Raw genomic sequence first — 55,824 nt, 5'->3', positions numbered from 1 at the left:
CCCTCCGGGAGCTCCTTGCGGCATTCCCGGCTGGAAAAGGGCGCTCCAGGGTGGCTCTGGGAGCCTGGGGAGCTCCTGTCCCTCTGCCGGGACAAATCCCGGTCCCTTCTGGGGATTTTGGGCTGCCCTGCCCCGTTCCTGCCCCTTCCCGGGGAGCCCTTCCTGCTTTTCCTGACTGTCCCGGCTCCCTTGGACTCAGCCGAGGTTTCCTCTCCCGAGCTGGGTTTGCTGGTCCTGGGAATTGTTGGGAAATGTTGGGATCCCTCCCTTGGGATCCACGGCAGGGGCTCAGCGAGCGATTCCCACTTTGGGGTCAACCATTCCCTCGGGATCTGCATTCCTTAAATATCCCAAAGCACCCCGAGCTGGGAGAGACCCCCCCAGAACCATCCTGGCCCCACTCAGGGCTCCCCAAAACCCCACCCCGAGCTGAGAGGCCTTAAAATTCATGAATCAATGGAAAACTTGGAATTTTGCTGCAAAAGGAGCCAAAAGGGCACCGGGGGGTGGTGACACGGCCCAGGAGGGCGACTGGGATTTCCCGCTCCTGTTCCCAGCGGGGCCTCTGACAATTCGGCAATTAACAAAGAGAGGTAAAAAATAATTAAGGAGAGGAACCTGCCAGGGCCAGGCGGGGGGAGCATCCCGGGAGAGCCGGGCTGGAATCCGGGCATCAAAGGCGGCCCCGAAACCTCACCTGGCCGGGGCCGCCCCCTCCGCCCGCCCAGGTGACCCAGGTGACCCCGGGAGTGTCCCGGGACAATCGGGGCGGCAGCGGGGCCGGGGCCAGGTGGGGCCGCCACAAAGGGACCTTCAGGGGGGTGGAAACCGGGGGGCGAGGAGGGAGCCCGGGTTCAGCGGGTTAAGGAGCTGAACTCCAGGAAATTCCCAGGAAATCCGCGGATTCTCCATCACAACCAAGGACAAAGGGAGCAAAGCCGTGCTCGGACCCCCGGGGCGGGGGGGGGGGACACACCTGAGCATTCTGGGGGGGGGAATTTCCCTTTGTCACCCTGGCCTGGGGTGACCCCAGGGGCAGCTCCGGGGGTTCGGGGAGGGAACCCCGAGTTGGAGCGGGAGGATCCGGGGCAGCGCCGCCCCCCCCGTGCCCGGGCGTGCCCGGTGCCCCCGCGGGGCGCTGGCGCTGTCGCAACGCGGGGACACGTGGCAGGACCGGCTCCGTGGGCCCGCGCTGATGTCACGGGGACACGGCGCTGTCACCTCACGCCGGGACTCGTCCTGCTGCTGACACAGCCCGCCGGGAGCGCGAAATTCCCGGGATTCGGGGCTCTGGATCCACCCCGGGGAGCTCAGAGCTGTCCCCAGCGCCCAGGGTCCCTCCCCTGATCCCTCCCTTGGGATGCAGGAACAGAATTTATCCTCCTCGGAGCAGAATTCCCTGATTTCCCCCAATATTTTCCAGAGAAACCCAGGTTTGGAGGCCGTTCATAAAGTGGGAATAAAATTTATCCTCCCTAGGGTGGAATTCCCTGATTTTCCCCAATATTTTCCAGGGAAACCCAGGTTTGGAGGCCGTTCATAAAGTGGGAATAAAATTTATCCTCCCTGGGGTGGAATTCCCTGATTTTCCCTGATATTTTCCAGAGAAACCCAGGTTTGGAGGCCGTTCATAAAGTGGGAATAAAATTTATCCTCCCTGGTTGGAATTCCCTGATTTCCCCCAATATTTTCCAGAGAAACTTGGGTTTGGAGGCCGTTCATAAAGTGGGAATAAAATTTATCCTTCCTGGTTGGAATTCCCTGATTTCCACCAATGTTTTCCAGAGAAACCCGGGTTTGGAGGCTGTTCATAAAGTAGGAATAAAATTTATCCTCCCTGGTTGGAATTCCCTGATTTCCCCCAATATTTTCCAGGGAAACCCAGGTTTGGAGGCCGTTCATAAAGTGAGAACAAAATTTATCCTCCCTGGGGTGGAATTCCCTGATTTCCCCCAATATTTTCCAGAGAAACCCAGGTTTGGAGGCCGTTCATAAAGTGGGAATAAAATTTATCCTCCCTGGGGTGGAATTCCCTGATTTTCCCTGATATTTTCCAGAGAAACCCAGGTTTGGAGGCCGTTCATAAAGTGGGAATAAAATTTATCCTCCCTGGGGTGGAATTCCCTGATTTCCCCCAATATTTTCCAGGGAAATCTGGGTTTGTAGAACCTCAAAGCCCGGGATGTGTCCGGAGTTCTGCAGAGCAGGAAAGGACTTGGTTTCCCCCAATATTTTCCAGGGAAATCTGGGTTTGGAGGTCCTCAGAACCCGGGATGGGACCGGAGCTGTGCAGAGCAGGAAAGGATTTGGTTTTCCTGGGGCACTGCCGCGAGCTGGCGCCGTCCAGGAAGGATTTTGGATCTGGGATTAGGATTCCTTGTACGACGTTCCGGGCAATTATCTGCCGACAATGGCGGTGTCAGATAATTCCAGAAAGAGTTTATTTAACATCAGCACTGCTGGGGAAGGGAGAGAGGCTGGGATTGAGGCAGAGCCCGGGGCCTTGGGAATGCCGGGTTTGTTCTCCTGCAAGGAGCTCTGGTTTAGCCAACACAAACCTGGAAAAGGCTTGGGATTGTTTCGGGGGATTTCTGCTTTTCCCTCTTGGTTCCCGTCCTGATCCCGCTGTTTGTGTCTTGGGGGGGGGTTTGTTGACTGGGAATTGACTGGGAATTTATTGGGAATTTATTGGGAATTTACAGGGATTTAACAGGGAATTTACTGGGAATTTGCTGGATATTTACAGGGAATTTAGTGTGAATTTAGTGTGAATTTATTGTGAATTTATTGTGAATTTAGTGTGAATTTATTGTGAATTTACAGGGAATTTAGTGGGGATTTATTGTGAATTTACAGGGAATTTAGTAGGAATATAGTGGAAGAATTACAGAGAATTTAGTGTGAATTTACAGGGAATTTAGTTTGAATTTAGTGGAAATTTACAGGGAATGTAGTGGGAATATAGTGGGAGAATTACAGAGAATTTAGTGTGAATTTACAGGGAATTTAGAGTGAATTTAGTGGGAATTTAGTGGGAATTTAGTGTGAATTTATTGGGAATTTACCGGGAATCTCGATCCCGTTCCAGGCCCTGCTGGGCCCTGACCCCTTTTCCCAGGATTTCCGGAGTTGTCCCGGTCAAAGCCACGCGAGGCTCTCCCGGCATTCCCGAGGGAAATAGGTCAGGGATGGGATCTGTGTCACCGGGGAGGCTCCGGTTGTCCCCAGTGTCACCGGGCAGGAGCTGCCCCGGGGCTCAGCCCTGCTCCGCACCGGGGCGGGGGCACAAAAGGGTTAAAAAGGCCGGATCTGCCCCAAAAGCTCCGGGAATTGGGAATTCCCAAGGGACAGAGCAGCCCCGGGGCTGGGGGGACAAAGGGCCCCCAAAATTGGGTTTAATTCCCGGGGTTTTGTCTCTCCTGGGGGGTCCCAGCAGGGTTTGGTTTCCTCTCCTTGTGGGAATTGTGGCACAGGGTGGGAATCTCCCTTTTCCTCCTTCTTCCCTAAATGTTAATTTTTGAGAGTGAGGTGAGAAAGAATTGGGGTTTTTGGTGCTTTTCCAGGCTCTTCCTCACGCCCAAAATCTTCCGTTGCCTGTTCAAAACAACCTTTCCCACCACAAAAAAAAAAAAAAAATCCATTTAAAATCCAGAAACACAATGGAATTCACCTTTTTTCTTTTTTTTTTTTTTTTATTGAAGCAAAATATTTTATCCCTGATAAAACCTCTTTGCTGTTCCCGCTCTCACACTCCCATCCTTTAATAAGAAATCCAAAACGGAAAAAAAAAAAAAATTCAATTTGACAGATTAAACCTGGGTTAAATTTGATTAAACCCGGGATTAAGTGAGGTTTAAGCAGAAATTTCATAATTTCATCCCCCCCCCAAAAAAAAAAAAAAAAATCTTGGGGATTTTTTTTCTTTTTTCGGATTTTTCCCCGGAATTTCGGGAGCTCTGAACATTCCAGGTGTCCTCCCCAGCCTGCACAGCGGGGCCTGTGCTGCTCCCGCTCTCCACACAGGGTCTCCCTCGCCCTGGACAAGGCAACCTTTAATTAACCCTAATTAAGATCCCATTCCCGGCCCTGCTGCTCCCGCAATCCCTGGATGCTCTGCCCCCAGCCCTGGTGGGAAGGGGGTTGTGAATTCCCTGGTGAAATTCAGGATTCCATCAGGAATTTCCTCCTCGTGGGAGCGGAGCTGTGAACCAGACCCTGCTCCTTTTCCCGTGGGATTGACGGGAATTTCTCCTCCTTCCCCAAAATTCCACCTTCTCCTGGCAGCCAGAACCTGGAATGGGAAGGATTTGAACTGGGAAAAAAAACCCCGGGAAACAGGAAAATAACAATAAAATCAGAGATTGCAGGGATTTTCACCGTCTGCATCCCGGGACAGGTGAGGATCCCAACCCGAGGATGCTCCTCGGAGCTCTCCCATCCCTCCCAGGGATCCCAGCCTGGAATTATTCCAGACCCTTCTCACTCCTGATATTCAGAGGTCCCTTCCCACCCAGCCATCCCAGGATTTGATTTCTCTCCTGTTTATTTTTCCTGCTCTCCAGGACAATTTCCATCTTCGTCCTTGTCCCTCTGGCTGCCCCAGCAGAGCTTTCCCGGGGCTGAGCCATCCCCTGGCTGAAGGTGGCCCGGGAGGAGCCTTTGGCTCTGGGTATCCCAGGAGGAGCCTTTGGCTCTGGATATTCCAGGAGAAACCTTTGGCTCTGGGTATCCCAGGAGGAGCCTTTGGCTCTGGGTATCCCAGGAGGAGCCTTTGGCTCTGGGTATCCCAGGAGGAACCTTTGGCTCTGGGTATCCCAGGAGAAACCTTTGGCTCTGGATATTCCAGGAGGAGCCTTTGGCTCTGGATATTCCAGGAGGAACCTTTGGCTCTGGATATTCCAGGAGGAACCTTTGCCATCTCCTGGCCCAGGAGGAACCTTTGTCTCTGAGTATCCCAGGAGAAACTTTTGGCTCTGGGTATCCCAGGAGGAACCTTTGGCTCTGGGTATCTCAGGAGGAGCCTTTGCCATCTCCTGGCTCAGGAGGAGCCTTTGCCATCTCCTGTCTCCAAGAGGAGCCTTTGCCATCTCCTGTCTCCAAGAGGAATCTTTGCCATCTCCTGGCTCCAAGAGGAATCTTTGCCATCTCCTGGCTCCAAGAGGAGCCTTTGGCTCTGGGTATCTCAGGAGGAGCCTTTGGCTCTGGGTATCCCAGGAGAAACCTTTGACTCTGAGTATCCCAGGAGGAGCCTTTGGCTCTGGGTATCTCAGGAGGAACCTTTGCCATCTCCTGTCTCAGGAGGAGCCTTTCGCTCTGGGTATCTCAGGAGGAACCTTTGCCATCCCTTGGCTCCAAGAGGAACCTTTGGCTCTGGGTATCTCAGGAGGAGCCTTTGCCATCTCCTGTCTCCAAGAGGAGCCTTTGCCATGCCCTGTCTCAGGAGGAGCCTTTGCCATGCCCTGGCTCCAAAAGGAGCCTTTGCCATCTCCTGTCTCCAAGAGGAGCCTTTGCCATCTCCTGTCTCAGGAGGAGCCTTTGCCATGCCCTGGCTCAGAGGAGCCTTTGCCATGCCCTGGCTCCAAGAGGAATCTTTGCCATCCCCTGGCTCCAAGAAGAGCCTTTGCATTCTGCCGAGCCTTTGCCTTCCCATCTGGGCAGGGCTCCAGGAGCTGACAGGGACAAGGCCCAGGAAAACCTCAGGACTCACCAGGACTGGCCGGGCTGGAGCTGCAGCTCCGCTGCCCCGGCCGTGTCCCCATGCCCAGAGCTCCCCTGGCGTTCCCACAGCCCTTATCTGCCAGCCCAGAACGGCTTTTGGGGGTTTTTTTGGGGTGGACTTTGAAGGAGGAATCCCTGGGGACTCTGCGGGGTCTGGACGGGCGGCAGCTGCTCCGGGGTGGCTTTGTGGGGACCAGATTTTCAGGAGAGGGGAGCAGGTTTTTCCAGGTGGGAGCTGGCACCTCCCAGGCTGTTTTGTGTTTTTCCAGCAGCTCCCTGGGAGCTGCAGCAGGAGCTGAGGGCCCTGGGCCGGGCTGGGGGAGGCTCCCCGTGGTCACAGGGCTGGAAAATCCCCGGGGTGAGTCCCCAGCACCCCCAGGCAGGGATTTGGGCGCTGCAGCTGCATTGGGATCCCCGTGCAGGGCGCTGTGATTAACGGCTGATTAATGAGATTAATTTGTACATAATTAAGCCAACATTGATTGGATTTGGTCCTTGGGCAGAGGCTCTCCCAGGGCTGCACTCCTGTGGTTTCTGTGGCACGGATCAGGATCAGATCCAGGTTCTGATGCTCTGGAGTCTGACCCCAGGGAGTCTCTGCCCCTCTTCCAGATCCTCTGGGGTTCTGTTTGATGAACCCAACGTGATTTCCCAATGTCCCCATTCCCCGATTCCCCCATTTCCTCTGCTCCGCTCAGAGAGGCCAAATCCGGATCCCTGCCCTGTGCCAGGTGTGGGCAGCAGCAACCTCTGCCTTTTCCCAAGGATTCTGAACCCAGGGCCCTTTTCCCAATCCTGGCTCCCTTTCTCCTGGGAGGAGGAGCAGGAGGAGCAGCAGCAGGAGGAGGAGGAGGGGGAGGAGGGGGAGGATGTTGTGGATCCGGCCCCAGGACCTGCTCCCCACACTCCTCACCCAGCAGCTCCCATGACTCGGTGCCCAGGAATGCCGCGGATCCATCGGGAATTGCATCAGGAACTCGTTGGGCACAGGATGGGGCGGCGGTGGCAGGGACACCTGGGCAGGGACACCTGGGCAGGGACACTGTGACAGTGACACCCGTGGCAGGGACACCTTTGCAGTGACACCTGTGGCAGTGGCAATGGGGGCAGTGACACCTGGGCAGTGTCACCCGTGGCAGGGACACCTTTGCAGTGACAGAAGTGGCAGTGGCACCCGGGCAGTGGCAATGGTGGCAGTGGCATCTGGGCCATGATACCTTTGCAGTGACAATGGTGATGGTGACAATGGTGGCAGTGACACCTTTGCAGTGACACCCATGGCAGGGACACCTGGGCAGTGGCAATGGGGGCAGTGGCACCTGGGCAGTGACACCTGGGCAGTGGCAATGGTGGCAGTGGCATCTGGGCCATGACACCTTTGCAGTGACAATGGTGACAGTTACAGTGGTGGCAGTGACACCTGGGTAATGACACCCATGGCAGGGGCACCTTTGCAGTGACACCCGTGGCAGGGACACCTGGGCAGTGGCAATGGTGGCAGTGGCAACGGTGGCAGTGGCACCTGGGCAGTGACACCTGTGGCAGGGACACCTGGACAGGGACAATGGTGGCAGTGGCAATGGTGGCAGTGGCAATGGTGGCAGCGACATCTGGGCAGTGACAATGGTGGCAGTGGCAATGGTGGCAGTGACACCTGTGGCAATGGCAATGGTGGCAGTGACATGTGTGGCAGTGGCAATGGTGGCAGTGACATCTGGGCCATGACACCTTTGCAGTGACAATGGTGGCAGTGACACCTGGGCAGTGTCACCTGGCCCTGTGCAATGTGGCCCTGCTGGGGGGCGTGGAGGGCCCCACATCCCCCTGGCAGCCCCCAGAGGGACTTGGGGTCTGGGATTTGGGATTTGGGGTCTGGGATTTGGGGTTTGGAATTTGGGATTTGGGATTTGGGATTGGGATTTAGGATTTGGTGTTTGGGCTTTGTGTTTTGGATTTAGGATTTGGGATCCGTTCCCACTCCTCCCAGCAGGGCTGGGATGAGCCCTGCACGCTCTCCAGGGAGTTTGGGATTTTTCCAGCCCCGCTGAGCTCATCCCCACAGCCCTGGGCTCTCTCGGCCTCGCAGCTCCCAGCTTGTCCTGGCTTTCCTCAAAAAGCTGCTCCTGCTCTGCGCCCCCGGGCTCTGTCCTGACCCTGAGCTCCAGCCAGGCTGATCCCAATGCCAGGAACGTCCCAGGGACGTTTCCCAGCTGGACAGGGGGGTTTGTGCTGTTCCCAAACACCCCGGCAGTGCCTGGTGACCCCAAACCTCCCTTTCCCCCCTGTCCCCATCCCTCCTGCCGTCCCTGTGGGGCGCGGGGGCAGACATTCCCCGCTGGAATCCCGGTATGTGATTCCATGTGATTCCATGTTTGGGGAGCCAGGGACAGACATTCCCCGCTGGAATCCCGGTATGTGATTCCATGTTTGGGGAGCCAGGGACAGACATTCCCCGCTGGAATCCCGGTATGTGATTCCATGTGATTCCATGTTTGGGGAGCCAGGGACAGACATTCCCCGCTGGAACCTCTGTTTGTGGCAATTCCCACACGCATCAAAGCCGATTGGGGACCTGCTCCATTCCCACCTGAATCCACGGGTGTCCCATTTCCCCAAACCTCCTCCTGTGCTGCCTCTCCCGGGGCTGGGCCTCTCCTCACCCCGAGCAGGACAATTCCCTTTGATCTCAGCGATGTTCCAGCCCCTTCCCTGTCCTGCAGGTGCCTCCCAGGGCTCCTCCTCCACCAGGGGGGTTCCAAATCCCCTTTGTGTCCTAAGGGAGGTCCCTGGGAGTCAGACGCAGGGGATTCTCCTCCATTTCTGCTGGAAAATGCTGATCCCAGGACTTCTGGTTCTCCCAGGGTTGGAGAAGGCAATTCCTGGAGTTCTCGGTGTTCATCCTGCCCTCAGCTGCACAATTTATCTCCAGGTGGGAAAAGGGTTCCTCAGGAATTGCCCAAAACCTCTGGAAAACCACCGGGGTTCAGGCAGCTCTGGAGCTGCCCGTGAGAACATCCCCATGCCAAAGAGAAAATAAAAAATAAAGAGAAGGAATGGCTGAGAGGCTGAAAAGAAAATATTTTTCAAACCCGTCTGACTTTTGGGAAGAAATCATTCCAGAAAGGAAAATTTATGGAACAGAAGGAACCAGCCCTGAGTTTGGGCCAGGTTTTGCTGGAATAAAGCCAATAAAATCCTGTGCCAGCCCTGGGTCTGTGCTTGGCACAGCACAGGGATTTGCCTTTGCTGTTTATCCAGCTTTGGATTTTTGGGAAACGCCAACATCTTTTTTTTTTAAATTATTTTTGGGGGTTGTTTTTGTTGTTTTCTTTCCGAAAGAGTCAGAAATTTCCAAATGCTGAAACTCTTCCCAAAAGGAACCAGCTGGGATTGCTCAACTGCCCGTTCCTGCCGCCGCCCTCCCTCCCGATGAGTTACGGAGGGTGTGACAGCCCGGGCCGGGTGTGACAGCCCGGGATCGCTGATCCCAGCGGCTCCAGAGCCACTGCAGCTCCCCGGGAGGCTCCGGGGCCGGCTCGGCCGGGAATCTGCTCCAGGATCATCCCATTCCCAGCCGGGAATCTGCTCCAGAAACATCCCATTGCCTGCTCCAGAAACATCCCATTCCCAGCCGGGAATCTGCTCCAGAAACATCCCATTGCCTGCTCCAGGAACATCCCATTGCCTGCTCCAGGAACATCCCATTCCCTGCTCCGGGAGCATCCCATTCCCTGCTCCAAGAACATCCCATTCCCTGCTCCAAGAACATCCCATTCCCTGCTCCAGAAACATCTCATTCCCTGCTCCAGGATCATCCCATTCCCTGCTCTGGGAGCATCGCATTCCCTGCTCCAGGATCATCCCATTGCCTGTTCCGGGAGCATCCCATTCCCAGCTCTGGGATCATCCCATTCCCTGCTCCAGAAACATCCCATTCCCTGCTCCGGGAATATCCCATTCCCTGCTCCGGGAGCATCCCATTCCCAGCTAGGAATCTGCTCCGGGATCATCCCATTGCCTGCTCCAAGAACATCCCATTCCCTGCTCCAGAAATATCCCATTCCCAGCTGGGAATCTGCTCGGGGATCATCCCATTCCCTGCTCCGGGCTCATCCCATTGCCTGCTCCAAGAACATCCCATTCCCTGCTCCAGAAATATCCCATTCCCTGCTCCAGGAACATCCCATCCCATTTATCCATGTAGGGTTTCTATATGTATGTATCTATATGGGATTTCTATGTATCTATATGGGATTTATGTATTTGGGGTTTATCCACGCAGGATTTATCCACGCAGGATTTTTCCACTCAGGATTTATCCATATGGGATTTATTTATTTGGGGTTTATCCACGCAGGATTTTTCCACGAGGGTTTGCTCCTTGTGGGCCCCCATGGAAGGGCGTCCCCCGTGGAATGAGATGAGCTTGAAAATTCCCTCCCACCCCAGCAATTCCAGGATTTATCCCAGTGCCAGTAAAGCCACATCCAGCCCCAGGGGGCTCCCAGGAGGGGACAGGGGAAGGTCAGGGCTGTCCCAGCTTGGGGACAGGGTTGTCCCATCCCTGCTCCCAGCACAGCCTCGTTCCCTGGGGATTCTCTCCCAGAGCCGTGGTGATTATGGAAAATGCAGCAATTAGGGAAGAGCCCGGGAAAGAGGGAAATGGGATGGGGCAGGATGAGCTGTTCCAAACCCTGCAGTCTGATTGATTTCACTTTCTTCTCTGGAGAAGTGTCCAGGGCTATTGGGAAGGAGGAGGAGGAGGAGGAGGAGGAGGAGGGTTCTCCCAGGGGAATTGATCCATGGATTGGGACCAATGGAAGCACCTAGAACAGTCCCAGTTCCCAGGGGGGGATCCATAAAATTTGGGAATCCCTAAAACGCTTTCCAGACCCCTAAAACACTTGGGGATCCATAAAACACTTTCCAGATCCAAGGAAAGCCACGGAGAGCCCCCAGATCCGGATCCAGCAGCCAGGCACTGCTGCCTGTCCCCTTTCCCTGTTCCCTTGCCTGTGGAGCAGCCCTAATTCCAGAGGAAAAGCTTTTTTGGGACCAGTTTAGGACATTTTTGTGATGCGATTTCTGCCGTGGAAGTGTCCTGGGCCAGGCTGGACAGGGCTCGGAGCAGCCTGGGATGGTGGCAGAGCTTTAGGATCCCCTCATCCCGGGTTATCCCTGTTTCTGGAGCCGAGGGAAGCCCTTCCCCCGTGTTTTCCCCGCCCTGCTCCTCTCCAGCAGAGCCGTGCCGTGCCGTGCCGGGCCAGCCCAGGACACCCCGCAATTCCCGCGGCAGCCCCGGCCGGATCCCTTTGATGCCGCGCGTATCCCGGGATGCTGCTCCCATCCCGGGGCCGGGAAAGGCCCTGCCGGGGCTGCGGGGCCGCTGTGGGCAGCGCAAACAGGAAACCGGGGCCGGAGCCCCGGAGCCGCCCCGCCCTGGCCCGCGGCGCTCGGGCAGAGCCGGAGCCGCCTCTCCCGGCGCTGCTCCCGCTCCCGTGACGCGTTGTTGTTGTGGATGAGGAATTCCAGGAGCGTGGATGTCCCTCGGCCTCGGGGGCGGCGTCACCGCCTGAGGTTTTTGGGGTTAAATCCACGCAGGTGCCGGCCTTGGAGGCCCCAGGGGATTTGGGGGCTGGGTTTGTCCTGCACGGGGCGCCAAAGGATGGGGATGGACAGCGGGGATGAGGGAAGGAGCAGGAATTCCGAAAGGTGGGGAGGAACAATCCCAAAGCATGGGAGAGAAACAATCCCAAAAAATGGGAGAGGAACAATCCCCAAAAATGGGAGAGGAACAATCCCAAAAAATGGGAGAGGAACAATCCCAAACCAAGGGAGAGGAACAATCCCAAACTATGGGAGAGGAGCAATCCCAAACCAAGGGACAGGAACAATCCCAAATTATGGGAGAGGAGCAATCCCAAACCAAGGGACAGGAACAATCCCAAACCATGGGACAGGAACAATCCCAAACCAAGGGACAGGAACAATCCCAAACCATGGGACAGGAACAATCCCAAACCAAGGGAGAGGAACAATCCCAAAAAATGGGAGAGGAACAATCCCAAACCATGGGACAGGAAAAATCCCAACCCATGAGGAGAGGAGCAATCCCAAGCCAAGGGAGAGGAGCAATCCCAAGCCAAGGGAGAGGAGCAGCAATCCCAAAGGCTGAGTCACCTCGCGGTGCTCCCAGCCCGTAGAGGGAGCTGCTGGAGCTTGGAATCACCGGCCGTGATAAATCAATAAACCCGGCCCTGCTGTTACATAAGAGCGGGATGCTGGAATTCCTGCTTGGAAGGAGCTTTGGGAGCCTCCCGGGAGCGCTTTGGTTCCTCCCGGTGCCGCGGTTCAGCAGCTCCTGGGAGGGCTGGGGTGACCAAAGGAGGGGACAGGTGACACTCGGTGTCCCCAGGGACCATCCCGGGGCCCCCGGCTCTCTCAGCTTCCTCTCCGGCCCAAGAATCCCTTGGGATCCTGCTCCCAAATCCCTGGGGATCCTGCTCCCAGATCCCTGGGGATCCTGCTCCCAGATCCCTGGGGTCTCTGCTCCCAAATCCTTGGGGATCCTGCTCCCAACTCCCTGGGGATCTCTGCCCCCCAGTCCCTGGGACCCTGCTCCAGCCCCTCTGCTGTTCCAGGGACGCCATCCAAGCCCCACAGGAGCATCCTGCAGTTCCTTGGGAAGGGGCAGAGCTTTGGGATGTGAAGCTGGGCAAGTTTCCAGCACTTCCATCCCCGCTCCCATCCCCGCTCCCATTTCCTCTCCCATCCCCGCTCCCATCCCTGCTCCCATCCCTGCTCCCATTTCCTCTCCCATCCCCGCTCCCATTCCCGCTCCCATTCCTGCTCCCATCCCCGCTCCCATTTCCTCTCCCATTCCCACTCCTATCCTCACTCCCATTCCCGCTCCCATTCCCGCTCCCATTTCCTCTCCCATCCCTGCTCCCATTCCCACTCCCATTCCCGCTCCCATCCCTGCTCCCATCCCCGCTCCCTCCGGCCGGGCCAGCCGTGCATTTCTCACGGTGCTCGGTGCATTTCCTGCGTCCTGCAGGAAAACCGGGAGCGCCTCTGGAGCTCGGGGCTTTGTGGAACCACAAAAGCTCCGGATTGGAGCTGGGCACGGGCTCAGAGCGCTGGGAAGGGGCTGGGAATTTGTTTTCCCAAATTTGTGCCACCAGTGACCCCCTCCCCTGCATGAAGAGCTGATCCCACCCTCTGGAGAAATCCCGGGGGGCTGCAGGAGCCCCGGGGGTTTTTTCCAGCACAAGCTGAAGTTTGTCTGTGTTTTCCGGGGATTTCTCCTGTTGGGACAAACATTTGCAACCAAATTAAACCAAACCACAGCAAAAGGAGCCAACAGGAAACCCTTCGGCTCCAACCACCCCAAATCCTCGGAGGATGCGGGGACGGGAGCCTGGGAAAGCAGCTCGGGGCTGGGAAAAGGGACAGCAGGGACTCGCTGCCACCACGAGGGGTGACCTGAGTCCCTGCAGGCTTCCAGCCACATCCCTTCATCCCACCCTGATTTATCCCATCCTGCAGATTTATCCCATCCCATGGATTCATCCCATCCCTCTGATTTATCACATCCTGATTTAACCCATCCCGTGGATTTATTCCATCCCTTGGATTCATCCCATCCCATGGATTTATCCCACCCAGATTTATTCCATCCTGATTTAACCCATCCTGTAGATTTAACCCATCCCGTGGATTTATCCCATCCCATGGATTCATCCCATCCCTCTGATTTATCACATCCTGATTTAACCCATCCCATGGATTTATTCCATCCCATGGATTCATCCCATCCCATGGATTCATCCCGTCCTGTGGATTTATCCCACCCCATGGATTCATCCCATCCCACAGATTCATCCCATTCCCTGGATTTATTTTGGGACACCTGAATTCCTCCTGCCAGCCCCATCCCTGTCCTTCCCCTCGGCCCCAGCAGTGTCAGGATCCCAGGGAAACTTTCCCGGGACAATCCTACAATCCTTTCCCGATCCTTTCTTCTCGCCGGCTTTTTCTTTCCCTTTTTTTTTTTTTTTTTTTTAACATTTTTTAATTAAACGAAATTAAATTTCTGCAGCAGCATCTCTGGTTTCATTATCCCGGCTCCCCACCGGAGGCATCGCTCGCAGTCCCTCGGGACGAGTTGGACAACGCCGGGAACGCTCAGGTTGAGGCTCTTCCCACTTTTCCTCCCTCCCTTCCCTCTCCGGGCTCCGCTCCGGCCCCAGAGCGGCTCTGGGCTCCCAGCACTGCCCGAGCCGCACTTCAAAGGCTCCGGGAGCGTCCCCGGCAGCTCCCGGCATTAATCACCCGGGCCGGCTCGGCCCTGTCAGCCCGGGGGCTCTCCCGGGTCTGTCCCGGCCCGGGGAATGCGGGGCTGCTCCTCGGGGATGGGGCGTTTCCATTTCGGGGGCTTTGGGGTCCCCAGACCCGGCTGGAGGTGACAAACAGGGACAGAGTAAGGTGGGGCTGGATGAGGAGCCCGACTGGGAGAGCTGGGAATGTTCTCCTGGAGAAGGGAAGGACCCAGGGAGAGCTCAGAGCCCCTGAAGGGGCTCTGGGAGAGCTGGAGAGGGTCTGGGGACAAGGGATGGAGGGACAGGAACCAGGGATTTGGGATGGAGGGACAGGAGCCAGGGAATGGATTTGGGATGGAGGGACAGGAGCCGGGGAATGGATTTGGGATGGAGGGACAGGAGCTGGGGAATGGATTTGGGATGGAGGGACAGGAGCCGGGGAATGGATTTGGGATGGAGGGACAGGAGCCAGGGATTTGGGATGGAGGGACAGGAGCCAGGGATTTGGGATGGAGGGACAGGAGCCAGGGAATGGATTTGGGATGGAGGGACAGGAGCCAGGGAATGGCTCCCACTGCCAGAGGGCAGCGATGGATGGGAGATTGGGAATTGCTCCTGGGAGGGTGGGGAGGGGCTGGGATGGAATTCCCAGAACTGTCCCTGGACCCCTGGGAATGTCCCAGGCCAGGTTGGACGGGGCTGGAGCAGCCTGGGATGGTGGGAGGTGTCCCTGGATGGAGCTGGGTGGGATTTCAGGTCCTTCCAACCCAAACCATTCCCGGATTCTCTGATTCCACGATTCCAGGAGGGTTCCTGGCACCTCCAGGCAAGGCCAGCAGAGATCCTGCAGGATTCAGGGAGGATCCTGGCAGGTGAGGCCGTGTGGGCTGGTCCTGATCCCGAGCCGATTTGCAGCTCCAGATTCCAATCTCCTGCACTTCCTCTCTCCCTGCGGGAGATAAAGATCCTGGGCAGAGCTCCGGGAATTGCATCCGCTCCCACAGCCCGGCCCGAGAGGGGAGCGGGGCCGCTCCTGGGGTGGGAGGGGACGGGGAAGGGGCCGGCGCCGCCTTCCTGTGGGTGTTTTCCTGGGAGAAACCGGGATGGGGCCGGCACCTGCCGGAGCAGGTGACTCGGGCGTGAGGAATGCGGGCCCGGGATGTGGGCTGGAGGTGCAGGGGAGCTGGGAAAGCTCCAAAAGGAGACGGGGAGGGTCAATCCCTGCATCCCCAGCAGAGCAGGAGCACCTGGAAGGGGTGCAGGACTTATCCCCACAGGCTCTGGAGTTGCCAATGGCTCAGCAGGAAGAGCTGCAAAAATTTGGAGAGGCTTTGGGATGGTGGGAAGAGTGGGGATTGAGGAGAGGAAGTGGGGAAAGGATAAAAAGAGAAATCCTCATGGCTGGCTGGGAATGGCAGCACGGAGGAGGAAGGGCCAGGCAGGAGCTGTTCCTAAAATCCCCAAACCACTTCCTACAGGGTCAGGGACTGCAGGAATCCCAGGTCAGCCTGGAATGGTTCCCCTCCCCCTGACACTGCCCTGCGGTGATGCTGGATTTGCTCTCCTGGACAGGGCAGGGATCCCTGTCTGTCTGTCTGTCTATCTGTCTGTCCAGAACAAAACCTGGCTCATGGCAAAGCACAATTCCCTCTGTGACTGGGAAAAGCCCAGATCCGAGCAGATCCTGCAGGAATCCGGGTTAGGATGGCTCCAGACCTGCAGGGCAGCGAGGGCACAGAGAGGCCCCTTCCCTCCAGAGCCAAACCAGCAGTGTGTGGGGACAGGGACAGGGACAGGGACAGGGACAGGGACAGGGACAAGGACAGGGACAGGGATGAGACAGGGACAGGGACGGGGACAGGGGCAGGGACAGGGACAGGGACAGGGATGGGACAGGGATGGGACAGGGATGGGACAGGGATGGGGACAGGGACAGGGACAGGGACAGGGATGGGGCTGGCTGGGGATGACCCCACTCCTCTCACAGCGGGTTTGGAGCAGGAATTTTCCTTTTGGGGCATCAGGCAAGGTCTGGTTTGGTTTGGGAGGGATGGGATGGGATGGGATGGGGTGGGATGAGGATGGCGATGAGGATGAGGATGTGGGGCAGGCTGCAGAGGGGGCTGCTCTCCCTGCAGCATTCTCAGCCCTCCCCCTCTGCCCTGGCCGGTGGAACCGGGACAGAACCGGCTCGGGGCCAGCCCCAGCCCCACGTGAGCGGAGCTCACACGGCCCTGTCCCATCGCCTTTGATCTCCAGGCCTGGCAGGGAAGATGTCCTGGCAGGAATCCGGCCCGTCAGGTCCCATCGGAGCCGGTGGCACTCGGTGACCAAGCCCTGGCAGCTGAGGTGGCCCCGATGCGAGCCAAGCTCCTCCTTCTGCCCCCGGGGCTGCGGGCAGGATCCTGCCCCGGCTCGGGAATGCGGGGGCCCGGCCTGGAGGGGCTGTCCCGGTGTCCCCGAGCCCCGGGGGCGCTGCGGGCCCTGCCCCGATCCCGGCAGGGCAAAGGAGCTGCTGCTCCTCCGAGGCCTTGCAGTGATGAAAATAAACACGTGAACAAGATGGAGAATTATTTCCAGTGATGGAACAAGAGAGAATCCTTCCTCCTCACCCTCCTCCTCCTCCTCCTCCTCCTCCTGCTGCTGCTGCCCGGGATGGCCTCGGGTGGCCCCGGAGCCGCTGGCAGCGCCGGGAGCGGCCGCTCCCGATTACTCACGGGGAGGATGCGGGGGGGAAAAGCAGAGCCAGTGGAAAAGATGGAAAGGGAATGGAAAAGATGGAAAGCAAATGGAAAAGATGGAAAGGGAATGGAAAAGATGGAAAGAGGGCACTGGGTCCTGCCGAGGCCGCAGCTGGAGCTGAGCTCAGCCAGAGGGACAGGAACAGGGACAGGGACAGGGACAGGGACAGGGCACGTCCCGCCCTGGGTGACAGGGACACACTGGGGGGCTCTGGCCCCACTGGGGAATGCTCTGGGTCTATTGTGGGGTCACCCCTGTTAGAAACCCCAACCCTCCCAACTCCCCCGGGTCACCGCGCCCGGGATGGACCCAAACCCCCAGGGTGGGAACAAAGCGGGATGAAACTGGAGCCCCGGAGAGCCCGGCCGCGTCCAGGTGCGGTTCCCAAAGCACGGGAGACAAAAGCTCGGCCCGGGACGTTCAAAGGGAGCCGCGGCCGTGGGGCCCCCCCTGCTCCGGTCGGGGGGAGCCGGGACCCGGCCCCGCTCCCGGGCGCTCCCCGGCTTTGTGGCCGGCGGGGTTGGGTTACGAGGAAAGCTCCTCCGCGGGTGGATTAAGGAATTCCAGCCCCATTCAGCGCCCGCTGAAGCACAAATAATTCGGGAGCTGCAAAGCGCGGGAGGGGCGGGGGGTGTTCAATGGAAGCGGCACCTGCCGGGCGGCTGGAATTCGGGGGGCGGTGAGGAGCGGTGGGATTTGCCTTCCAACCTGGGATTCTTGGCCTCGACCCGGGAGTTTTGGCCTGGGTGAGGGTGGCGGGGTGGCAGCGGGGAGTTCGTGTGTCCCCTGTGCTCCCGGGGACAGGAAAAACCATCAGGCGCTGCTGGGGATGGGACGGGACCGGCCGGTCGTGCCCGGCTTTGGGAGGGGCGTCCCGGTGCCACAGCGCCCCGATGATGTCGCATCCCTCGGGGCGAGTCCCCTGAGCCCTCCCGGCCGTGCCCGGGGGCACTTGGGCACCCAGGAGCCGTCGGGGTGGCAGCGCCTGCGCCCGCGCTGGTCCCCGGGAGACTCCTGGGCGCCTCTTAATGGCACCTTAATTACACCTCCACCGTCCCCGTCCGTCCCTCCCTCCGCTTCCCTCCTCCCTGCCGAGCTCCCCCGGGATGGAAATGCCCGGCGCGTGCTGCCGGGATTGTCACCGCCGCTAATGACCCCCTGCGAGCCGGGGCGGAGCGCGGCGGCGTGGGGACACGGCAGGTGACACTGCCCCGACCGGCCCGGGCTGGCCCCGGGGCCCGGCTCTGCCTCCGGCTCTGCTCGGTGGCTGCGGCCTTTGGGGACACGGCTGTCACCGGCCGGGAGAGAGGGGGAGCGACCTCGGTGTGGGGTGTCCTCCCTGTGCTGGCTGCGGGCTCCCGATGTCACCGTGCCGGACCTGGCAGTGTCACCGTGCCAGCCTGGGCAGTGCCACCATGCCAGCCATGCCAGGGTCACCATGCCGGACCTGGCAGTGTCACCACGCAGGCCAGGAGCTTTCCCGAGCTTGTCCCGTGTGGGATCTGCAGGGACCGAGCCCTCCTCCCTGTCCCCATCCCCATCCCTGTCCCTGTCCCCGTCCCCATCCCTGTCCCTGTATCTGTCCCTGTCCCTGTCCCTGTCCCCGTCCCCATCCCTGTCCCTATCCCTGTCCCCGTCCCTGTCCCTGTCCCTGTCCCTGTCCCTATCCCTGTCCCCATCCTCGTCCCCATCCCTGTCCCTGTCCCTGTCCCTGTCCCCATCCCTGTCCCCATCCCCGTCCCTGTCCCTGTCCCTGTCCCTGTCCCTGTCCCCATCCCTGTCCCCATCCCCATCCCTGTCCCTGTCCCCGTCCCCATCCCTGTCCCTGTATCTGTCCCTGTCCCTGTCCCTGTCCCCGTCCCCATCCCTGTCCCTATCCCTGTCCCCGTCCCTGTCCCCGTCCCTGTCCCTGTTCCCCCTCTGCAGTGGGGACAGCCCGGGACGTTCCCCGGGGTGCTGCCACCCCCGGGATGTGGGGACTGTCCCCTCCCCGCTCCTCTCCGGGGCAAACCCCACCCGGGGATCTCCGCTGGAGCTCCGGAATTCGGCCCCAGAGGCTCCGAGAATTCCTCGTGCCCGGCACACAAAAAAAAAAAAAAAAAAAAAAACAGCCAAAAAACCAGAAACGGCACGAGGAGAGGAACAATTTCCTCCACCGCTAATTGCCCCTCTGTTAATTAATGAGAGTGCGGGGGCGCTGATTAGGATCTCCCCAAAGCCACAGGTGCTGGCTGGGGACAGCGGTGACCGCACGGGGCTGAGCCCGGCCAGGGCCTGGGGGGCAGGAAGGGGGTCCTGGGATTGGGAATTGAGATTTGGGATTGGGGAATTGAAATTTCAGGTTTGGGGGTTGAGATTTAGGGTTGGGGAGCTGAGATTTGGGATTTAGGAATTGAGATTTGGCATTGGGGAGTTGAGATTTGGGATTGAGGAATTGAGATTTGGGACTGGGGAATTGAGATTTGGCATTGGGGAGCTGCGATTTGGTGTTTGGGAGTTGAGATTTGGGACTGGGGAATTGAGATTTAGGATTGAGGAGCTGAGATTTGGGATTGGGAAACTGAGATTTGGGATTGAGGAATTGAGATTTGGCATTGGGGAATTGAAATTTCAGGTTGGGAAACAGATTTGGGATTTGGGACTGGGGAATTGAGATTTGGAGGAGATTTGGCTGGGATGGGGAGAGACCCTCGCGGGGCTGGGCCTCAGCTCCACCAGCCGGGAATGGCCGGGAATGACGGAATTGTCACCTCTGCCTCTACGGGGCGGCAAAGCCGGTGCCAGTTTGCTTCTCTCCAAACAGGAATTTAGGAATTCTCCCCATCCTCCATCCATCCATCCCTCCATCCGTCCATCCATCCATCCATCCATCCATCCATCCATCCATCCATCCATCCATCCATCCATCCCGGCAGGGTTGGAATTCCAGGGGCCATTTCCCCCCTGGCCATTTCTCGTCGTCGTTTCCCCCAGGCCCCTTTGATGCCTTTGCTTTCCAGCCCCGCGTCCCCGAGAAAATCAAACCCAGATCGGCGTCCTGGAAAATATTTGGAGGTTCTGAAGCATAATATGGGCTCTGGGAGGGGAAGAGGGAGGCGGGGAGCAGCGCCGGGTTTGAGGGTTTTGGTCACATCTCTGTGGTGCCATCCCAGCTCCGAGCGGCGATGGGCAGGGGAGGGAGCCCGGGCGTTGTGGGGTTCTGGCCGCGGTTGTGGGGTTGTGGTGGTGGGGAAGCGCTGATTTACACCCCTGGACGGGGATTTATGGCACCACACCTGCTGCAGACCCGCTGGGAGTGGGGACGGGAGCTCCCAGTGCAAACTGGGGTTCACCTTCCCAAGCCCGTCCAGGTTCTGGAGCCGCTTTTTTGGAGCCTCTTTCGGCAGAAAATTTCAAACCCGGGCTTGTTGGAGCTTTTAAAATAAAGGGTGGGGAGGGAATCAGCGCGAGCTTTGCTTTCCCTCGTGTCCCTCTGCGAGTGTCCAGCCCCCGCTGTGACATCGCTGTCACCTCCCACGTGTCCTGTGTCCCCTGGGGCCACCTCCGCGCCATCGGGTCACCTCCGGACGTGATTCACGGCGGGGGGAGCAGCCCCAGGCTGCTCGGGGGGTGTCTGGCACCATCCAGGGGACAAACCCGGCTCGCTGCTCCCCTCTGGGGCAGGACCAGCCCTCCCTCCCTGGATGTCCCCCCCCGCTCTCAGAGGTGCTCCCCAGCATCCCCTCACCCCCCTGCTCTCCCGGCCCGGCTTTTCCCGGTGCCGAGACGCCCCAAAAGCCGGGGGGGCCGCCCGGAGGGAGCCCAGCTCGTGCTGCAGCGTCTCCCCGGCCGCCCCGGGACCATTCCCGGCTGAGATAGCGCGGCTGCTCGGCGGTGGCAGCGCGGGCGTGTGGGAGGGCAGACGCCAGGCTGTCTGCTCCCACTCCGCTGGGCTTGTTATTAACTTCTCCTTGGGCTGCCATTAACCCAGAATTCCTGCTCCTGGCTCCAGGCTTTCCCCGCGCCGCTCTATCTGCAGCCTAATTACAGCTGTTGGGATCTCCCTTTATCTCGGGGGATCTTTGGGGTTGGTTACCTGGCACACGCGTTCCTGGCCCCCCCCTCCTCGCACGCCCATCCCTGCTTTTCCCCTTTAATCCTTGCTGCTTTCATCAGGACGGGAGCAGCGCGGCTCTGCCCGGGTGGATCCGCATCCTGCGGCTCGCGGGAGCATCCCCGACCCGGTCACCGCCAGCGACGTTATCCCCGCGTGTCCCGGCGCGTCCCGGCCACCGCGCGGGGCCCGGCGTGTGCCGGCACCTTCCAGCCCCGCCACCGAGGCTCGGCCTTGGCTCCGAGCGCCGCCGTGATTTATTTTTTTTAATTCGGCGCGGATTGAGTCGATGTGTTTGTCTTGGCAGCTCCGAGCCCAAACTCCGCTCCGACAGCCCCGTCCTGTCCCTGGCAGCCCCCGCTGACACCCACCGGGCTGGCACCCGAGCCGGCCGTGCCCCGTGCCCGCAGCTGTGCTGGAACCGTCCCCAAAGCAGCCCCGGTGTGAGCGGGGGCTCTGCACTGCCCGAGGGTGAGTGCAGGAGTTTTATCCCCGCCCCTGAAGAGGTTTGGAGCAGGTGGCGTTTCCCTGTCCCTGTCCCCATGCCCACCCTTGGCGCAGAACAGGGCTGAGATTGGCACCTTCAGACCCCCGACCCAGAGGATGAGGAGGATGAGGAGGATGAGGAGGATGAGGAGGATGAGGAGGATGAGGAGGATGAGGAGGATGAGGAGGATGAGGATGGTGTCACCACTGTCCCGTTGCTCCCCCTGGGCTGCCCCTTCTCGTGGGTCCCCTCTGGAGATCCCCAGATGGGATGGGATGGGATGGGATGGGATGGGATGGGATGGGATGGGATGGGGAGGGGTCTCGTCCCTCCTTCCACCCCGATGGAACACAGCTGTGCCCCTTCACCCCAGCAGGGAATTGACCCCTGGGTGTCCCCCCTGCTCCTGCCATCTTGTCCCCAAACAGCCCTGGGGACACCGTCCTGCAGCACCCGGCCCAGGAGCCTCGGCTCCCTGCTTTAGGCTGGACATTTTGGGGTACTTTTATTAATTATGGATGTTTCTTCCATCCACCTCTCAGCAGAGGGGTGGGAAAGCACGAGGGGCTGGGGAGGGGGCCTGCGTCCCCTCGGATCCACCTCTGGGACATTCATGGGATCCCCCACGTTGGGGGGAGATGCCGCCTCTACCCCAGCACCCCCTTTGTGCCCCCCAGCACCGGGTGAGGAGCCGGGAGGGCGCGGGGCCGGCGGGAGCTGATCCCGGCAAGCCGGCACCCGCCCCGCAGCCGGTGGGGCTGAGTCACCGGGGAAAGTGAGGAGCGGGATAAAAGCAGATCAGGGGAGCTTCCCTTCCTTTCCCTTCCCTTCCCTCCCCTTCCCTCCCCTTCCCTGCCCTCCGCTCCTCGCCCTCGGTGCCGCCTGGGCCGGCTCCCCGGACACGCGGCGCGGCCAGGGCTGCAAACATCTGGAATTCTCCTCTGGAATTCTCCTCTGGAATTCTCCTCTGGAATTCTCCTCCGGCGGCTGCTCCGCCCCTCCTTTGGCCTGGCTGGCCTTGGGGACATCCCCTGCTGGTCCCCGGAGTTCTGTGCCCCCACCCCGAGGCCTCGCCCCGCTCCCCAGTTTGAGGCCGTTGTGGGATTTGGAGCCCGCTTTGTCCCCAAGGGTCATCGCGGGGACAGCTCCGTGCTGGGACAGGGGACAGTCCGGGACCTGGCCACGGCCCCAGGTGCCACCGGGGCTGGGCTGGGGACACAGGGCAGCAGCGGAGGGGACAGCTCGGGCTGTCCCCGAGCGCGGGACAGGACGCGGTCCCGGAGTGTCCCCGAGCTGGGTTATTTATACCCGAGCGCTGACTCAGAGCCCGTGGCCGCACGGGGACACGGCTGGGACCGGCCTGAGGGAGGCTTGGGGACAGGGGACGCTCCCTGCCGCTGTCACCGCTCCCGCGGGGCCGCTCCTCCCGCCCCGGCAACGCGGCTGGCAGCAGGGACAGCGCTCCCTTCCCGCTGTGTCACCCCGCGGTCCCCAAAGCCATCGCAGCCCCTCAGAGGCCGTCACCCCACCAAAGGCGGTGACAGCAGCTCCGGGGCCCCGAGCGGGGGTTTTGTCCCCGTTTTGTCCCCGCTGTGTCCCCGCTGGGGCCCCCCCGGGCCGAGGCCGCTCCGGGGTCACGGAGGGCGCGGCCGGGCCGGTTGTGACCCGCAGGGAGCCGGGCCCACGGGGACCGGGAAGGGGCCCCGGGGCTGCCGGGGGTGGCTCGGGAGGTGCCACCCCCGCCTGGCATCCCCGGAGCGCGGCTCCGGCCCCGCCGTGTCCCCCGCGTCCCCAGAGCGGCCCCCGCTGCTCCCGGGGCTGCCCCGTGTCCCCCGGGGGGCCCTGAGAAAGGGTGACCCCCCCCCCCCCCCACACCCCAAAACCCTGCCCGAGGGTCACCCCCAGCCCCGGGAACACCGGCGGGACACGGGGGGGATCGGGGTGTCCCCCAGCCCTGGGCGGGGTCACGGTGGCACAAAGGGGGGGGGGGGGTGACCTCGAAGGGGGTCCCACACACGGGGGGGTGGGCACGGGGTGAAGGGGGTGCCCCCGGGCGTGACGTCACTGCGGGGGCGGGGCTGGGCGGGGCGTTCGGGGCATCCCCGGGGCCGCGGCAGCCGGAGCCGTCGGGGGGCGGCGGGGGCTCGGCTCGGCTCGGCTCGGCTCGGCTCGGCTCGGCTCTGCCGCGGGGGCTGCGGGCGCTGCCCAGCCCAGCCCGGCCGGACCATGACCATGAGCTCGATGGCCGAGACCCTGCTGGGCTCCGACCCCTCCAAAGCCGCGTTCCTGGAGCTCGGCCCCCCCCAGCACTACCCCCTGCACGGCCCCCCCCAGCACGACCCCCCGCCCTTCCCCTCCTACGGCCGGCCCGGGCCTTTCCCGTACCCCGGCGCGGCGCCCCCGCCGCCCCACGGGGGTCCCTACGTGCCCTACCCGCCCCCCGGCGCCCCGCACGGCCCGGCCCCCGGGGCCAGGCTGCAGGACACAGGTAAGGGGGGCGCGGGGGGCGCACCTGGGCCCGGGAGAGCCGGGATGGAGCCGTCGGAAGCGCTCCGGGGCTGGGCCGGGCTGGGCTCGGTGCGGGGTCCTGGGGGGTCCTGGGGGTGGTGCTGCCCCCCCCTTGCTCCCAGAGCCCCCGCAGGGGACATTTGGTGGCTTCGAGGAGCCGCGGGCACGGGGAGCATCTGCCCCTCGCAGCTGAGCCCCCCAGGTGCCCCCTGGGACCCCCACCCTGCCCCCGGGGACCCCGAGCCCGGCTGTGGGTGACACCAGGGACCCCCAGAGCGCCCCGGTGGCTCCGGGGGTCCATCCTGGTGCCCCTCCATCCCCCGCGGGGTCCCACCCGGCCCCCCCAGCCGCGCGCAGGCCGAGGCCTTTGTCCCACGTGCTGCCGGACCTGGACGGTGACATTGCCCGAGCGCTCCCATCCTCCTCTTCCTCCTCCTCTCCTTTTGCTCTCCTCGAGGTTTAAACACCAGAGAGGAGCAGGTCCCCGCACTGATCCCCCCCTCCCTTCCACAGACAGCCCCCGGTAGCCACGGGGATGATTTGGGGTAGTTTTGGGATGGTTTGGGATGGTCTGGGATGGTTTGGGGTAGTTTAGGGGTGATTTTGGGTGGTTTGCGGTATTTTGGGGTGATTTTGGGTGGTCTGGGGTGATTTTGGGGTGGTTTGGGGTGGTTTGGGGTGGTTTGGGCTGATTTGGGGTGGTTTGGGGTGTTTTGGGGTGTTTTGGGGTGTTTTGGAGTGATTTTGGGGGTGATTTTGGGGTGGTTTGGGGTGGTTTTTTAGCCTCTCAGTCTGCCTGATGGACCGTGGCTCCTCTCCCCCCACTCCTTAGAGGCCGAGAAGCCTCCGGCCGTGTCCAACGGGGACCTGCGGCTCGACGGGAAGGGCAAGAAGCTGCGCAAGCCCCGCACCATCTACTCGAGCGTGCAGCTGCAGGCGCTGAACCAGCGCTTCCAGCAGACGCAGTACCTGGCGCTGCCCGAGCGCGCCGAGCTGGCGGCGCAGCTGGGGCTCACCCAGACCCAGGTACGGCCCGGAGCCGGTACCGGCCCGGGACAGCCCCGGGACGCCGCCGTGTGCCCACCGGGGCCGGCTCCGTGCCCGGCTGGAAGCGAGCCGAGCCGAGCCGTGCCGCGGCGGGGGAGCTGGCGCCGGTGGGCCCGCAGGGCTCGGGTTTGGGGCGCCCCTGCCCGCACCTCCCAGCGGCAGCGGGACTTTCCCAGCCCCGGAGCCTGGCTGGCGGCCCGGCCGTGCCCGGCGCTGGGCGGCCCCGGGCCGCGGGACGGGGCGAGTGGGTTTTTGAAGGCGATGGGGAGAGACAGGCAGGCGGCAGCGGTGCAGCCCCGGAGCCAGGGGCGAAGCGAGCTCATAAAGCCGGGGAAGAGGAGACAAGTGGGAACCTGCCGGCAGCGCGGGGGGGACCGCGGGGAGGAATGAGCAGGGCCCGGCCCAGCCCCGGCACCGGCTCCCGGCGGGGCTGGCACGGCCAGGGGGACCTGGGGACGCTCCCCGGGACTCTGCCTCGCTCTCCGGGCTCCCGGGGCCTCTGGCCGCCGTCTCCCCCCGCCACAGAGGTGCCTCGTGAAGGGTCGGGGTCCCGGCCCGCTCCGTGCCCCAGACCCCCGCGGGAATGGGGTCAGGGGAGCCCAGGGGTCTGTGATGGTTAAAGGGGGGGGTTTAGGGTGTGTTGGCCTCTTCCTCCCCCCTGACCCCCCTGTCTCTGCCCCCAGGTGAAGATCTGGTTCCAGAACAAGCGCTCCAAGTACAAGAAGATCATGAAGCAGGGCCCGGGTGCCCCCGAGGGGGAGCAGACCCCGCACAGCGTCCCCGCCCTGTCCCCCTGCTCCCCCGGCGGCCTCCCCCCGCTCTGGGACCTGGCCGGGCCCGGCAAGGGCCCCCCGCTGCCCGCCGGGGGCTACATCAACGCCTTCGGGGCCTGGTACCAGCCCCAGCCGCAGGACGCCGTCCCCAGGGCCCCCATGATGTGACCCTGCCGCCGCTCCAGCGCCGCCACATCCGGAGAGACGCGGAGGGACAATGAGGGACACCGAGGGACACCGGGGGGGACGCTCCGCCGCTGCCCCCCGCGGGACTGAGAGCCCAGCAAAGCCCGAATGGAGGAGGAGGAGGAGGAAGAAGAGGAGGAGGAAGAAGGTGACAAGGATGGGCAGGAGCCCGGGGGTGTCCTGCTCTGTCACACTGCAGCGACCCCGCGCCCTGTGCGCCATCCCCGTGGGACAGGACTCGGCCCAATCGTGGACAGGGGGCAGGGGGACCCCAGGAGGGGCTGGGGAGTCCCGGCCCCCCCGGCCTGGCTTTATTTATAAATTCTGTGGGTTCTTGGTGGGGCCCCGTTTATGAACAGGCTGAGCATCGGCCCGTTCTGCCCCTCCGCACTTTGGGGTGCCCCTGCTTTGGGGGAGACGCTTCCATCCAGAGCCTCAGGCTCTCCCAGTCCCTGGCAACGCCGCCAGAGGGGCTGGGGGTGCAGGCTGAGGGGCTGGGGCTGTGACCCCCAACATCTGCCTGAAATGGAGCCCAGTTACAGGAACTGTGGGGTGGGGGCTCAGGAGGCACTCCCAGCCCCTCCTGTGGGGAATTTGGGGCAGTTCGGAGCTGTCACAGACATCTCCCCCAGCAGGGGTGGCAGTGGGAAGGCCGGGGGACACGGGCCAGGCTGGGGACCCCGGCTGAGCCCAGGTCCCTGCCCGCTGTCCCCACAGACACCCAGCCCTGGGAGCCAGGAGGGTGTTTGGGAGCAGGGGGGATTTCCCTCTGCAGGTTTGGCTTTGTGCTTCCAGAGGCCAGGACCTGGCTGGAAAATACATCCTTGTCGTTTCCCTGCCTTTCCATGTGGTTATTTCCCCCTTTTCCCAACCCTGCTCCGTGTTTGCCCCTGAGACAGGGGCAAGACCCCACTGGGGCTCCCCCAGCTGAGGGGCAGCAGCTCCTGCTCCCCCTGGCACAAACACCCTGTGCTCCTGGTTCCTGATATCCCCATTCCATGATCCCGACCACTGATATTCCCACCCTGTGCTCCTGGTTCCTGATATCCCCATTCCATGATTCCGGCCACTGATATTCCCACTCCTCTGTGCTCCTGGTTCCTGATATTCCCATCCCGTGATCCTGGCCCCCAGTATTCCCATCCCACGATCCTCATTCCTGATATTCCCACTCCATTATGCCGGTTCCTGACTTTGCCATTCCATGATCCTGGTTCTCAATATTCCCACTCCCTGATCCCCAAGGGCCCCTTCCTTCCCCCTTCCAGGATCTTCTCTGCTTTTTGCACCTTTCGCAGCCTCTCGGGGCTGGGTTATCCCAAAATCCCCCCCGAGGGGTCGGGATCCAGGGCAGGGATCAGGGCTGGGGTGGACATCAGAGCCTGGCCAGGGCTGGTGGCACTGGGGACCCCCCTGTCCCCATTTCCGACCACCGTAGGAGCTCTGGTCCCTCAGCCGAGGGCTCTGGGGTGCTGATCCCATGGGATGGGTGTCCCCAAGGTGCTGATCCCACGGGATGGGTGTCCCCAGGGTGCTGATCCCAAAGCATGAGTGTCCCCAGCTGTCCCCAAGGTGCTGATCCCAGAGCATGGGTGTCCCCAGCTGTCCCCAAAGTGCTGATCCCATGGGATGGGTGTCCCCAGCTGTCCCCAAGGTGCTGATCCCATGGGATGGGTGTCCCCAGCTGTCCCCAGCGTGCTGATCCCACAGCATGGGTGTCCCCAGCTGTCCCCACAGGGCTGTGGAGCCCAGGGCTGGGATCCATGGCCAGCCCGTGGTGGGTGATGCTCCCAGTGGGATTTTCCCGGAGGATGGAGGGAAGGGGGTGGCTTTGGGCGGCGGTGTCACCTCCCTGTGCCCATCAGGACATCCCGGGGCGATGGGGACAGAGCCCCCAAGGGGGCGGCGCTGTCCCGTTTGCGGGACCCTCCCGGAGCCCCGGCTGCCCCCGTGACTCCAGCGCTGCTCCGGGTGAGCCGAGGCCGGGCCGGGCCCGGCTCCAGGGCTGGGGCTGCCGGGCCGGGCCGGGCCGTGGGCGGGCGCTGCCCCCGCTCCCGGGGCTGGCACCGGGTGACGCAAGGGCCGCAGGTGTCGCAACGGGGCAGGAGCCGAGTGCGCGCTGGGAGGGCTCTGCTGGGCCCGGGGGGACAGTGGGGGACAGCGGGGCACTGCCACCTCTGTCACTGTCACCCCGGCACTGCCACCCCCAGCTCTGCCACCCCCGGCACTGTGACACTTGGCACTGCCACCCCTGGCACTGTCACACCTGGCACTGTCACACCTGGCACTGCCACCCCCGGCACTGTCACACTGGGCACTGTCACCCCCGGCGCTGTCACACCTGGCACTGCCACCTCTGTCACTGTCACACCTGGCACTGTCACACCTGGCACTGCCACCCCCCCGTGGGACCCACAGAAGCCCGGCCCTGCCATCCCGGGTTTGTCCTGGACCCCCCCAGGTTTGTCCCGGTTCCCCCCAGGTTTGTCCTGAGCATTCCCAGGTCTGTACCAGTTCCCCCCAGGTCTGTCCCTGTTCCCCCCAGGTCTCTCCCGGTTCCCCCAGGTTTGTCCTGGGTGTTCCCAGGTCTGTCCCGGGTGTTCCCAGGTTTGTCCCGGTTCCCCCCAGGTCTGTCCCGGTTCCCCCCAGGTCTGTCCCGGGTGTTCCCAGGTTTGTCCCTGGTGTTCCCAGGTCTGTCCCGGTTCCCCCCAGGTCTGTCCCGGGTGTTCCCAGGTCTGTCCCTGTTCCCACCAGGTCTGTCCCTGGTGTTCCCGGGTCTGTCCCTGGTGTTCCCGGGTCTGTCCCTGTTCCCCCCAGGTCTGTCCCGGTTCCCCCCAGGTCTGTCCCTGTTCCCCCCTGGTCTGTCCCGGGCGTTCCCGGGTCTGTCCCGGTTCCCCCCAGGTCTGTCCCGGTTCCCCCCAGGTCTGTCCCGGGTGTTCCCAGCTCTGTCCCGGTTCCCCCCAGGTCTGTCCCGGTTCCCCCCAGGTCTGTCCCTGTTCCCCCCAGGTCTGTCCCGGGTGTTCCCAGGTCTGTCCCGGTTCCCCCCAGGTCTGTCCCGGGTGTTCCCAGGTCTGTCCCTGTTCCCCCCAGGTCTGTCCCGGGCGTTCCCGGGCCAGCGCGATGCGCAGGCAGCGCTGGGAGCGGCGTTCGTGCCCGGCCGTGGGCAGCGCAGCACCCGGGATTTACATAATCCCTGGATATGTAACCCGCCGCCTTCCTGGGGATTTTTTTCCTCCTCTAAATGAAAAAAAAAAAAAAAAAAAAAAAAGGAAAAGAAAAAAAAAGAAGAAATTAAACAAAAAAACCCAAAATCTAAACCGAAACCTCCAAAGAGCCAGCTCACGGTTGGAGCTCCCGGCTCTGGTTCCTCCTCCTCCTCCTCCTCCTCCCGTGGGATTGGGAACGGGGATTTGGGGCTGTGGCTTGTGGGGGGAATTTGGGGGCGAGGTGGGAGCTTGTCCCTGCGTGGGACCGTGGGGACACGTCTGGGGACACATCTGGGGACACGTCTGGGGACACATCTGGGGACACATCTGGGGACACGTCTGGGGACACGTCTGGGGACACATCTGAGGACACATCTGGGGACACATCTGAGGACACATCTGGGGACACTGAGGGCCGGGAGCTGCAGCGCTGGAGCCTCCCCAGGGGAACCGAGCGGGGTTTGGGGTCCCCGCGGCCATCGGGGGTGATGGGGACCCCACAGCCCTGACCACGGCCAGGGGGACATTGGGGACAGCGTGACAGGGCCACCACAGCCCCGGACACCCCGCGGGGGCTCTTGGGGTCAGGGCAGCGCCCCAAGGCCGCAGCGCTGCGGGGACGGCGCCTCTGGCAGGGAATGCGCGGATGCCGCCGGATTTTGGGACACTGGGAGGGCTTGGCTGGCCCCACCTCGGTGTCCCCACAAGGGACATCGGGGCAGGGCCGGTGCCCTCCCAGTCTGCAGGGCTGGGCGCTCACTGGTCCCAGTAGGAGCAGCGGGATCCCGCAGCCGTTTTGGGGAATGCTCTGAAAACCGGGGAAAAAATTCCTTTTCCTGCCCTAAATTCTCTCTCAGCAGGAAAAAAAGGGGGTTTGGGATAAGACGACATCACCTGGCGCCACCCCGTGCCCAGCTGTCCCCCAAAAATGGGGTTTAAATCCACATTTCCCAGGGTGGAAAAACCCCAGAGCCTGCTCCCCAAAACCCTCCAGGAACCGGGGGAAAAGCGGAGTTTGGAGCTTTAAATTCAGAACTTTTATTAATGAACATTTCCTGCCCGGCTTTGGGTCCCTGGGGAAGGAGCAAAGGACGCTCAGGGACACCCGAGGGGGGTTCCCATCAACCGGGGGGGGGATTTTCCTTAGGAAAAAAGAAAAATTATAGACAAAAAAAAAAAAAAAAAAACAAAAAAAACCAGACCGAAACCAGTTTGGTTTGGAACAACTTTATACAAACGAACCTTATGTACACTCCCTTTTTCTCCCCCCAAAACACCCCTATTTATAGAAGGCAACATAAATTAATCCCCGGGACTGTACAACACTATGAACACTCCTTAAAACGGCACTTTCTGCTTAAAAAAATAGCGTTATTCTCTTAAAAAATAGGAAAGAGCTCGGTTATTTTTTTTTTCCTTTAAAATAAGTCGTCGATTTCCTTAAAAAAGAGGCATTTTCGCCGTTCCTTTACCCGCAGCTGGAGGCACAGCCAGAAAACGGAGATGAACACGAGTTTTTCTCTTCAGACAATAACTTAAAAACCCATTCCTGAACTGCTTAAATATTAAAATATTTCCCTCCGCACAGCCCCCCCACCCACCCCCACCCACCCACCCGATTTTTTAAATTTCATTTTAAATCACCACCTTCTGGTCTGAGCATCGTCCCGGGTGATTCCGGCTGGGGTGAGGGGTCCGTGAGCCCCAAAACCGCCCCCGATGGCGGAGCCAGGGCCAAGCGCCTCCCCCTCCGCTGGCGACAGACACGCCCCTGTCGCTCTGTCGCGACAGCGCTGACACAGCTCCGCAGCTCGGCGGGGTCACCCCGACATGCAAAGCTCCGGCGAGGGTTTGGGGTGAGGGTCTCCGGGCTCGAGGGGGGTGAGGTGGGGAGGTGACGGAAAAATTCCGAAATTAAAAAGCTCAGAAGGATTTTCCAGCTTTTTTCCCCGCGCCGGGTTTGCAGCCTTCGCAGTCCTCTGGGTCCTGAGATGAGCGGGGCGAGGAGCGAGGATTTCTAGGGGTGCTTTCCTTTGGTTTGTTGCTTTTTTTTGGTTTTTTTAGGAAAAATCAGGAGACAAAAACCAAACCACGGGGCGGGGAAGGGGGGCGGGGGGGGGGGAGGAGGTGAGCAAAAAAAAAAAAAAAAAAAAAAGGAGGCCAAGGAGTTTTTTTGCATTTTTGCAGCGTCTCTGAGCCCTCGGTGCCCGCGGTCAGTACACGGCGCCCGTGCTGGGGGGCCCGGGGGACGGGTGGTGCATCGGGGGCGCCGCCTGGGCCTGGGGGGGTCCGTGGGGGCCGCTGAGGCTCTGGGGGTGGTACCAGGGGTTGTGCTCCTCCAGAAAGCCGGGAGAGGAGCTGTAGGGCAGCGGCTGCGGCAGCGGGGTCCGGGCGGCGCCGGGACTGTCCCACACCGGCGACGGGGGAGAGTTGCAGGCCATGGAGTCGCTGTTGTTGGGGCTGTGCTCCAGAGGCACCTCGCCGTTCTTGTAGAGCTTCTTGAACTTGGAGCGCCGGTTCTGGAACCAGATCTTCACCTGTGGCGGGGAGGAGGGAAAAGGGTCAGAGGGATGGGAAGGGAGCAGGAGGGTGGGATGGGGACAGGGAAAAGGGTGAGAGAAATGGGAAAGGAATGGGAGGAATGGGGACAGGGAAAAGGGTCAGAGGGATGGGAAGGGAGCAGGAGGGTGGGGAAAAGGGTCAGAGAGCTGGGAAGGGAGCAGGAGGGTGGGATGGGGACGGGGAAAAGGGTGAGAGAAATGAAAAGGGAGCAGGAGGGTGGGAAAAAGGGTCAGAGAGATGGGAAGGGAATGGGAGGGATGGAGACAGGGAAAAGCCCCAGGAAGGGAATGGGAGAGTGGGATGGGGACAGGGAAAAGTGTCAGGACCTGGCACAGGAGTGGGAGGAATAGGGGAGAGGAGAGGGGACAGGGATGGTGCGGTTTGGATCATAGGGACACCGGACAGGGGGTGATGGACTGCCCAGAAATACAGGAAGGGGTATTGGGGTCACAGGGGATTCACAGGGGCCCTGGAACCAGCCTGGGACATGGGGGTCACAGTGACCCCAGAGACACGGGAAGGGACATGGAGGTCACAGTGACCCCAGAGACACGGGAAGGGACAAGGGACATGGGGGTCAGGGTGATCCCAAAGGCACGGGAAGGGACATGGAGGTCACAGTGACCCCGGACACGCTCTGGCACGTAGGGAGGGACAAGGGACACAGGTGGCCCATGAGGCACCACAGGAAGGGACATCATGGGGACCCCACACGGTGCACGGCAGGAAACTCCTCGGGACAGGGGATGTCACCCTTGGTGTGAGTGTCACAGAGAACATGGACACGCCACGGACATGGACACGCCACGGACATAGACACACCACGGACACCGCATGGACATGGACACACTATGGACACGGACACATCATGGACATCCATGGACAGGGACACGGACATTCCATGCACAGGGACACCCCGTGCTCTGGGGACGGCAGCCACGTGCCAGCGGGTGTCACGGAGCCCCCTCTGGGGACACGGGCGTCACGAGGAGCCCGTCACGCCACTCGCCGGGCGTCGGGAGCGTCCCCGCGCTGGGCGAGGCGGCGCTGGACGCCCTGGGCGAGGGGCGGGGGTGGCGCTGCTTGTCACCCAAACAGGATGTCCCTCTGGGAGCGGGTGACGCGCTCCGTCAGCCCTTTGCCGAGTGTCCCCGATTGCTTCATCGCCCAAGGGAGGAGGAGGAAGGCCAAGGGCGGCACAAGGGCGCCGGCGCCGGCCCCGAGGCAGGGAGGGCACCGCGATGGGGCGCGGGGGAGTCACGGGCTGCGGGGACAGCGGGGACAGCGGGGACAGCGCGCTCCCCTCCCTCCCGAGAGCCAAGGGCACGATTTGTCCCCGGCCAGGCAGGGCCCCGAAAGCCCCAAGAGGGTTTGGCCCCGAACGCGGGCGGCTCGCGGGAGGAGGAGGAGAAGCCCTTCCCGCACGTCCCGGCTCTTCCAGTCCAGCCTGCAGGGCCACCCCAGCGCTGGGGACACGGGCGTGGAACCGGTCCCCAAATCCCTTCTCCCTGCACCAACCGAGAGGGATGGGGCAGCCAGGGCCAGGGGGAACCTTGGGAAGTCTGGGCGGTCAGGGAGCCTCAGGTCCCTGTTCTGGCAGGATTTGGGGTCAGGAGCTGCTGCGGGGATGGGATGTCCCGAGAACGCCATCCCGAGCACGACTCGGTGCCCCACATTCCTGGGACAGCGGGCGTGCCCTGACCCGGGACTGGCCCGGGTGCTGGGGCAGGACCCAGCCCCAAACCCCAAACCCAACAGGGACGTCTGGGATGGGGCCGGCTCCAGAGGGAGCGGGATAAACCCCAAAACTGCCGAGTAGGGCACGCCTGGGGTCCCCTCTCCCTGCTGCCTCTCCAGCTTTCCCTAAATCCCACCCGGGGACCCCACAACCCCCGGCAAGGGGGGAGCTCCATCCCTGTGACCCCCCGGGAGCCGAGCCCGTCCCAAATCCAGGAATTGGCGGGGGGAGATTTGGGGTGTCGGGGAGGGTTTGGGGTGTCGGGGAGGATTTGGGGTGTCGGGGGTGGGGGGTTCAGCCTCACCTGGGTCTGGGTGAGCCCCAGCTGCGCGGCCAGCTCGGCGCGCTCGGGCAGTGCCAGGTACTGCGCCTTCTGGAAGCGGCGCTGCAGGGCGGCCAGCTGGTAGCTGGAGTAGATGGTGCGGGGCTTGCGGATCTTCTTGGGCTTCCCGTTGACCATCCGCACCTCGGGCTCCGGCTCCTCCTTCACGGACACTGCGGGAGGGCGCGGGGTGAGGCGTGAAGGGCTCCCGGGACAGCCACCCCGTCCCCAGCTCGGCGTCCCCCGTCCCCAGCTCGGTGTCACCCCGCTCGGGGTGCTGGCAGCGCCCCGTCCCCTGCCACAGCCTCTGGGACACCCCTGGGACGTGTCCCGGACTCTGCATCCAGCACGGATCGGTCCCGCTGTGTCCCCACGCGAGCGGCTGAGCCCCGAGAGCCGCCAGCAGCGCCCTGTCCCCAACGCGGGGGCACCCGCAGGGGCACAACCCCACAAGAACCGGGCGGTTAAAGCGCACAAAAACCGGGGTGTTAAAACCCCACAAACTGGGGACACTCCGAGGGGTAAAACCCCGCAAAGCTCGAGGGTTAAAACCCCACAAAGCCCAGGATAAAACCCCACGAAGCCCGGGGTTTAAACCCCACAAAGATCGGGGTGTAAAACCCCACAGAGCCCGGGGTGTACAACCCCACAAAGATGGGGGGGTTAAAACCCTGCAAAGCCCGGGGTGTAAACACCACAAAGCTCAGGTAGAACCCCACAGAGCCCGGGGTGTAAACCCCACAAAGTTCGGGGTAAAACCCCACAGAGCCCGGGGTGTAAAACCCCACAAAGCTCAGGGTAGAACCCCACAAAACTCAGGGTAGAACCCCACAAAGCCCGGGGTGTAAACCCCACAAAGTTCGGGGTGTAAACCCCACAAAGTTCGGGGTGTAAACCCCACAAAGCTCAGGGTAAAACCCCACAGAGCCCGGGGTGTAAACTCCACAAAGTTCGGGGTAAAACCCCACAAAGTTCAGGGTAAAACCCCACAGAGCTCAGGGTAAAACCCCACAAAGCCCAGGGTTAAAACCTCACCGAGGCCCCTCCGGAGCCCCTCGGGAGCAGCGCGGCGGGCACGGCCCCGGTCCCCCCGGTGGCCCCGGTGTGTCCGTACCTGCCTCCTGCGCCGGGAGCTGCTGCTCCCTGAAGTGCCCGTACTGGCGGTACGAGGGGCTGTAGGAATACTCGGATTTGGGCGAGTAGGTGCCGGCGGCTCCGATGCCGTTGAGGTTGAACTGGGGGTAGGGGTAGTGGCCCACGGGCTGCCCGTACGACTGGCCCGGGTAGTAGTCGTGCTGGCCCGTGTAGTAGCCCAGGTCTGTGACCGAGGACTCCGGCAGGGTGGGAGAGTCCTTGGAGGCTGCATGGCAGCTCAGCGAGCCCGAGAGGTCCGTCAGGATGCTGGAGAGCTTCTTATCGAAAGAGCCGCTCATGGCGGGCAGCGGGGAGGGGGCGGCTGCCGGCCCGCGCCGGGGACCCCCCAACCTGGCGGCCTGGAGCGCCCCGAGCGGGATCCGCGCTGCGGCTGCTGCTGCTGCTGCTGCTGCTGCTGCTGCTGCTGCTGCTGCTGCTTCGAGAGGAGCCACCGAGACACTGTGCCCAAACCTCCGGCCCCGGCCGCCTGCTTAAAGCCTTTAATTAGGGAGCAGGGCAGGGTGGGTGCGCATTCCGATTGGCTCCAGAAATATTGCCTGGGAGGCAAAATAGGCTCCTGCCTCCTCCTGTGTGGGTTTTTTTTTTTTTTTCTCTCTCCCTTCTTCTTCTTCTTTTTTTTTTTTTCTTTCTGTCTCTCAAGAAACAACAAAGAGTGGGTGAAGGAGGGTGAGGGAATAAATAAAGTGTGCAGGGTCCTGTCTGCAGGAGGGGGGTCCTGGGGGCACAGGGGACACTGTGTGGGGCAGGACGGGGCTGTTTACAAGGGGATTTTGGGGCTGCGGGGGGATTTTTTGGAGGAGTGTTTGGGGGTGTTTGTTGTGGGGTAGGGAAGGGGGGTTGGGGTTTGGGACTGGGATGGATCTGTGCTCATGGCTGGGGGCTTCAGGGGTTTGTTTGTGGTCCCCCCATTTCTCCCCTGCTCCACCTTCTCCCAGCAGCGTCCCCCAGTCCAACAGCGCCCCCAGGCAGAGCCCCCCCAAGGATCCCCCCGTACCCCCAACCCTGCCACGCTTCCCCCGCGCTGGGGACACCGAGGGGCAGTGACAAGCGCTGATTTTGGGGGACACCCCCGGGGGTCTGTGGCCCTGTCCCACCCCCACTCAGAGCCGTGACCTCTCTGCTGCCCCAAGGGCCCTCAGCAGCGTGACCCAGCCGGGGGTCCCGGGCCAGCCCTGGTCCCCCCCGGCCACCCGCAGAGCTGTCCGGGGGGCACCGGGAGAGGGGGGGGCTTTGCAAGTGAGGCTTTTGTTTGTGGGGAGGGGTCTCTGCTTCTGCGGGCAGGAACTTCCCCTGACAGGAACCGGGGGGCTGGGGGGGGGCTGGGTCTGTGACTCGGGCAGGGCTGTCCCCTCCTGCCCCCCGTGTGTCCCCTCCTGTCCCCGTGTGTGGCGTCCCCGTCCCCCCCCCGCCATTGTCCCCGCGGTGCCCCCCGGGTCCCCCCGGCCCGTCCCGCCGCGCGGGGCAACGGCTCCGCCTGGCGGCCACGGCGGGAACTGCGCCGCGCCCCGGGGGCCGCGGGTTCGAGTCCCGGCACCGCCGGAACCTCCCGGGCCGCAGGTTCGAGTCCCGGCACCTCTGAGCCGCGGGTTCGAGTCCCGGTACCGACGGGGACGCAGGGGAAGAGGGAGAAAAATGGGGAATGGAAAAGGAGCAGGAATGGGAAAGGAGCAGGAATGGGAAGAGGGGAATGGAAACGGGAATGAGAATGAGAATGGGAACAGGAATGGGAACAGGAATAAGAATAGTAATAGGGATAGGTATACAAATAGGAATAAATAAGAATAAATAGGAATAGGAATAAGACTAGGGGCACGGATAAATAGAAATAGGAATGCATAAGAAGAGGAAAAGGAATGCATAGGAAGAACAGGAATATGAGTAGGGATAGGATTAGATGTAGGAATAGGAATAAGAGTGAGAACAGGAAAAGGACAGAAATAGAAATAATAGAAAGAGAAATGAATGGAAATAATAGAAACAGATCGGCAGAAATAGAGAGCAGGGATGAATACCCAAGGGGAGCGGGAGGCCAAGAGTGACCCTGGAGCCGGGGGAACAGCACGGCCTCACTCCCCACGTGGGAATTGTGGGCTGGGGATTCCAGGAATTCATTGCGAGGGGACAGAAGTGTCTGGGAGCAGCCCAGCCCAGCCCTGGGAGCTGCGCCGGGATTCCCTGGGAGGTTCCCAGGGTCCCCAGGAGCCGCTGGGCCATCCGCAGGTCCCCAGCCTGGCTGTCGCCCTCCAGCCGGGCTGTCGCCAGGGCTGGGCCCCGCCGGGAGCGGCATCCGCGGCAGGAAAAGCCGGTTGTGGAGCTGGAGGCCGGGGAGGGCAGCGGGGGAGCCGGGCTGGAGGGGGAGCGGGTCCGGCCAGTCCCCGACCAGTCTGGGACTGGGAGCTCTGGAGCTGCCGGGGGCTGCCGGGCCGGGCTGGCTCCTGTGGAACCCCAAATGCGGGAGCCGCGGGGTGGGGAGGGGCTGGGGGGGCAGTTTGGGGGAGCTGGGGCACTGGGGGGGGGCAGGAATCGCTGTTCTGGGGCAGCCGGGGGTCTCTGGGGGGGCCCCACGGGCAGGGCTGGGCACAGGGTCCGGCCAGGACCCCCCGAATGTCCCTCACAGGGCTGGGGTGCCCCCCACGTCTCCCCTGTGACCCCCCCAAGGCTGAAGGGTTTCCTTCGGGGGGGGGTCCCGGAGCACGGCAGGGTCCCCGGGAGTCCCCGCGTGTCCCCCGGCCCTGTCACAGCCGCGGGGGTTGGGCTTGGGGGGGTCCCCGATCGCCCCCAAACACCCCCCCCTCCCCTCCCCAGCCCCGCCGAGCATCTTTGGGTCAATGGCGTCACCTCGTGGCCTTTGGGGGCAATGACAGCGCGCGGTGACGTCATCGGTGTCACCGGGGGCGCGAGGGGCGGGGCCGGGGCAGGGGGTGGGGACGCGGGGCTGGGGACACGGGATGGGGACAGGGGATGGGGACACGGGACAAGGCATGGGGACAGGGGATGGGGACAGGGGATGGGGACAGGGGATGGGGACACGGGACAAGGCATGGGGACAGGGGATGGGACAGGGGATGGGGACACGGGACAAGGCATGGGGACAGGGGATGGGACAGGGGATGGGCACAGGGGATGGGCACAGGGGATGGGCACAGGGAGGTCCCTGTGCCAGGGCCGGCCGCCACTGCCCGCAGCGCTGCCCGCGGTGTCCCTGCTGCCGTCACTCTTTCCAGGGCCGGTGACACGGCTCAGGGGCGCGGGGACACGGGGCGGGGGACACAGGACATCCTGCAGCCCCCCCAGGCCGGATTTCCCGGCACGGTGGGAGCGGCGCGGCGGCTCCCGGTGACCTTTGCCGGGGTCGGGACGGTGACAGCCACGGCCGCCACCCCCGGCGGGGAAGCGGCGATGCTGCCATGTCCCCACGGCCACCGAGGCGTCCCCTCCCTGTCCCGGTGCCGCACTCGCGGTCCCGGTGTGACCTCCTGCCATGGTGGGGGGGGGGTCTCATCCCATAAATGTCCTAACTTGGGGGTCCCCTCTCTCCTGGGGGGCTCCCATCCCAAAGCGGGGCCAGGTAGGGGTGGGTCCTACCCCGGGGGGATTCGGGCGGGACGAAGAGGGGGAATTGTCCCGCGGGGGGATGTAGGAGGGGTCAGTGGGGTGGGGGGCACACGGAGGGTGTGGCAGGGGGCGTGGCCCGACAGGGGGCGTGGTCTGGGGGTCGCGGTCCTCCCCCGGGGGGGTGGGGGGGGGGGGGGGTGCCACAGCTGCCCCAGGTGCGCCCTCCCTGCACACCTGCGCTCTCAGGTACCCGCGGTGCGCAGAGGGGTGCGCGGCCCCTTTAAGGGGCGTGTCCGGAAGCGGCGCGGCCCCGCCCCGCCCCGCCCCGGCCCCGCGCCCTCCCCGCGCACCGGTCCCGGTGGGGCGCAGGGCGGGTACGGCGGCCGGTGCGGGACATGGCCCTGCCGGGGCTGCTGCTCGGGCTCGGCCCGGTGCTGCTCGGCGCCGCCGCCGCCTTCAACCTGGACCGCACCTTCCCGGTGCTCAAGGAGGGCCCCGGCGGAGCCCTGTTCGGCTTCTCGGTAGCGCTGCACCGGGAGACGGAGCGGCGGGAGCGGAGCCTGTGAGCGCGGCCGGGGGGCGGGGGGCGAGCCCCGAGCGCTGCGGGAGAGCGCGGAGAGATTCACCTGAACGGGGGGGTGTGGGGTGGGACGGGGAAGGACGGGAAGGGGTCTCTCGTGGGGGTGCGGGGGTCCCCGGGAGGATCGGGGGGCGTCTCTGGTGGTTGGGACCCCCCCCGTGAGGCGGAGGAGAGTGAGACAGCGCTTTACCTGTGGGCGGGGGCGTCCCTGGGAAAGTGAGGGGTCCCCCGTGGGGGGCGGAGGAGCTGGGAGAGATCCCCGTTAGGGTCGGGGTCCCCCGTGGGGTGCGGGTCCCCCGTGGGGTGGGGCAGAGCGGGGAGGGTCCCCCGGGGGGGATGAGGAGCCCCCCTTGGGATGGGGGTCCCACGTGGGGTGGGGTCCCTGTGGCACGGAGGGTCCCCCGGGGGGCTTGGGGGTCCCCCGGGTGGGGAGGGGTCCATGTGGGGGGGGGTCCCTGTTCTGTGTCAGGGGCGCACCTGGAGGGGGGTGGGGGGGCCCGGAGAGGCGCACCCGGGGCTCCGGGTATGGGGAGGTGGGCGCGGGGGGTCCCAGAGCCAGCAGAGGGAGGGGGGGGTCCCTGCTCGTGGCGTTTCCGCCCCCCGCTATTGGCGGGGGTCCCATCGCTGGGGGTCCCACCCCGAGCCCCCTCCTCATTCCCCGCAGCGGGGTCCCGGTGACACCGGGAGGGGTCTGGCAGCAGCGTGGGGACACCCCCGTGTCCCCCCAGGTGGGCTCGGAGCCCCTCCGGGAGGGGAATCCCTCCCCAGCCGAGCGGTCCCGGCCGGCGCCTGCCCTCAGCGGAGCCCCCGGTGCCCCCCGAGCCGCCGCCGGGGCCCCGTGCCCGGGAACCTGTTGGACTGTGGTTCCTGCTGCCGGCCTGGCAAAGCCCCAACAAAAGCCCTTTTCAGCCGGAGCAGCCCCCGTGCCGTGCCACCGCTGTGTCCCCCGCTGTCCCCCCGTGCCCGTTCCCGCTCCGTTCCCCGTCCCTCCCGAGCGGGAATTCCCGTCCGTGCCGGGAGCGGGCTCCGCCGCAGGGGCCGGGCTGGCTGTGTCCCGCTCAAGGGCACGGTTTTCTGCTGGATCACCTTCCCGCGGCTCTCCCGGCTGCGGGGGGGCTTCCTTGGAGCCCCCCGGGGATCCCTTGGAGCCCCTCGGGGTTCCCGGTTTTCCCGGGAGGGGCTGGCGGCAGCTGCCGGTGCAGGCATGTGCCGCTCCGCATTCCAGGGATGCATTTGGGGCCGTGGGATGAGGAGCTGCAGCCGCTCCCGTGCAGGAGGAGCGGAGCCGTTCCCTGCGGAGCTCGGGGCGTGCGGGACCCCCCCCGTGCCCTGGGGGACACCTGGGCCCCACCCGCGGCCGGGCCCTGCCCGCTCCGGTACCACCGGAGCGGCACCGGGCGGGGGTGGCGGCCGCTCCGGGCCGGATCCGTTCGTGTCTGCCCGGGAACGGCCCCGGGGGGGTTTGGGGGGGGCTGTGACAGGGACGCGCCACCCCCACACCTGCGCCACGTGTCCCAGCGTGTCCCAGCGCGATCCCGGCTGCGGGGGAGCGGCTCCGGAGCCAGAACCCCCCCGGGCATTCCCGGGCCCCGGGAGCCTCCGCCGCCCGTGCCCGTGGCGGGGCCGGGAGCAGCGTGGGGCTCTCTCCGCCCTTGGGGTGCCCCAGCTCGGGGTCTCTGAGCCGCTCCGGGGTGGGGCCGGCGCAGGGGGGGGGCCCGGAGTCCCCCCGGGGGTCGCAGCCGCGCCCCGGTACCGGGTGAAGGCTGCGGTGCCCGCTGCTCACACAGGTGCAGGGTGGGGACAGGAAAGGGACATTTCCTGCCACCGTCATCCCCCGTCTGCCGCGGGAGGGGTGTCCCGGGCTCTTTTTTGGGGGGGCTGGCTCCAGCTGGGGCTGTCGGGGCCGGAGGGATGCTCCGGGGCAGCGCCGGCACTCCCGAATTCCCGGGGCGGGGGCGATGGCGGAGCCCCCCCGCCCCGATCCCTGCGCGCCCCGCAAAGATTTGTTTGTGCCCATGGCAAGGTTGGTTTGTTTGCTCGCCCCTCCCCGGCCAGGTGAGCGCGGGCTGGGAGCGAGCGGGGCTCTTATCAGCGCTGCCGAGATTACCGAGCTCCCCCCGCGCCGCCCGCGTCCGGCCGCTCCCACCGGGAGCCGCTTGGGCTCGGTGCGGCCCGGGTGGGTTTGGAGCTCCCTGGGTGACCCGGGCAAACTGAGGCACGGCAGATCTGTTCCAGGAAAGCTAAAAGCACCCCCACCCACCCAAAATCTGCAGCCGGAGGGGGAGGCAGCACCCACATCTGCAGCCCTGTGGGAATTGAGGCTCGGCTCGGGGGTCTCTCCTGATTCCAGCTGGCTGGTGAGGAGAGCGCTCTGCTGGCTGCGTTCCCGGCTTTCCCTCCCCCCGGCCGGGCTTTTGCGGATTGCTGGAGCTGGCTGAGCTCCCCCTGCCTTGGCCCGAGTCCGCCGGGGTCCGGCGGGGCTGCGGCTGCTCGGCAGGAGGAGGGGGACGGGTGTGGGGCCGTCCGTCCGTCCATCCATCCATCCATCCATCCATCCATCCATCCATCCATCCATCCATCCATCCATCCATCCATCCATCCAGGAGCCATTTCCCCTCTCTCCCGGCTCCTTCCCACAGGGGCCCCGCTGGATTTGCGTGCCCGGGGACCCCGCTGGTGAACCCAGCGGCGCTGGGGATGAACCGGGGCCGGGCCGGGTCCCCCCCGCCTGCTCCTCCCCTCCCGTCACCCCCGGAGTGTGGTGGGGGGCGGATGAGGAGCTCCCCTCGCTGCCCAGCTGCTCCCTGGGGAGGGGGCTCTGGGGCTGGGGGGGTGCACGGCCCCCCTGTTCCATGCTGGGCTGTCAGGGTGGGATTTTCTGCCACCCTCGCCTCTCCCACCCCAGGGGGGGCCGCACTTTGGGGTCCTGGTGCCCGGAGCCTCCCACAGCCCCCCCTCCCAGCTGAGCCAGCGCTGGCAGGGAGCCCCCCCCCCCCCGCTCCTATCCAGCCCCCCCTCGCTTGCCAGGGCGGATTAGGACGGAGCACGGCCTCACATTCCTGCTTCCCTCCCGTCCCGGCCTCCCCCTCGTGCCGCTCTTTGACCGTCTCCAGCACAACCGCGGCCCCCCGGCCCCGTGGGACCAGCGCCACAAACTGGTCCCGGCCCCCCAAATCCCAGCTCCGCTCCCCCGGGGGCTGCAGCCCCTGGGTGTCCCGCACTCCCCCTCTCCCAGGAGCAGACAGAGCTGCGGGTGGGCTGCCGTGCCGTGCCGTGCCGTGCCGTGCCGGGAATCTTGGCCGGAGGCAGCGGCATGCCGGAGCTGCTTGGCTTGGGTGGGCTCCCGCCCCCCGGGACCGCGGGGTCTGCCTGGGCCGGGACGACCGGGGGAGCCTGGGGGGTCCCGCTGGGGTTCGGGCTGTGGGGGCAGGACCCCCCCAGCTCTGAGTCACGGCAGCTGCCCTGAGTCACTTCCCCCCCCCAGGTGAGAGGGGACAATGGTGCCCCTTGTGCCCCCCTTGCAGCTGGGGGGGGGCAGATTCCTTTGTGCCGAGCTGGCATCACCAGGAGCCATCACTCCCCTCATTCCCTTCCCTTCCCCGCTCTCCGGCACCCCCATCCTGCCATTCCTGCGGGGAGCAGTCCCCCGGACCCCCCGTTTGGGGCGAGCGGTGCCAACCCCCCCCACCTGCAGCCCCGAGCTGACTCAGCCGCCCCGGGGGGGTCCCGGCGTGCCGGGGCGGGGGCTGCCCGGGGCCCCGCATTCCTCCTGCGCCTGGGCTTTGAGTCAGCGCCCGGCCCGCCCGGACGTGCCCGCGCTGCCGGCCCCGCATTGCTCAGCTTCTGCTCAGCTTCCCGGCACTCCCTGCCCGCGGGCGCTGCCGCGGGGACGGCGCCGCTCGGCCCTGTCCGCCGGCGCTGGGATGGGGACAGCGCGCTCGGCCCTGTCCTCGCTGGTGGCCCTGCTGAGGACGGGCCAGCTCGGTACAGGTGCCCTGTGAGCAGCTCTGGGTGCCGTGTCCCGGGTGCCGTGTCCTGGGTGCTGTGTTCCCCCCATGTCTTGGGTGCCGTGTCCCTCCTGTGTCCCCTCCATGTCCTGTGTGCCGTGTCCTGGGTGCCGTGTCCTGGGTGCCGTGTTCCCCCCATGTCCTATGTACCATGTCCTGGATTCCATGTCCCCTCCATGTCCTGGGTGCTGTGTCCCCCCTGTGTCCTGGGTGCCATCTCCTGGGTGCTGTGTCCCTTCCATGTCCTGAGTGCCATGTCCCCCCCATGTCCCAGGTACCGTGTTCCCTCCATGTCCTGGGTGCCATGTCCTGGGTGCTGTGCCCCCTGTGTCCCCTCCATGTCCTGGGTGCCGTGTCCCCCCCGTGTCCCGCCTGCCCGAGGGCGGCACTTCCTCCCCCAGCCCGGCCACCTCCACTCATTGTCCCGGCGCTCCCGGAGGACTTCCCTGCGGAAAGGCTGGCCCTTCCGGAGCCCTGCGGCCATGCCAGTGCCCCTGCTGGGCCCACGGGGCCTTGCTTGGGGTCCCCGGCATCTTCCTTTGGGGTGGGGGGTCCCTTCAGCATCACCTGGAGGGGCTGGAATGCCACTGTCCCCCACGGCACTGCCCTCCCTAGGGGAGGTCACCCCTGGGAGGTGCTGCCTGTCCTGGGACAGCCCCATGCTGCCCGAGCCCCTCTGGGCTGAGGGGTTGTCTGTCTGTCCCATGTGAGGGCTGTCTGTCTGGGATGGGGGCTGTCTGTCCCGTATGAGCGGTGTTTGTCCGGGATGAGGAGTGTCTGTCCCACATGAGGGGTGTCTGTCCCAGCTGCCGTCCCCCCTCCCGGGGCTGTGTCCCCGTCCCGCATTCCCCATCCCTCATACCCCATCCCGCGTTCTCCATCCCTCATTCCCCGTCCCTCATTCCCAGTCCTTCATTCCTCATCCCGCTTTCCCCATCCCTTGTTCCCCGTCCCTCATTCCCCATCCCACATTCCCCGTCCCCTATTCCCCGTCTCACATTCCCCGTCCCTCATTCCCCGTCCCTCATTCCCCGTCCCTCATTCCCCATCCCTCATTCCCCGTCCCTCATTCCCCTCATTCCCCGTCCCGCATTCCCCGTCCCTGATTCCCCATCCCTCATTCCCCATCCCGCATTCCCCGTCCCTCATTCCCCTCATTCCCCATCCCTCATTCCCCGTCCCTGATTCCCCGTCCCTCATTCCCCATCCCTCATTCCCCATCCCTCATTCCCCATCCCTCATTCCCCTCATTCCCCGTCCCTCATTCCCTGGCACGGCCGCTCGGCGCTGTCGCTGTCGGGCCGGACACGCCGCAGCTGCCGGGGCTGCGGAGGGATCAAAGCCCGGCCGGGAAGGGCTGGGGGTGTTTACAGGGCTGGGGCCCCCCCGGGGCTGCCCTGGGGGTACAGAGCGACCCCTCCCTCTTGTTTTCCCTGCCAGCTCAGGTTTGGGGGCGTCACTGAGGTTTGGGGGGCGTCACTGCCACCCCTGTTCCCACCCCCATGCACGGAGATTGGGGCTCAGCCATGGGATGGGGTCTGGGAAGGAGTGGGGGGGCAATCACTCTGTCAGTCTGTCCCTGAGGCCATTCGGGGTCCCTGTGCCCCCCTCCAGCTCTGGAGATGGGGCTGGCCCCATTATTTGGATGTGTCACCAGAGGGTGTGACAAACTCGGGGAAAGCAGCTCCAGTGTCCCCCAGGTGTCCCCTCCCCAGGGCACCCCACAATTAATTGGGGGGGGGTTTGGGGGGTCGCACCTGCCCCCCCATCAGCCACCCACATGCCCCCTTTGTGCCCCCCAGGCTGCTGGTGGGGGCCCCCCAGGCCGCGGAGCCGGTGAACGGGACCCGGACGGGCGCCGTGTACGCCTGTCCCCTGAGTGCCACCACCCGCGACTGCCAGCGCCTGGCCATCGAGCTCAAGGGTGGGTGACCCCCCCCGGGGTGTGTGACCACCCCAGAACCCCCCCCACTAGGAGGGGGGACCCCCTCTCAGGTCGGCTGTTCCCCCGCAGATGAGCCGGACAAGGCCATCATCGAGGACATGTGGCTGGGGGTGACAGTGGCCAGCCAGAGGCAGCCACCGGGGAGGGTCCTGGTGAGTGGGGGCACCGCGGGGCTTTGCACACCCAGATCCCAGATCCCTGCACACCCAGATCTCAGATCCTTGCACACCCCAATCCTTGCACACCCAGATCCCAGATCCCAGATCCCTGTGCACCCAGATCCCTGCACATCCACCTCCTCGCACACCCAGATCCTTGCACACCCAGATCCCAGATCCTTGCACACCCAGATCCCAGATCCCTGTACACCCAGATCCCAGGTCCTTGCACCACCAAACCCCAGGTCCTTGCACACCCAGATCCCAGATCCTTGCACACCCAGATCCCTGCACACCCAGATTCTTGCACACCCAGATCCCAGATCCTTGCACACCCAGATCCCTGCACACCCAGATTCTTGCACACCCAGATCCCAGATTCTTGCACACCCAGATCGCAGATCCCTGCACATCCACCTCCTTGCACACCCAGACCCTTGCACACCCAGATCCCAGATCCTTGCACTCCCAGATCCTGGTTCTTTACACACACCCTTGGGGTGTCCCTGCACCTTTGGAGTGTTCCCTGAACCTCATTGTCCCTGCTGTCCCCAGGTCTGTGCCCACCTCTACACGCGGGTGCTGTGACTGTTCCCTGATCTGTCCCCTATCTGTCCCTGGGCTGTCCCTGAACTGTCCCTATCTGTCCCTGATCTGTCCCTGATCTGTCCCTGACCTGTCCCTGTCTGTCCCTGATCTGTCCCCTGTGTGTCCCCGCTGTCCCCAGGCCTGTGCCCACCGCTACATGCAGGTGCTGTGGCTGTCCCTGTCTGTCCCTGGGCTGTCCCTGTCTGTCCCTGAGCTGTCCCCTGTGTGTCCCCGCTGTCCCCAGGCCCGTGCCCAGCGCTACATGCAGGTGCTGTGGCTGGTCCCTGTCTGTCCCTGAGCTGTCCCCTGTGTGTCCCCAGGCCTGTGCCCACCGCTACACGCGGGTGCTGTGGCTGGTCCCTGTCTGTCCCTGGGCTGTCCCTGTCTGTCCCTGAGCTGTCCCCTGTGTGTCCCCGCTGTCCCCAGGCCTGTGCCCACCGCTACACGCGGGTGCTGTGGTCGGGGGCCGAGGCCCAGCGCCGCATGGTCGGCCGTTGCTATGTCCGTGGCAATGACCTGCGCCTGGACCTGGGGGACGAGTGGCAGACGTACCACAACGAGATGTGCAACGCCAACACCGACACCGACGAGACCGGCATGTGCCAGATGGGCACCAGCGCCGGCTTCAGCGCCAACATCATCTACTTCGGGGCACCCGGTGCCTACAACTGGCAGGGTGAGGGTCCCTGGGGGGACAGGAGGGGACCTGCCACCCCTGGGGTCACCCCTCTGGGCACTGCTTTTCATGGGGGTTCCCCTTAACTTTGGGGGACAATTCCTTCCCCAGGGGGTCTGTGCACCCATGGGACCCCATTCTTGAGGTGCCCATGCCCCTGTGGAACCCCCAGCCCCTCCCCGAGGTGCCCACGCCCCTGTGGGACCCCCCAATGCTGAGGGTGAGCCCCCTCCCCTCCCCAGGCACCGATTACATGCTGCAGAGGGAGACGTGGGACCTGCACGACTTCTCCTACCCCAACACCAGGAACGGCAACACCTACATAGGTGTGGGGGGCCCCAGGGCAGGGGGGTTTGGGGCGAGGAGGGGGAGGAAGAGGAGCTTTGGAGGGGATGGGGGGGCTCAGGGAAACTTGAAGACCCCCCTGGGGTGGTGAGACTGGGGGGGGGGCAGTGGTGACATTGGGGTGACACGGAGGGAGAAGAGGAGGAGCTTTGGGGGGCTGTGAGTTTTGGGTGTGGATGTTAAAGGCGTGAGGGACACTTGGGAACGCTTAGGGAGACTTGGGGACACTCGGGGACACTTGGGAGCACTTGGGAGCGCTCAGGGACACTCGAGAACGCTTAGGGAGACTCGGGGACACTCGGGAACACTTGGGGACACTGGGGGATACTTAGGAACACTTAGGGACACTCGGGAACACTTGGGGACACTTGGGGAGGGTGTGAGCCGTTCCCAGTGCTCCCCCCGAGATCTCGGGGCTGGAGGGGCTCTGGGCGTGGTTTGTGGGGGGCTCTGGGCGTGGTTTGTGGGGGGCTCGGGGCGGGGTTTGCGGGGGGCTCGGGGCGGGGTGCGGGGGTCTCGGGGCGGGGTTTGCGGGGGGCTCGGGGCGGGGTTTGCGGGGCGCTCGGGGCGGGGTTTGCGGGGGTCTCGGGGCGGGGTTTGCGGGGGTCTCGGGGCGTGGTTTGCGGGGTGCGGGGGTCTCGGGGAGCACACGAGAGGATCTCGGGGGTCCCGTGCCCCGCCTGACGCGGCCCCCGCAGGGTACACGGCCGAGGTGGGCAGCGCGGTGCTGCAGCGGGAGGCGGTGACGCTGGTGACGGGCGCGCCGCGGTACCGGCACACCGGCGCCGTGCTGCTGCTGAGCCGCGGCGCCCGGCAGACGCTGAACCGGAGCCTGCTGCTCCCCGGGCCGCAGGTCGGCTCCTACTTCGGCAGCGCCCTCGCCCTGGCCGACCTCAACAACGACGGGTGAGGGGCTGCGACCCCCGGGGCTGCGGGGCGGGGCTCACCTGGGGCTCACCTGGGCTGGGTCTGTCCGCCCCTGGGGGTGGGGGGTCCTACTTAGGGTGTCCTGAAGCTCAGGTGGGCTTGGACCCCAGAGTTCCCAGGGGTGGGGGTCTCACCTGGGACACCCTGCAGCTCCCAGGGGTGGGGGGTCCTACTTAGGGTGTCCTGAAGCTCAGGTGGGCTTGGACCTCAAAGTTCCCATGGGTGGGGGTCTCACCTGGGGCTCCCTGCAGCTCCTGAGGGTGGAGGTCTCACCTGGAGCAGCTCCCAGGGGTGGGGGTCTCACCTGGGACACCCTGCAGCTCCCAGGGGTGAGAGTCTCAGCTCCCCTGGGGTTCCTGCGGGTCCCAGCTCTGGGCTGGGGAGGTTTTTTTTGGGGGAGGTCCTATTTTCACACCTCTGGGGGGTCCCCCCACTCCAGGTGTATGGGGTCAGGGCTGTGTGACAGCCCCGGCCCCGAGCACCCCACTGTCTGTCCCCACAGGTGGCAGGACCTGGTGGTGGGAGCCCCCTACTACTTTGAGCGGAAGCAGGAGGTGGGGGGCGCGGTGTTCGTGTACATGAACGAGGCCGGGGGCTTCCAGCAGCTCCCCAGCCTGGTCCTCACCGGGCCCAGCTACTCTGGCTTCGGCTTTGCCCTGGCCAGCATCGGGGACATCAACCAGGACGGGTTCCAGGGTGAGCGGCCGGGGACACTTTTGTGGGGAGCTGCTTTTTGGGGAGCCATGGGGGGGCTCAGGAGAGGAGGGGGTCTGGGGGGTCTCTGATGTTTGGGGTGAAGAGGAAGAGATGGGGGAAAGGTTGGAGATCCTGATCGTCCCATTATTCCTTCTGTTCATCCCTCCCTCCCTCCTGAGTTTGTGGGGTCTCACACGAAGGGGGGACCCCAGACGTGGCCAGGGTTGGAGCTGGAGTTTGGGGTCCCAGGGAGGGCCCTGGGGGGGCTGACCCTGCTCTCGTCCCCCCAGATATCGCCGTGGGGGCTCCTTTTGAGGGGCCTGGCAAGGTTTACATCTACCACAGCAGCGCCGAGGGGCTGCGGGACCGGCCCCGGCAGGTAACGGCCCCGGGGAGCCCTGAGCGGGCCAGGACCTGGACCCCTCCCCAGGACCTGGACCCCTCGCCAGGACCTGGACCCCTCCCCAGGACCTGGACCCCTCGCCAGGACCAGCCCTTTGGACACCCCCTGACCTGCAGGGCACTGGGTGAGACCCCCCCTGCCCCCCAAACGCAGGTGATCAGCGGGGCAGAGCTGGGCCCCACCAGGATCAAAACCTTCGGGTACTCGCTGAGCGGGGGGCTGGACATGGACGGGAATTCCTACCCGGACCTGCTGGTGGGCAGCCTGAGCGAGCGAGTCGTCCTGCTCAGGTACAGCCATAGGGACAGGTGTCCTGTCCCCCCTGCCACCCCTGGGGTGGGCACAGAGCTGGGGGGCTCAGCCGACCCCAATCCCTGCCCAGAGCCCGTCCCGTGATCAACATCCTGGACAAGACCTTCACGGTGACGCCCAGCAAGGTGGACCCTGCCCAGTGCACGCCCAAGTCCTGGTGAGTCCCCGGTGTCCCCATGGCTGCTGGTGGCACCCCTGGCTCGGCTGACAGCCCCTTTGTCCCCCCAGCATGACGGTGACCCTGTGCTTCTCCTACAACCAGAGCGCGGGGGACCCCAACTACAGCGAGAGGATCAGTGAGTGGGGGGTGCTGGGGGGACATGGGGACATGGGGACACATTGTGGGGGTGTTTGTTGGACAACTCGTGCTGTCCCCCAGCCCTGCAGTACACGCTGGAGGCCGACAAGGACCGGCACCCACCCAGGGTCAGGTTCTCAGGGTCCCAATCTGCCACCTACACCGGGGACTTCTCCATGCCCGACACCCGCTGCCAGTCCCAGGAGCTCCTGCTGCTGGTGAGTGTCCTTCCCTCCATCCTTGCCTCCATCCATCCATCCATCCATCCACCATCCATCCATCATCCATCCATCCATCCATCATCCATCCATCCATCCATCCATCATCCATCCATCCATCCATCCTTGCCTCCATCCATCCATCCATCCATCCATCCATCATCCATCCATCCATCATCCATCCATCATCCATCCATCCATCCATCATCCATCCATCCATCCATCCTTGCCTCCATCCATCCATCCATCCATCCATCCATCATCCATCCATCCATCCATCCATCCATCCATCCATCATCCATCCATCCATCATCCATCCATCCATCCATCCATCATCCATCCATCCATCCATCCATCCATCCATCCATCCATCCATCCATCATCCCTCCATCCATCATCCCTCCATCCATCCATCCATCCACCATCCATCCATCCATCCATCCATCCATCCATCCATCCATCCATCCATCCATCCTTGCCTCCATCCATCCTTGCCTCCATCCATCCATCCATCCATCCATCCATCCATCCATCCATCCATCCATCCATCCATCCATCCATCCATCCATCCCTCCATCCTTGCCTCCATCCATCCATCCATCCATCCATCCATCCATCCATCCATCCATCCATCCATCATCCATCCATTCTCTGGGGTCTCTCACTGGCCTGCCAGCAGCAGAGGGGGTCCCCAGCCATGGCTGGAGCTGACTTTGGGGCCACACAAATCCCACCCCTGCAGGACAATGTCCGGGACAAGCTGCACCCCATCGTGCTCTCCATGAACTACTCCCTGCTGGAGAGGCCCAGAACCTTCCAGCTGGGCCCCCACTCCCTGGATGCCTTCCCCGTGCTCAATCAGGACCAGTCCCATGAGAACGAGACCAAGGTGTGCCGGGCAGGGAGGGTGGGGGACACTCTGGGGTGCCACCAGCGTGGCAGGGACTCAGGGGACATCCCTGTCCCTGCAGATCGAGTTCCAGAAGGAATGTGGCTCCGACAACCAGTGCTACAGCAACCTCCAGCTGCGCAGCAGCTTCGTCACCGAGCAGAACCAGCCTCTGCCCAGGTGACAGTGGGGCCCTGGGGGTGTCCCCTTGTCCTTCAGGGGTGTCCCCTCGTCCCCTGGTGATGTCCCCATGTCCCCCAGAGCTGTCCCCATGTCCCCCAGAGCTGTCCCCATGCCACGGCGGCACTGACCCCGCTGTGCCCGCTCAGGGTGAATGGCACCCAGGTGCTGCAGTACAGCCGGGACGTGCGCAAGCTGCACCTGAGCATCAACATCACCAACGTGCCCTCGGCGCCCTGGAACGGCGAGGACGCCCACGAGGCCCTGCTGAACGTCACCGTGCCCCCCAGCCTGCTGCCCTCCTCCGTCCGCCCGGTACGGGGGCACCCCGGGGCCCCGGGTCCCGCCGGGTGTTCCTGAGGGGGTTCCTGACCCTCCTGTCCCCCCCAGAGTGGAGCCTGCACCTTTGGGGACACGGTGCTGTGCGAGCTGGGAAACCCCTTCAAGAGGAACCAGAGGGTGAGAGCCGCCCCCAGCCACCCCCAGCCGCCCCCAGCCGCCCCCAGCCGCCCCCAGCCGCCCCCAGCTGCCCCCCGGCCCTTCCTGGGGGGCTCAGCAGGGCTGAGCTGCTCCCCGTGCCCCCCCCCCCGTGCAGGCAGAACTGACCATCACCTTCGAGGCCATCGGGATCATGCTGGACACGCGGGAGGTGGAGGTGTGGCTGGACCTGTCCACGTGAGTGGGAGGGGCAGGACGGGGGCGGGGACGGTCCCGGTGGGACCGGGAGATGCCGATCGCCGTGCCCCATCCCGGTGCCCCGGCAGGCAGAGCACCCAGGGGGATCTGCAGCCCGTGCTGGCCAAGCTGCTGGTGGATTACAGCATCCAGTCCTCGCTGAGCATGTGAGTGTCCCCTGCACACCCTCTTTATGTCCCCTGCACCCTCTCTGTGTCCTCTGCACCCCCCTCTGTGTCCCTTCCATTGCCCCCACCTGAGTCTGGCTGTGGCCTCCGTGTCCCGGGAGGGGACAAGGGACAATGGGATGTCCCCTGTGCCCCTCACGCCGTTCCCGTCCCCCATCCCGTTCCCAGAGCCTCGTCCCACATCCAGTCCTACTTCAGCGGGACCGTGGTGGGCGAGTCGGCCATGAAACAGGAGCAGGACGTGGGCAGCCCCCTCAGCTTCGACTTCCAGGTGAGCTGGGCGTTGGAGAGAAGCGGATTTGGGAATGCCGGAGAAAGGAGGATTAGGGAACGCCGGAGGGAAGTGAATTTGGGAATGTTGGAGGGAAGCGAATTTGGGAATGCAGGAGGGAAGTGGATTTGGGAACGCCAGACTCCAGCTCCTGCCCTGCCCGCAGGTGACCACCAAAGGCGAGTCCCTGGGCACGCTGGGCACCATCCTGCTGGGCTTCGAGTGGCCCTACGAGATCCCCAATGGCAAATGGCTCCTGTACCCCACCGAGATCCTGGTGAACGGCAACGACACGTGTCACCCCCCCGGGGGGCTCATCAACCCCCTCAACCTCACCGTGAGTCACTGCTGCCCTCAGGGCCGTGTCCCTGTCCCAGTGTGGGGGTCCTTCAGCCCCCTGGCACGGCTCTGATGGGCTCGTGTCCCCCCTCAGCTCCTGCAGGACCTGGGATACCCTGCAGCTCCAGAGGGTGGGGGTCTGACCTGGGATACCCTGCAGCCCCCAGGGGTGGGGGTCTCACCTGGGACACCCTGCAGCTCCTGAGGGTGGGGGTCTCACCTGGGACACCCTGCAGCTCCTGAGGGTGGGGGTCTCACCTGGGACACCCTGCAGCTCCTGAGGGTGGGGGTCTCACCTGGGATACCCTGCAGCTCCTGAGGGTGGGGGTCTCACCTGGGACACCCTGCAGCTCCTGAGGGTGGGGGTCTCACCTGGGATACCCTGCAGCTCCTGAGGGTGGGGGTCTCACCTGGGACACCCTGCAGCTCCTGAGGGTGGGGGTCTCACCTGGGATATCCTGCAGCTCCTGAGGGTGGGGGTCTCACCTGGGACACCCTGCAGCTCCTGAGGGTGGGGGCCTCACCTGGGACACCCTGCAGCCCCCCGGCATGGCTCTGATGGTCTCAGGGGTCTCTTCCCCCCTCAGCTCCTGCAGGACCAGGCTCCATCCCGGCGGCGGCGGGAGCTGGAGCCCCCCGAGCCGGGGGAGCCCCCGGTGACCTTGGCCACGGGCCGGCGCCTGCGCTCTGAGGCGGTGCTGGTGAGTGGGGTCGGGTGGAGCATCCCCGCTCCCGGCTCACTGTCCCCGCTGCTCCCGGGTACCGGGGTGGTGCTTTGGGCCCCCTGACCCCTGTGTGTCCCCAGAGCTGCTCGGCGGGCACGGCGCGTTGCGTGTGGTTTGAGTGTCCCCTGCTGCACACGCAGCTCCCCTCCAGCTTCAGCCTCCGCGCCCGCGTCTGGAACAGCACCTTCATCGAGGTCAGTGCCACCGAGGGGCTGCAGGGCTCAGAGCCCTGGGGGGTGTTGAACAGGGCTCTGAGTCTGCCCGGAGCTGGCAGCCACCCCTGTGTGTCCCTGCTGTCACCTGTGTCTGGCCTCCATCTGTGTGTCACCCATCATCCGTGTCCCCATCATCATCCATGTCCCCATCATCCGTGTCTCCATCATCATCTGTGTCCCCATAATCCGTGTCTCCATCATCATCCGTGTCCCCATCATCCATGTCCTCGTCATCCATGTCCCCTCCCTCATCCCCATGTTGTCCTCTGTGTGTCCCATGCCCGTCCCTGTCCATGTCCCCAGGAGTTCCGTGACTTTGACCGGGTGAAGGTGGCGGGCACGGCCACGCTGTTCCTGCGCTCGCAGGTGCCCACCATCACCATGAGGAACCACACGGTGCGGGTGAGCCTCACCAGAGCCCTCACTGGGGCAGACTGGGCGGGACTGGGGTCGCTGGAGCCCCCAGCCCCAACGAGCCCCTTCCCACCCCTCCCAGTTCTCCGTGGACGTGGACTCGGAGCTGCAGGAGGAGCAGCCGGCCGAGATCGCGCTCTGGCTGGTGCTGGTGTCGGTGGCAGCCGGGCTGCTGCTGCTGGGGCTCATCATCCTCCTCCTCTGGAAGGTGAGGAGGGTCCCAAATCCCCTTCCCAGGGCGGAGGGGGTGCAGGAGCCGCGCTGAGACCCGACGGGCTCGTGTCACTCGTGGCCGCCTCCTCTCTGCCTGGCGAGGGGTGCAAGGGACACGCGGCTGGATTGTCCCCTCGGCTGGAAGGTGCCCCCCGAGGGTGGCAGGTGTCCCCCAGGTGGGTGGTGCCCTCCTGGGAGGAAGATTCCTGCTGGAGAGGGATGAGGAAGAGGAGCAGAGACCTTCCCAACGTGTTTGGGGTGCAAAACATTTTGGGTGTGCACCCAAAGCAGGGCTGGACCTCCTTCCCTGCGTCTGTGCTTCAGGGACTGGGGGACCCCCACAGCTCCCTGGGAGCACCCCCAGCTTCGTGAACCCCCTCTTTTACCCAGGAGGGGTCGCTGGGTCTGCAGGACCCCGCACCTCGCAGCATCCTTGTGGGGCATCCTTGTGGGGCATCTCCCTGCCCTGCTCCCCCCACCTGCAGGGGGGTGCCCGGGACCCCCCCCAGCCGCTGTCCCGACCCCCTGACCCTGTGCCCTTCCCTGCAGTGCGGGTTCTTCCGGCGGGCCAACACCCGGGCCATGTACGAGGCCAAGGGGCAGAAGGCGGAGATGAGGATCCAGCCGTCGGAAACCGAGCGGCTCACGGATGACTACTAACGGGGGGCACCCCCCGTGCCCCCCCGGGCGCCGCGGGCCCCGCCTGGTAATGCCCCGTGGGGCCGGGCTGCAGCGGCACCTTCCTCCTCTTCAGCCTCCTCTCCTCTTCCTCTGTCCCGCAGGGTCCCTCAGGGCTCCGCGGGCGCTCCCAGCGGCTCCAGGATCGCTGCTCCCTTTGCTCTGCTCTTCGCCGCCTCGGGGGTCTCTGTCGCTGTCCCTCTCCAGCCCCTCACTGACGCGCTGTCCCCTCTGTGTCCCCCTCGCAGTGCGACTTTTTCCAGCGGACCCGCTACTACCGGATCATGCCCAAGTACCACGCGGTGCGGATCCGGCAGGAGCAGCGCTACCAGCCCGGGGGGCTCCTGCCCCGCCGCCGCCGCAAGAAGCTCTGGGTGACCAAGTGGCAGGAGCCGGACAAGTACTACTGACCCCCTGTCCCCGCCCGGGCCCCCGCCAGGGGGGCTCTCACTTTGCACAAGCGCATCCCTCCCTGCCCCGACCCTCGGACGCGGCCGCCGCTGCCCTTGGCTCCCGCAGTCCCTCCCGGGGGGCTCCCGCAGCCCTTCCCGGCTCTCCCGGGGGGCTCCGGTTCTCCCGTGGGATTCCCGCAGCCTCTCCCCGTTCTCCCGGGGGGGTTCCCGCAGCCTCTCCCGGCTCTCCCGGGGGGCTCCGGTTCTCCCGGGCGGCTCCCGCAGCCCTTCCCGGCTCTCCCGGGGGGCTCCGATTCTCCCGTGGGATTCCCGCAGCCTCTCCCGGTTCTCCCGGGCGGCTCCCGCAGCCCTTCCCGGCTCTCCCGGGGGGGTTCCCGCAGCCCCTCCCGGCTCTCCCGGGGGGCTCTTGCACGCTCGTGCCTTGCACGCTTGTGGGGGCGACCCCCCAAATGTGCCCCCCCCTCCCCCGCTCTTCCCGAAGTGCTGCTGGCCTCACCGAGTGCCTTCCCCCTGCCTCGCAGACACTCCGCTCGCTACCTCCCTGTCCCTGTTCCTTTGTCCCCAGCCTCCCTGGGACACCTCCCGGCCCCTGGGGACACGTCCCTGCAGACCGGGACACGCTCGCCCCCTTCCCCTCAGCAATGGGTGCGGGACCCCTCTGCTTTCCCCGGGGGGGCTGGGGGAGCTCACTGCCTCCTGTACCCCCCCCCTCATCCCAAACCCCATGGGGGTCTCCCCCTTCAAAATCTATGGGGGTCTCCCTTCCCCTCCCGACCCCAGACCCCTCCTGCTGTTGGCGCAGCTTTGCCTTTGGGAGGGGGGTGCAGCGCTTCAGGCCGTGTCCCCCCCATCCCATCCCCGCCCCGGGGGTCGCTGTCCCGCCCCGCGGGGTTAAATTATTCCGTGTTTCGGTGTTTCGGTGTCGAGTCCCGGCGTCCGGTCGGTACCGAGGGCGGCTGGGGAGGGGGTCCCGCACCCCCAGCCCCCAGCCGGCCCCCAAACCCCCCCTCCCTTCCTCGCCGGGGCCCAATAAAGGCTCGCTCTGGGATTTGTAACCT

General features: G+C 64.0%; 3 protein-coding genes across 5 annotated transcripts; 2 read left to right on the top strand and 1 right to left on the bottom strand.

Annotated features, from left to right (window-relative positions):
- The first annotated feature begins 23,587 nt into the window (after positions 1-23,587).
- Positions 23,588-25,857, top strand: DLX4 (distal-less homeobox 4). Its single transcript, XM_036399096.1, has 3 exons — positions 23,588-23,849; positions 24,702-24,895; positions 25,600-25,857. Exons 1-3 carry the CDS (start codon positions 23,588-23,590, stop codon positions 25,855-25,857), a joined length of 714 nt encoding a protein of 237 aa, XP_036254989.1.
- A 5,398-nt stretch (positions 25,858-31,255) lies between these two features.
- On the bottom strand, positions 31,256-35,371 carry DLX3 (distal-less homeobox 3). The gene is made up of 3 exons (XM_036398941.2): positions 34,818-35,371; positions 33,686-33,876; positions 31,256-31,618 (listed from the first exon to the last, which is right to left on the bottom strand). Exons 1-3 carry the CDS (start codon positions 35,134-35,136, stop codon positions 31,295-31,297), a joined length of 834 nt encoding a protein of 277 aa, XP_036254834.1. The 5' UTR covers positions 35,137-35,371; the 3' UTR covers positions 31,256-31,294.
- A 3,412-nt stretch (positions 35,372-38,783) lies between these two features.
- On the top strand, positions 38,784-54,863 carry ITGA3 (integrin subunit alpha 3). 3 transcript variants are annotated; one of them, XM_036398812.1, is made up of 26 exons: positions 38,784-38,975; positions 44,803-44,924; positions 45,015-45,097; positions 46,118-46,367; positions 46,610-46,693; positions 47,411-47,618; positions 48,142-48,335; positions 48,626-48,714; positions 48,892-49,028; positions 49,121-49,207; positions 49,279-49,346; positions 49,430-49,566; positions 50,309-50,455; positions 50,538-50,635; positions 50,785-50,950; positions 51,026-51,094; positions 51,231-51,310; positions 51,400-51,477; positions 51,667-51,769; positions 51,936-52,106; positions 52,696-52,809; positions 52,914-53,027; positions 53,352-53,450; positions 53,545-53,670; positions 54,225-54,381; positions 54,602-54,703. In XM_036398812.1, the coding sequence occupies exons 1-25, from the start codon at positions 38,809-38,811 to the stop codon at positions 54,333-54,335; spliced, it is 3,102 nt and encodes a 1,033-aa protein (XP_036254705.1). In that variant the 5' UTR covers positions 38,784-38,808; the 3' UTR covers positions 54,336-54,381; positions 54,602-54,703. The 3 variants fall into 3 exon arrangements, with proteins under 3 accessions (XP_036254705.1, XP_036254703.1, XP_036254704.1); XM_036398810.2 differs by lacking the exon at positions 54,225-54,381 and having other exon boundaries at positions 54,602-54,863; XM_036398811.1 differs by having other exon boundaries at positions 54,225-54,705.
- Positions 54,864-55,824: the final 961 nt, after the last annotated feature.

The sequence above is a fragment of the Molothrus ater genome, chromosome 27 (genome assembly GCF_012460135.2).
Source record: "Molothrus ater isolate BHLD 08-10-18 breed brown headed cowbird chromosome 27, BPBGC_Mater_1.1, whole genome shotgun sequence".
In the NCBI taxonomy this organism is placed as follows: domain Eukaryota; kingdom Metazoa; phylum Chordata; class Aves; order Passeriformes; family Icteridae; genus Molothrus; species Molothrus ater.
The sequence above is the reverse complement of the archived record's forward strand: the minus strand, read 5'-3'. Positions and strand labels throughout refer to the sequence as shown.

Bases quoted from the DNA above. Each gene is read 5' to 3' on its own strand.
- DLX4 (XM_036399096.1), top strand. From the start codon at position 23,588: ATGACCATGAGCTCGATGGCCGAGACCCTGCTGGGCTCCGACCCCTCC. The intron at 23,850-24,701 runs GTAAGGGGGGCG...CCCACTCCTTAG, and splicing joins GGCCAGGCTGCAGGACACAG to AGGCCGAGAAGCCTCCGGCC. The intron at 24,896-25,599 runs GTACGGCCCGGA...CTCTGCCCCCAG, and splicing joins TGGGGCTCACCCAGACCCAG to GTGAAGATCTGGTTCCAGAA.
- DLX3 (XM_036398941.2), bottom strand. From the start codon at position 35,136: ATGAGCGGCTCTTTCGATAAGAAGCTCTCCAGCATCCTGACGGACCTC. The intron at 33,877-34,817 runs GTACGGACACAC...GCCCTCCCGCAG, and splicing joins GCTCCCGGCGCAGGAGGCAG to TGTCCGTGAAGGAGGAGCCG. The intron at 31,619-33,685 runs GTGAGGCTGAAC...TCCCCGCCACAG, and splicing joins TGGGGCTCACCCAGACCCAG to GTGAAGATCTGGTTCCAGAA.
- ITGA3 (XM_036398810.2), top strand. From the start codon at position 38,809: ATGGCCCTGCCGGGGCTGCTGCTCGGGCTCGGCCCGGTGCTGCTCGGC. The intron at 46,368-46,609 runs GTGAGGGTCCCT...TCCCCTCCCCAG, and splicing joins CGGTGCCTACAACTGGCAGG to GCACCGATTACATGCTGCAG. The intron at 49,029-49,120 runs GTACAGCCATAG...ATCCCTGCCCAG, and splicing joins GAGCGAGTCGTCCTGCTCAG to AGCCCGTCCCGTGATCAACA.